The sequence below is a fragment of the Pelophylax lessonae genome (genome assembly GCF_965119305.1).
Source record: "Pelophylax lessonae genome assembly, chromosome: 1".
Lineage (NCBI taxonomy): Eukaryota > Metazoa > Chordata > Amphibia > Anura > Ranidae > Pelophylax > Pelophylax lessonae.
Window position 1 is genome coordinate 869,885,933 of NC_138768.1, and position 72,089 is coordinate 869,958,021.

Here is a 72,089-nt window from a genome sequence, read left to right on the forward strand (position 1 = left end):
TCAATATTTGTCGCCATTCCATGAGTGTGCACAATTTTAAAGCGTGACATGTTGGGTATCTATTTACTCGGTGTATCTCATTATCTTTCACATCAAGGAAAAAAATTGGGCTAAATGTTTTTTTCCACAAAAATTGCATTTGAAAAACTGCTGTGCAAATATCGTGTGACATAAAAAAAAACTGCAACGATCTCCATTTTATTCTTTAGGGTCTCTGATAAAAAAAACAAAAAAAAAAAACGTATAATGTTTGGGGGTTATATGTAAATTTTTTACAAGTGTAAATTTACAATGTATGGAAAGCCCGGATGTTTCCTTTTTTTGGCTGTGGAGCGATGAGGGAGGAGACCCCCTGTCAGGTGTTTATGGCTGTCCGTGTCCCTGAATCTTTCCTTTCAAAGTGTTCAGTTGTCACCAGAGCAGGAATAGGCGGGGAATCTTCCAATGGGGACACCTGCTAAGATAGCACTTCCTTTCATTTCAGAGAGATTTTTTCTGGTGTGTCCCAGGGACAGGGAGTGAAGGGAAACATCTATAATGGAACACATTCTGACACAGTTTTAATCTTCCACCACTTCTTTCAAAAATAAAACAATGAGATTTGTTCCCCATGTTACTTTCTGTAAAGATCAGAAAGATAGATTTTTTTCCCCCTAAAATGTGTCACCTGTGCAGGAAGTGAGGGGATTATCCTCCAGCAGGGGACACACATACTGATCAGACCTGTCAGGGGGTGTGTTCCTCAAAGGCCCCGCCCACATGCCAGCTACAACCACCAGTGCAGCGTAAAGAGCCGAGTATAGTGGGAGGAGCCAATGTTCGGCAGACCACCAGCCCCGCCTTGTGTCGTCACGTCCGGTCGGTGGAACGCAGGGTGGGGTCGCCGCGTGATGACGCGAAATCAGTGCATCAGACGGTGATGGCGGAGCTCCGGGAATTGCAGTGCCGGTTGGAGGAGGTGGAGAGGCGGCTGTACGGGGAGAGCCGAGTGCCGGCCAGGAAGGTGATGTGTGACACCTCCAATGTCACCGCCCCCTCCTCTTATCTCTGTCACCATGACAACCCCGCCCCAGGGTCCTCTCTGTTCTGTTCTATGATCCCCCCCATATGATCACACTTCACTACCCAGTGGTCCCCTCTTTTCTGTTAATCCCCCCCCCCCCCGAAAATGGTCCCCTCTGTTCTGTGAATTCTTACCCCCCCTTCCAAATTTTCCCACCTGTTCTACGACCCCCCCCCCCCCATCCTTCTTGTAATCATGCCAAGGCCCTCCCCCAATATGATCACACCTCACTCCCTAATGCCCCCCCTCTTCCTTCCAAATGGTCCCTTCTGTTCTATGACCCCCCCCCCCAAATATGATCACACCTCCCCCCATATGATCACACCTCACTCCCCAATGCTCCCCCCCCCCTTCTTCCAAATGGTCCCTTCTGTTCTAGGACCCCCCCAAATATGATCACACCTCCCCCCATACCCAGAATGGTCCCTCCTGCTCTATGATCCCCCTCCCCAATGGTCCCCTCTGTTCTGTGAATTCTTACCCCCCCCCCTTCCAAATTGTCCCACCTGTTCTACGCACCCCCCCCCCCCTTCCTGTGATCATACCAAGGCCCTCCACCCCGGAATGGTCCCTTCTGCTCTATAACCCCCCCCCCCCCAATATGATCACACCTCACTCCCTAATGCCCCCCCTCTTCCTTCCAAATGGTCCCTTCTGTTCTATGACCCCCCCCCCCAAATATGATCACACGTCACTCCCCAATGGTCCCCCCTCCTTCCAAATGGTCCATTCTGTTCTATGACCCCCCCCCCCATATGATCACACCTCACTCCCCCCCTACCAAATGGTCCCTTCTGTTCTATAACCCCCCACCCCCCCCTTACACGATCCCCTCTCCCCCTTCCAAATGGTCCCTCCTGTTCCATGATTCCCTCCTCCCCCCCTCTTACAAATGGTTCCACCTGTTCTATGATTCCCACCCCCTCCCCTTTCTTGTGATCATACCAAGCCCCCCCCCCCCAATAGCCCCCTCTGTGCTATGATTCCCCCCCCCCAAGTCCCCTCTTTCCTATGATTCTCCTCCCCCATTAGCCCCCCCCCTCTGTTCTATGATTCCCCCCCAATAGTCCCCTCTGTTTCTATGATTCCCCCCCAATGGCCCCCCAGTGCTCTAAGAGTTCCCTTCCCCCTCCTGTGATCACATCCCCCCCCCCCCCATGGTTCTTTTGTTTATAGGATGACCTCTCCCCCCCTCCTGTGATCACATTTCCCCCCGGGTCCCCTCCATACTATAATTGCCCCTCCTGTGATCCAATCACAACACTCCCCCCCCCCCCCCACCATTTTCATCATTTTGCTCCCTTCTAGACATGGCCCCCACTGTTCTATGATGTCCTTTCCCCCGGGTCCCCTCCATGCTATTATTGCCCCTCCTGTGATCACACCCCCCCCCCCATCATTTTCATCATCATGCTCCCCTCTAGTCGCCCCCCCCTCCCAGACATGGCCCCCATTGTTCTATGATGTCCTCTCCCCCCTCCTGTGATCACACTTTCCCAAATGGTTGTCCCTGCTCTAGGATGTCCCCCCCCCCCCGTGATGTGGTGTCCTCCTCTGATCTCTCTCCTCCTGCAGGTTGCGGACGGCTTGTTGAAGGTTCAGTTGTCTCTGGGGAACCTCGCTGGGAAGAGGGAGCGAGTGAAGACCCTGTACAAGAAGAGTGAGTGTCCCCACCAATCACTGCCACATCCCACCTCTGCTCCGCCCACAATCCCTACCACATCCCACCTCTGCTCCGCCCACCTCTGGGTGGTCTCACTCCTCATGTTGTGCTTGTGCCCATCTCCCGATGCTGCCCTGTGGCAGCCGGTCATACATGCAGTGTCTCTGTAGGTCCAAACATTTCCTTCCATTTATATCAGTGGAGGCAATTTCTTATATCCATTCAATAAGCGATCCTGCCAGAAATCCAGAGAGCCAATCACAGCACAGGGAGTTACATTGTTCCTTGATATCTCCTCAGATCAATGTTTATACTTTGTATCTCTCTATCTCCTGTCTGATCAATGTTTATAAACAATGTTACTTTGTATCTCTCTATCTCCCGTCTGATCAATGTTTATAAACAATGTTTCACATTCCTCCTGTTTTTTCATGGCTCTTATTTCCTAATATCTCTAGCTTAAGTTGGACCCCCTGGGATATATCTGTGTGGACCCCCCCTGGGATATATCTGTGTGGACCCCCCCTGGGATATATCTGTGTGGACCCCCCCTGGGATATATCTGTGTGGACCCCCCCCCCCTGGGATATATCTGTGTGGACCCCCCCCCCCTGGGATATATCTGTGTGGACCCCCCCCCCCCCTGGGATATATCTGTGTGGACCCCCCCTGGGATATATCTGTGTGGACCCCCCCTGGGATATATCTGTGTGGACCCCCCCTGGGATATATCTGTGTGGACCCCCCCTGGGATATATCTGTGTGGACCCCCCCTGGGATATATCTGTGTGGACCCCCCCTGGGATATATCTGTGTGGACCCCCCCCCCCTGGGATATATCTGTGTGGACCCCCCCCCCTGGGATATATCTGTGTGGACCCCCCCCCCCCCTGGGATATATCTGTGTGGACCCCCCCTGGGATATATCTGTGTGGACCCCCCCTGGGATATATCTGTGTGGACCCCCCCTGGGATATATCTGTGTGGACCCCCCCCCCACCCCGGGATAGATCTGTGTGTTGGGTATTCCTTTGCTCTCATTAATGATATTATTTCTCTCCTTTTGTGTGTTTTCAGTTGATGATCTGATTAAATATCTCGATCCTCATTACATTGATCGAGTGGCCGTTCCCGACGTCATGAAACTGGAATACATCCTGGCAGGTGAGACCCCCCCCCCCCCCACTTCAGGTACATCTGTGTGCCCCAGTGATAGGGTCACCATACACATTACAATCTGACCATACAATCTTTGTATAATCCGCTTTTACATTTGCCAGAAATACTGTATATAATACAAAGACCCCCCGGATCTGTCCAATCAATGTGCAGCCCTTACACTGCACAGCTGTTGGTAGATGTAAAGGGGAATGTACAATCAGACGAGGCGTCTTCCCTCAATGGACACCCGAATGTAACTCCACCCTGTGGGAGTATAGAAGGAAGTGCCGCGAAAAAAAAGTATGAAAGAATCCAGGGTATTTCTAACAGTTCATAAATTGGTTGACCAGCCACCGTATATAAACTGCGGCAAAGTGTCGCTATTGCAGGAAATGACACTCCTATACGTTGTTTTGTTCAACAGCCACTAGAAGAGCTGGCTGATTAATCAGATGATAATCACGATCTCGACTCAAATCCCCAATTTTCACGGTTCTCAGTGCAGTGGGTTAAGCATTATGTCTCTGGGTATGACACATAGCCAAATGTCCCAAGTCTCTGGCATGAGGGCTACAGCTGCCTGACACCCGGGTGATATCCCGTCTGTTAGAACGGAGCCGATGCTTCCTGTATAGTTCCAGCTCTGTTCTGTCACAGGCAGAGTGATATCAAATGCACTCCGCTTGTGAGAGGAGACCAGAGCTACAGAAAGCATTGGCTCTGCGCCGCTCCTCACATTCACTCTTCACCAGCAGTACCCGCAGTAGTACCCGCCAGCCAGCAGTACCCCCAGCAGTAGTTGAAAGCCAGCAGTACCCACCGGCCAGCAGTACTCGCAGCAGTACCCACCGGCCAGCAGTACTCGCAGCAGTACCCACCGGCCAGCAGTACCCACAGCATTACACGCCAGTCAGCAGTACCCACAGTTGTACCCACAGCAGTGCCAGCCTGCAGTACCCACCAGCAGTACCTGCAGCAGTACCCAGGAGTAATCCATGACAGGGGAGGAGGGGTAATCACAGTATTATTTCAAATGGTTAATAATAAAAAAAAAAAGTGTGTGTGTGTATATATGTATATATATATATAGTGTGTGTGTATAACCATTTGCCTACTGGGCACTTAAACCCCCCCTTCCTGCCCAGGCCAATTCTCAGCTTTCAGCACTGTCACACTTTGACAATTGCGCGGTCATGCAACACTGTACCCAAATTACATTTTTATCATTTTTTTTCAAACTAATAGAGCTTTCTTTTGGTGCTATTTAATCACTACTGGGTTTTTTTGTTTTCTTTTTTGCTGAACAAACAAAAAAAAACAGTTTTTAAAGTTTTGTTATAAAGATTTTGCAAACAGGTAATTTTTCTCCTTCATTGATGTGCACTGATGAGGTGGCACTGATGGGCTGCACTGATTGGCACTGTGAAAGTTATAGTGTCTACAAACTATATATATGAAAATTGATCACACCAGATGTACTGACGGCCTATCTCATTTCTTGAGGCCCTAAAATGCCAGGACAGTACAAATACCCCCAAAATTGACCCCTTTTTGGAAAGTAGACAGTCCAAGGTATTTAGTAAGGGGCATGGTGATATGTAATTTTTATTGTCACAATTTTTTTGAAAATGAAGAAATAAATAAAACTTTGTTTTGTTTTTGTTTTTTTCATACTGTCACCAGTGCAGTGCAGTGTCATCAAATATCTGGTGTGGCGGTGATCAGGGATATTGGCTGGTTACAGCATGTAAAAAATATATGAGGAGATCTCCAATGCGCAGAAATCTCCCTTACTCAACACCCCTCCCCCTTTTTTCTGTGGGTTTTTTCGCGGGTGCATTCATTATTACCCTCATTCAACCCTGCTAGTATTAATTAGGTTGCTCAACTTTTTGTCTAACACCCATCTAACCACCCACCCTCTGGATCCCGCTCCCTCACAAATGTTACACTCACCCTCCGACTGTATTCTACACTCTACATTTTCAACCTCTCCCTCTCTTCTGGCATCTTCCCCCCAACTCTCTAAAACGTGCGCTAGTCACCCCTATCCTTTAAAAAGCCCCTCACTGCACCCCACCAATCTTAACCTATTAACCTACCACCCCCCCCCCCCCCATCCCATCTCCTCACTCCCTTTCTCCTCCAAACTCCTTGAAAGACTGGCCTACAACCGATTGAGTGACCATTTGACTAGGAACAAACTTCTTCATCCCCTTCAGTCTGGATTTGGCCTTTAACACTCCATGGAAACTGCTCTCCTCATAGTAGTTGAGGTTGAATAAAGACAACACTCCATCCAGTTCAACCTGTGTAGGTGTGTGTGTCAGTGACATATTCATTTCCCATATCCCTGAATGTTGTGATCTTTGAGATGTACGTCCAAAAGTCTTTTAAAAAGTAGCCATACTGCCCGCAGTTACCATCAATTGTGGAAGAGAGTTCCACAATCTTACCGCCCTTAACAAAAAACCTACTAAGAGCTAGAACCAACAGATACTGTTCTGTACTACACCTCCTCCCTGGGTCAGCTGATTGCCCATGGCTTTCAATGTCATCTCTACATTGACGACACCCAAATCTATCTCTCCACCCCTCAGCTCACTTAATCAGTCTCCTTACGCATCACCAACTTACTAACAGACATATCAGCCTGGATGTCACATCACTTCCTCAAACTCAACCTATCCAAAACCGAGCTCTTCATATTTCGTCCTCAAACTCAACCTATCCAAAACCGAGCTCTTCATATTTCGTCCTCAAACTCACCCTATCCAAAACCGAGCTCTTCATATTTCGTCCTCAAACTCAACCTATCCAAAACCGAGCTCTTCATATTTCCTCCCCCACGTTCCTCTTCCCCTCATTTCTCTGTCAAAATCAATGGCTCAACTATCAACCCATCCACCCATGCCAAGGTCCTAGGTGTAATCCTAGACTCTGAACTCTCCTTTCAGCCACACATCCAGTCACTGTCCAAAGCTTGCCGACTCAACCTCCGCAACATCTCCAAGATACGTCCCTTCCTAACCAACAACACCACAAAGCTTCTAATCCACTCCCTGGTCATCTCTTGCCTTGACTACTGCCACTCCATTCTCATTGGCTTACCTTTTATGTAGGCTTTCCCCCCTTCAATCCATCATGAATGCTACTGCCAGATTTATCTACATTATAAGCCACTCAGGGTCTGCTACCCCTCTCTGCCAATCCCTTCATTGGCTGACACTCAACCAACGAATTAAATTCAAGATACTAACATCAACTTACAAAGTCATCCACAACTTCACCCCCAGCTACATCAGTAACCTGGTCTCAAAATACCAACCTAATCTCTCTCTTCGCTCTTCCCAAGACCTCCTGTTCTTTAGCTCCCTCGTCACCTCTTCCCATGCTCGCCGCCCAGGACTTCTCTCATGCTTCTCCCATCCTCTGGAATGCTCTACCCCAATCTGTCCGACTGTCTCCTACTTTGTCCACTTTTAGATGATCCCTGAAAACACATCTCTTCTATCCTGCCCACACCTAACAACTGTACACTTAGTATCTCCATCATCTCACCCCCCCCTCAGTTATTACCTCCTCTATCTCTTCACCCTTCCTCCTAGATTGTAATCTCCCTCTGATTCCTCCCGTATTAATGTGTATTGTATTTGTACGGTCTACCCTCATGTTATAAAGCACTGCGTAAACTGTTGGCGCTATATAAATCCTATATAATAATATTTTATTCACTTTTTTTAACTTTAATTTTTTTATTTTTTATTTCCTCTTTTTTTACATCCTGTCATCAAAGTAGTTCAGTGTCACTTATATATAATTTTTTATTACATATTGTCACCAGTGCAATACAACTCCGTCATATGGCTGGTGTGGCAGTGATCAGAAACACTGACTGGTGACATTATATAAAAATAATATTTTATTAAATTATTTAAACCTTCTTTTTTTTTTTTTTTACGTCCTGTCATGGGAGTAGTTCAGTGTCACTTTTTTTTTTTTTTTTACATATTATCACCAATGCAGTATAACCTTGCCATATGGTTGTATTGGCGGTGATCAGAAACGCTGACAGTATGTAAAAATAAATAATATTTGTTTTATTCAATTTTTCCTTTTTTTAAGATGTTTTTTTTTTTTTTTTTTTCATCCCATCATCGGAGTAGTTCAGTGTCATCATAGTGACACTGCACTACTCTGGGGGGGGGGGTTAATCTGGGAGTTTTTGTTCCTTTACTCTATTATTGCTTATAACAGCAATGATCACTGTTCTGAACAATAATTTTAGTTGTCATGAGTGGCTTTCATTGATGAAAGCTTGTGATCTCTGGGTACAGCTAAACATATGGTACAGGGTGTTGTCATGGGCCCTGGTACCATGTGATAACTGTGGGCCAATCACAGCATCACTATTGTAAACAAAATAGTCATGAATGGAAGCCATTTATGACTGTTTTGTTTACATTTTAACCATGTGATCACTATACCCAATCATAGCTATCACATGATAACCTGGCCGCTCACAGTAGCCAGGTGCTGAGCACCGTGATTCCAGGATTGTACCGCTGCGCACCCCAGGGGGGAGTGTCAGTGTGCATATGCTCAGCAACATAGCAGTACATCGCTGAGCCACCTGCTGCTGCCGCCCGCTCGCAGTAAATGCACTGGTGTGGTAGTTGGTGTGGTGGGTGTTGTGGTGTGGTAGTTGGTGTGGTGTGGTAGTTGGTGTGGTAGTTGGTGTGGTGGGTGGGGTGGTGTGGTAGTTGGTGTGGTAGTTGGTGTGGTAGTTGGTGTGGTGGGTGGTGTGGTGGCTGGTGTGGTAGTTAGTGTGGTAGTTAGTGTGGTGGGTGGTGTGGTGGGTGGTGTGGTGGGTGGTGTGGTGGGTGGTGTGGTGGGTGGTGTGGTAGTTGGTGTGGTGGGTGGTGTGGTAGTTGGTGTAGTAGGTGGTTTTGTGGGTGTTGTGGTGGTTGGGGTGGTGGGTGGTGTGGTAGTTGGTGTGGTAGTTGGTGTGGTGTGGTAGTTGGTGTGGTGTGGTAGTTTTGTGGTGTGGTGGGGCAGCAAGTGGTTATTCTGCACACTGACAGACGTGAGTGACTTCTGATCAGTGACCTGCTGCGTGTCAGGGAGGTCTTGTGTTGCCAGTAGTAGATGGACGGGGTGATGTATGAAGCCGTGCTGTTCAGGGTGTGACTCTCTCTGTGTTTTCTCCCTCCAGAGGAGTCGTATATTCTGTCCCAGGCCGCCCTGCTGGAGCAGCTCCATTCCCTGCAGCCATTCCTGGACAGTGAGTACATCAAAGGTAAGCTGCGGCCCCCGCGGACAGCCCCCAGCCATCCCACTATGACCTGACCGTTCAGACCAGAGTGAGAGTTTTCTATTGACGGCCCATTCACTCCCAACGGGTTAGCATCGCCCTACTCAGCCTTCACTCTCCATTGGAGCCTGTTACTATAACTGACTGGCAAATACAGGGGAGCGTGCGACCCCCAAATACAAGGAAATTGTGGCCTCCGCATACATTTGGAGGGCGTGACCTCTGAGCGCCATTGCCTGCAAACTTTCATCTCCGCAATATAACGCCTCAGCGGCTTCAATCATCATCAGTCCTCTCTCCTTCTGATCCCACTTAGCGATTTAACTTTCTCTGCCATCAATCATTTTTTGCTTTTCATCATGTGGGCATGATATTCGGGGCTTTAAAGCATTATATTAAAAAAAAACACATCCTTTTTAAACATGCATGATAAAGTGTTGCAAACAGTGCAATCTTCTGGTCACTTGCTTGATTATACTCTGAAACAGGGCTCTCCAAAACTTTGAAATAAAGGGCCAGTTTACTGCCCCTCGGACTGCAGGAGGAACAGTTCCCCATCATTGGTGTCAGTGGGAGGAATAGTGCCCCATCATTGGTGTCAGTGGAAGGAATAGTGCCCCATCATTGGTGTCAGTGGGAGGAATAGTGCCCCATCATTGGTGTCAGTGGAAGGAATAGTGCCCCATCATTGGTATCAGTGGGAGGAATAGTGCCCCATCATTGGTGACAGTGGGAGGAATAGTGCCCCATCATTGGTATCAGTGGGAGGAATAGTGCCCCATCATTGGTGTCAGTGGGAGGAATAGTGCCCCATCATTGGTATCAGTGAGAGGAATAGTGCCCCATCATTGGTGTCAGTGGGAGGAATAGTGCCCCATCATTGGTGTCAGTGGGAGGAATAGTGCCCCATCATTGGTGTCAGTGGGAGGAATAGTGCCCCATCATTGGTGTCAGTGGGAGGAATAGTGCCCCATCATTGGTGTCAGTGGGAGGAATAGTGTCCCATCATTGGTGTCAGTGGGAGGATTAGTGCCCCATCATTGGTGTCAGTGGGAGGATTAGTGCCCCATCATTGGTGTCAGTGGGAGGATTAGTGCCCCATCATTGGTGTCAGTGGGAGGATTAGTGCCCCATCATTGGTGTCAGTGGGAGGATTAGTGCCCCATCATTGGTGTCAGTGGGAGGAATAGTGCCCCATCATTGGTATCAGTGGGAGGAATAGTGCCCCATCATTGGTGTCAGTGGGAGGAATAGTGCCCCATCATTGGTATCAGTGAGAGGAATAGTGCCCCATCATTGGTGTCAGTGGGAGGAATAGTGCCTCATCATTGGTATCAGTGGGAGGAATAGTGCCTCATCATTGGTATCAGTGGGAGGAATAGTGCCCCATCATTGGTATCAGTGGGAGGAATAGTGCCCCATCATTGGTATCAGTGGGAGGAATAGTGCCTCATCATTGGTATCAGTGGGAGGAATAGTGCCCTGAGGGCCAGATAACGGCAAATAAAGGGCCACATCCGGCCCATGGGCTGCAGTTTGGAGACCACTGCTCTAATAGTATATAATCGAGCAACTGATCAGCTGATTGCACAGCTGAACTCTGCAGTACCCAGTGGTGAGCAGAGAGAAGCATGCACATCTAAAGGAACGCCAGGAATCTGTTCTTTAATATGACGCTAAAGGCAAGGCGCTGTGACATTTATAGGAGCCTGCCAGTCCCTCCCACCTCATTCTCAGTACCCAGAATAGAGCAGTGGAAATTCCCCTACTAATCACAGCACAGGGATGCAAAAGAGGCATCCCTGATTGGAAGGGAAGTGGGAGGGAGGGGTTACAAGGGAATGTATTCTATGCATACATTACAATGTAAGATGTAGAAATCCATCGTATATTTTTGTATTTCTTCCTCCAGGGGTTCCAGCTCAGGTCTCCAAGTTACAGTCCCTGTCCCAGCTCCACATCCAGCAACAGGTCTGTCATGTCTGTGATTGGGTAATATAGTATGGGGGGGGGGCGTGTTCACATGTGATTACATTACATACACATGCAGTATTCCCTGCAATCGAATACATTTCTTTATTTTCTGTAACCGGGAATTATCACTGAGACCCGAACAGACTCTCTACATCCAACTCCAGCTACAAACTGAGGAAGAATAAATAATTGTGTCCGTTTATTGCCATCCCGACCTGTAACCGAGATTGTGGGTGTCATTAACCACTTTACCACCGGAGGATTTTCCTGCTTTACGTCCAGGCCACTTTTTGCGATTTGAAACTGTGCGACTTTAACTGACAATTGCGCGGTTGTGGGACGCCGTACCCAAACGAAATTTACGTCCTTTTTTTCCCCACAAACAGAGCTTTCTTTTGGTGGTATTTGATCATCTGTGCAATTTTCATTTTTTGTGATTAATAATAAAAAAAGAGCGGAAATTTTGTGAAAAAAAATTGTCATTTTCTACTTTGACAGTTAAAAAATATCCAATATATTCAATTTTTGTCATATATTTAGGCCAAAATGTATTTAGCTACATGTCTTTGACAAAAAAAATTCTCAATGAGCGTATTTTTAACCGCTTTAAGACCGGAAGATTTTTACCCCATTCCTGACCAGGCCATATTTTGCAATTCGGCACTGCGTTACTTTAGCGGACAATTGCGGTCGTGCGACGCTGTACCCAAATTAAATTGATGTCCTTTTTTTCCCTTACAAATAGAGCTTTCTTTTGGTGGTATTTGATCACCTGTGCGATTTTTTAATTTTTGAATAAAAGAGCGACAATTTCGGAAAAAAAAAAACAGTATTTTTCACATTCTGATATATAACATTCCCCAAAAAAATTTAGAAATCAAATTTTTTTAACATTTTAGGCCAATTTGTTTTCTGCTACATATTTTTGGTAAAAAAAAAAATCACAATAAGCGTATTTTGATTGGTTTGCGCAAAGTTATTGCGTTTACTAACTACTGGAAAGATTTATGTCATTTTTATTGTTTGTTTTTTTTTTTACTAGTAATGGCGGCGATCTTCTTCTCTTTTTTTTTTTTTTTTTTGCGGGACTGCGACATTGCGGCGGACAGATCGGACCCCTAACTGACATTTTTGACACTTTTGGGGGTACCAGTGACATTACTACAGTAATCAGTGCTATAAATATGCACTGTTACTGTAATAATGACACTGGCAGGGAAGGGGTTAACACTGTTGGTGATCAAGGGGTTAATGTATGCCTCATGCTTACTGACGTGTGTGGGGGGAGGGGATTGAGTGACACAGACACAGATCGCAGGTTCAGCTATGCTGAATCCTGTGATCTGTCCCTGCCTGTCACAGAGAAGATCCGCCTGCTTTGTTTACACAAGTGGGCGGATCTCCTCACTCTTTCGCCGATGATCGGGGAAGAGTGGCGGTGATCACCGCATCTCCTCCCCTGGCCCGACTCCCGCTGTGTCTGAATACAGCGGGAGCGAGCCTCCGGCGGCGCGCGTGCGCTGCCAAGAGAGGGGGAGGAATCCAGCGACGTAGGTCTACGTCGCTGGACCCATCCGAGCCGCTCTGCTGCAGTAGCAGCAACGTGAGCGGTCGGCAAGTGGTTAACCACTTCTGGACTGGGCCTTTTTCTGACACTTGTTTACAAGTTAAAATCAGTTTGTTTTTTTGCTAGAAAATTCCTTAGAACCCCCAAGCTTGTAATTGGTGGCAAAGGTGCTTCACCAAAGTATTGGGAAAAGGGTGTAAATACTTATGTACACATGAAGAGTCCTGGTGGTTCCAAACTGGAGGCCACTGTGCTCATTGGGTCCCAAGGATGATTGGTGGAAACTGGGTGCACCTGAGCTCAATTTTGAATGTCATGGCAAAGGCTGTGAATACATGGGATTTTTTTTTTTTTTTTAAATCAAATTTCAAAGATTTCAAACAAACTTCTTTCACGTTTGCATTATGGGGGATTGTTTGTAGAATTTTGAAAAAAAAATAATGAATTTAATCCATTTTGAATAAGGCTGTAACATAACAAAATGTGGAAAAAGTGAAGCGCTGTGAATACTTTCCGAATGCAGTGTATAGGCCCAGTCTTCCTATTTATGAAGACCAGTAACAAGGTTAAGAATTTCTGAAACGCACTTCGAGTTTTTGGGTGGGGCTCCATATACACCCTACAATTTTGGGTGGGGCTCCATATACACCCTACAATTTTGGGTGGGTTCCATATACACCCTACAATTTTGGGTGGGTTCCATATACACCCTACAATTTTGGGTGGGTTCCATATACACCCTACAATTTTGGGTGGGGTTCCATATACACCCTACAATTTTGGGTGGGGCTCCATATACACCCTACAATTTTGGGTGGGTTCCATATACACCCTACAATTTTGGGTGGGGCTCCATATACACCCTACAATTTTGGGTGGGGCTCCATATACACCCTACAATTTTGGGTGGGGCTCCATATACACCCTACAATTTTGGGTGGGGCTCCATATACACCCTACAATTTTGGGTGGAGCTCCATATACACCCTACAATTTTGGGTGGGGCTCCATATACACCCTACAATTTTGGGTGGGGCTCCATATACACCCTACAATTTTGGGTGGGGCTCCATATACACCCTACAATTTTGGGTGGGGTTCCATATACACCCTACAATTTTTTAGTGGGGCTCCATATACACCCTACAATTTTGGGTGGGGCTCCATATACACCCTACAATTTTGGGTGGGGTTCCATATACACCCTACAATTTTGGGTGGGGTTCCATATACACCCTACAATTTTGGGTGGGGCTCCATATACACCCTACAATTTTGGGCGGGGCTTCCATATACACCCTACAATTGAGTGTAGCCACCCCGAAAATTGGAACTGGGTGCTGGTGACTTTTAGTTGTGCGATCTGCTGATCACTTGCTTGATTCCGTTGTAATATACGCAGTGATGGTGAACCTTGGCACCCCAGATGTTTTGGAACTACATTTCCCATGATGCTCAACTACACTGCAGTGTAGTTGAGCATCATGGGAAATGTAGTTTCTAAAACATCTGGGGTGCCAAGGATCACCACCACTGTGAGTATAATCAACTGATCAGCAGATTCCACAGCTAAAGTTTACAACATTTTAGCATACTTTATTTAACCACTTTCAGACCGGAGGATTTGGCTGCTCAATGACCAGGCCCTATTTTGCGATTCGGCACTCCGTGACTTTAACGGACAATTGCGCGGTCGTGCGACGCTGTACCCAAACGAAATTGACGTCCTTTTATTCCCACGAATAGACCTTTCTTTTGGTGGTATTTGATCACCTGTGCAATTTTTTTTCTTTTTTTGCGCTATAAACAAAAAAAGAGCGACAATTTTGAAAAAAAAAAAAACACAATATTTTTCACATTCTTTTATTTGAAATTCTCAAAAAAAAGTAAAAATCAAAATTTTTTAACATTTTTGGCCAATTTGTTTTCTGCTAAATATTTATGGTAAAAAAAATTGCAATAAGCGCATTTTGATTGGTTTGCACAAAAGTTATCGTGTTTACTATCTACAGGAAAGATTTGTCATTTTTTATTGTTTTATTTTTTTTTTTTTACGAGTAATGGCGACGATCTGCGATTGTTTTTTTTTTTTTTTTTTTTTTTTGCGGGACTGCGACATTGTGGCGGACAGATCGGACCCCTAACTGACATTTTTGACACTTTTGGGGGGGACCGGTGACATTACTACAGTAATCAGTGCTATACATATGCAGTTACTGTAATAATGACACTGGCAGGGAAGGGGTTAACCCTGTTGGTGATGAAGGGGTTAAATGTGTCCCTAGGGGCGTAATTCTAACTATGGGGGGGCATGGCTTGTGAAGTCATCACAGAGACATGTGATCCTATATAGCAGGATCACATGACAGCTGTGATCACTTCAGGGAGAAGTACGGACGGCTGTGTTTACATCAGCCGTCTGTCCTTCTCTGTCAGCGGTGGGAGATCGCGGTTGGCCGGCCGCACTGGCTCCCCGACTGACAAGCAGGGGCCGGAGCAATCGCCCCCTAGCTCCTCCCAGGCTAGCGCCTTACATGTACGGCACTTTGCCTGTACGATCCAGACTGCCGCAGTACATCTGCGGCGGCTAGTCGTAAAGTGGTTAAGAGGATTCCAAGCATATGGAGTGCTCTCAACCAGGGACAGGAGGCCATTGTGTTCCCAGATGCGCACATGCAAGACCTCTGCTTCACCCACCAGCTGACATAGTAGGACACACAAGCAAAGGTTCATGGGACGTGTAGTTCTGTTAAAAACTGAAACAAAAGAGTTCTGACTGGAGTTGGTCTTGAAGGAGCCAATATGTCTCAGGCTGGGCAGTGCTCATTGTCGGTGTCATGTCAGCGACTATAGGCCCGGTGGTTACGCAGCTCTGTAATTATTAGCAACCCTTGTAGATGTTGCACGCACCGGTGACCGGCTTTCATTTGCTTCATTCTGATTTTACCTGTTTCTTCCTCTCTAGGACCAGTGTGATGAGATCTCTGCTGAGACCAAGAAGCTGCTGGAGGATTATAACCAGCTGGTATCCTTTGTATGGAGACTGCAGGCGTGTGGGCTGTGTATAGCAGGGACAGGCATGGGTCTGCTTCTGGAGGTTGCTTGCACCCTGACACACACCATTTACAGTCACAATTCTACTGTCGCTTGAGAGCAGCCATGGTACAGGAGAGTGTTGGAGTCTGCTGCTGTATTACAAGAGATTGTAAATGACAATTTTTTTTTATTTTTTTTTTCAACCGCTTTCTTTTACAATCGACTAAGGCCCCTTTCACACAAACGATCCGATCAGATCCGCCTGTCAGTTTTTCAGGCGTACCTGATCGAATCCTCCATGCATCCCTAGGGGGCAGCGGATGTCAGCGAAGACCTCTCCGCTGACACCCACTGCCATCCAATCCTGTCTGTCAAATCCGGACGGATGGAAACCCTATTTTTCCATCCGTCTGGCTGATCGGATGAGAATGGACAGGCAGTTCATTCTCATCTGATTCGCCCATAGAGGACAGCGGGGATCTGACACCTCCCTCTCCGCACGCAGAGACTGAGCTGTCATCTGCCTGCTCATTGGGGATCGGCGGATCGATCCCCCGCTGAGCAGAATGGAGTCCGTCAGCGGAACTGACAGGTGTGCAAGGACCCTAAAGATTACATCCACAGCGCTAAGGTATGTCAGCGGCTAGCTACCTTTTTCACAAAACAGGTGCATCTCATAAAATTAGAATATCGTCAAAAAGTTAATTTATTTCAGTAATTCAATTCAAAAAGTGAAACTCATATATTTTATATAGATGCATTATTCTGACTCCAATTGTTGAAATAGTGACTTATCCCTTTCTGAGACCTATTCCTGGCCTGTATAAGCAGATACAATCACCGCAAACAATCCTTATCAGATAGCTAAACTCACCAGACATTGTTTCTTTCCATCTACGTAGGTTTTATTGCAAGCAGTAGTTATAACAGACAACAAAATGTGGCAGATGATTGAAGGATGCTATCTGCTGGTCAAAACATGATATTGTGTTCCTGGATGCAAGCAGATTGTATAAAGGCCTAGACCGGGGATCCTCAAACTACGGCCCTCCGGCTGTTGTGGAACTACGCATCCCATGAGGCATTGTAAAACTCTGAGATTCACAGACATGACTAGGCATAATGGGAATTCTAGTTCCTGAACAACAGGAGGGCCATAGTTTGAAGACCCCTGGCCTATACAGGTGTGGCAATCTCTAGCCCTACAAGCATAAAGAAGCAGGAACAGGAAATACATCGTACATGGGAAGAGATAAGAGGGAACACAGAAAGGAAAGTAAAGTGCAACAACCAAAATAACCTCAAGATGGCAGTATAATGACCAAATATATAGAAATTACCATAAGTAAGCATTATATTATATCTTACTTATTGGTGTAACAGCACATGCGTTACACACAGAGTGATATATTTCAAGCATTTCTTTTTTTTTAATTTTGATGATCATGGTTTACAGCTAGTGACACCCCAAATTCAGTATCTCAGAAAATTAGAATAAGACCAATAAAAAAATAAATAAGTAAATAAAAAAGATTTTTAATGCAGAAGTATTGGCTTAGTGAAAAGTCTGTCCATGTACGGTATAGGATGCACTCAATACTTGGTCGGGGCTCCTTTTGCAGGAAATACTGCATCAATGCAGCGTGGCATGGAGGCGATCAGCCTGTGGCACTGCTGAGGTGTTATGGAAGCCCAGGTTGCTTTGATAGCGGCCTTCAGCTCATCTGCATTGTTTGGTCTGGTGTCTCTCATCTTGTTCTTGACAGTACCCCACAGATTCTCTATGGGGTTTAGGTCAGGGGAGTTTTCCTGGCCAATCAAGCACAGTGATACCATGATCATGTGACCAGGTATTGGTAGTTATGGCAGTGTGGACGGTGCCAAGTCCTGCTGGAAAATGATTTCAGCATCTCCAAAAAGCTGGTCAGCAGAGGGAAGCAAGAAGTGCTCTAGAATTTCCTGCTAGAGAAAAAAAGTTGCACTGACTTTGGACTTGATAAAACACAGTGGACCAACACCAGCAGATGACATGGCTCCCCAAATCATCACTGACTGTGGAAACTTCACACTGGACCTCATGCAACTTGGATTCTGTGCCTCTCCACTCCTCCTCCAGACCTGTGAACCTCAGATCAGCCTCAAATCCTGTAGCTTCAGACCAGCCCTAATCCATGCACCTTAGACTCCACATCAGCCCCAGGGTATGTGTCTTTAGGCCTCATGTCAGCTCCAATGCAAGATCAGCCCTAAACAATGTACCTTTTGGAAGGCAGGGTACCGCTGCAGGCATGAGGGTGAGTTTCTTTGGCAGAACACTCCAAAGTCCTTAGCTGCCAGTATGCGATCAGTGATGTGGGTAGGCTTGGCTTTGCAACTTTTCCCAGTGAGCTGTAGTTACATCCAATGGCTGTGGGTACATGCACAAACCGCATTGTGTGCCAACCGGATGCACATGCTGAGGGTTGCAGATGCCTGAAGGTTAACTGATTTCAAGTAGAAGGAGACAGCTAGATCTGAAACCAAGTTACAGGAGACCGCTACAGACTGCTGCCAAGTTTCAGAAAATCTCTGCCTCTGAGTTACAGCACAGTGCCTGCAATTGATGGTGATTTAAGGGCTCATTTACAATTCAACACACATCAAAGCCCCTACTGCTTCAACTTCAACACACATTAAAGCGCCTACCGCTTCAACATGCTTTTTTGATGTGTTTTTTTATGCTTTACTGATGCTTTTTTGAAGCTTGGCTGTTATCCTGTGTTTGCATTCATACCTACAATTTCTTCAAAACAAAGTGAAGCAAAAGCTTCAGGTGCTGTAAGCGAGCGTTGTCATAGCCTTCTATGGAGGCTTTAAAGCACCACTAAAGCGACAAGGGATATCATTTTTAAAGCGAAGCCGAAGCAAATGCAAAGTGTACACGGGACTGTAAGGGCTCATTTACACTTGCTTTAACTTCAACACACATTAAATCACCTACCATTTCAACATGCTTTTTTGATGTGTTTCTTTTGCTTCTGTGATGCTTTTTTGAAGCTTGGCAGATGCCCTGTGTATGTTTATATCTCATACCTGCAATTTCTCAAAAGCGAAGCTAAAGCAGAATTAAAGCCTCTCAAAAGCTGCTGGTGTTTCAAGCGAGCTTTGCCATGGACTTTTATGGAGGCTTTGAAGACGCTTTCAAGCACCACTATAGTGACATAGGGTATGATTTTGGAAGCAAAGCAAATGCAAGGTGTAAACAGGACTGTAAGCTAACCATTTTATTTTGGGACAGGGGCTGTGACTGGTGTTCAGGGAGCTTTAATAACGCGTGTCCGAAGCCATGTTTTGAAGCAAGTGTAAACGAGCCCTTGTAGTACCATTTTTGTACACATGTCATGTGAATGCTGTGAGCATTGTGATTCACTTAATTGACCAAAAAAAGTGCTGGTAGGTTCTTCATTGTTGTTTTTTTTTGATACCTTAAGGCTCAATATAGGGCTCCCTATTCATACTCAAAGGGCAGCATGAAAGGAATTCTAAAGGCAGAAGGTTCATTCTACGCATTAAGATAAAAAAAAAAAAAGGAACCTTCTGTGTGCAGCAGCCCCCCTAATGCTTACCTGAGCCCACCTCTATCTAGTGATGTTGCAGGAGTGTCTCAGCTGTCCGGGACTCCCCTCATTGGTCTCCGCTCTAATTCATCCCAAAGGTGTTCTATCAGGTTGAGGTCAGGACTCTGTGCAGGCCAGTCAAGTTCCTTCACCCCAAACTCACTCATCCATGTCTTTATGGACCTTGCTTTTTGCACTGGTCCGAATCATTTGGTGAAAGGGGGATTATGGTGTGGGGTTGTTTTTCAGGGGTTGGGCTTGGCCCCTTAGTTCCCCTTTGGCATGAATTCGAGCGGAGACTGTAAGCCAGGCCTTCTCGAGTGGCCTCATCAAATGCGCTTCTGGAAGAATGGTCAAACATTCCCATAGACACACTCCTAAACCTTGTGGACAGCCTTCCTAGAAGAGTTGAAGCTGTTATAGATGCAAAGGGTGGGCCAACTCAATATTGAACCCTACGGACTAAGACTGGGATGCCATTAAAGTTCATGTGTGTGTAAAGGCAGGCGTCCCAATACGTTTGGTAATATAGTGTATTTCTCTGATTTGATCCCACCCCCAGTGGTAACTCATATCAACCGTTCAGCCGTCCTTCACCTACAACCGTGATCTCTGAATGATGCAGGTCCATGCTTGTATAGTATAATGATTGTGTGAATGAGGCTGATCGATGTGCTCCTTAACCAGTTGCTCCAGACTCTTCTCCTCTCCAAACAGTTTGTCATGTGGGATGAGACTTTGTCCAAGATGGAGGCAGCCAAACAAGTGAAACCTGCACCGGAGTGACTCCGCCCCCTTTGTAACCGCCGCCCCCGCATTATTTATACTAACTGTCCCCCATTTTCAGTGTATACAAATCGCTGCTTCTAGCATGATCCCAGTACTGGCTGTTTTTGGTAATATGATTTTGTCACATTGAAGTCCCCCTGCTGTCTTATGTGTGGAATCCGGACTGGCTCATGGCTGGGGAATGGTCCATTAAGAGGGGTGCGCGATACGCCTGCTGATCCAGGATGGCGTACAGTCTGTATTTAGCAGTTAATCACGCATCAAGCACATTAAAAATGTATTTATTGATTAAATTCTTTTTTGGGAGTAATGGTAAATATTGTGTATTATGTCCATCAGACTTCCAATAAAATACAACATTCTGTCACCCCTTGTGAGTTTGCTGGATATTCATCTACAGAAATACCACTGTATTGTATGGGGTACCCCCCCCCCCCCCACCATATACATCACCTAACATGAGGGGTGTCCTATAGAGTCATGACTGTACTGTATATACACCCCCCCCCTCTATACATCACCTAACATGAGGGGTGTCATAGAGAGAGCCATGACTGTACTGTATATACCCCCCCCCCCCTATACATCACCTGAGATGATGGGTGTCATATAGAGAGCCATGACTGTACTGTATATACCCCCCCCCCCCCCCTATACATCACCTAACATGAGGGGTATCATAGAGAGCCATGACTGTACTGTATATACCCCCCCCCCCCCCCTATACATCACCTAACATGAGGGGTATCATAGAGAGCCATGACTGTACCTGTACAGTATCTCACAAAAGTGAGTACACCCCTAAGTGACAATGTCCAAATTGGGCCCAAAGTGTCAATATTTTGTGTGGCCACCATTATTTTCCAGCACTGTCTTAACCCTCTTGGGCATGGAGTTCACCAGAGCTTCACAGGTTACCACTGGAGTCCTCTTCCACTCCTCCATGATGACATCACAGAGCTGGTGGATGTTAGAGACCTTGCGCTCCTCCACCTTCCATTTGAGGATGCCCCACAGATGCTCAATAGGGTTTAGGTCTGGAGACATGCTTGGCCAGTCCATCACCTTTACCCTCAGCAAGGCAGTGGTCATCTTGGAGGTGTTTGGGGTCATTATGTAGGAATACTGCCCTGCGACCCAGTCTCTGAAGGGAGGGGATCATGCTCTGCTTCAGTATGTCACAGTACATGTTGGCATTCATGGTTCCCTCAATGAACTGTAGCTCCCCAGTGCCGGCAGCACTCATGCAGCCCCAGACCATGACACTCCCACCACCATGCTTGACTGTAGGCAAGACACAATTGTCTTTGTACTCCTCACCTGGTTGCTGCCACACACGCCTGACACCATCTGAACCAAATAAGTTTATCTTGGTCTCATCAGACCACAGGACATGGTTCCAGTAATCCATGTCCTTAGTCTGCTTGTCTTCAGCAAACTGTTTGTGGGCTTTCTTGTGCATCATCTTTAGAATAGGCTTCCTTCTGGGATGACAGCCATGCAGACCAATTTGATGCAGTGTGCGGCGTATGGTCTGAGCACTGACAGGCTGACCCCCCACCCCTTCAACCTCTGCAGCAATGCTGGCAGCACTCATATGTCTATTTCCCAAAGACAACCTCTGGATATGACGCTGAGCACGTGCACTCAACTTCTTTGGTGGACCATGGCGAGGCCTGTTCTGAGTGGAACCTGTCCTGTTAAATCGCTGTATGGTCTTGGCCACTGTGCTGCAGCTCAGTTTCAGGGTCTTGGCAATCTTCTTATAGCCTAGGCCATCTTTATGTAGAGCAACAATTCTTTTTTTTCAGATCCTCAGAGAGTTCTTTGCTATGAGGTGCCATGTTGAACATCCAGTGACCAGTTTGATTGACAACACCAAATTCTCCTGTACTCATTGATCAGTATAATAAAGGAATCATTCCATTGTACAATGTTACATTGTATCTGTACACTATTCCTGGAGAATTCTGCAGCTGACAGAATAAATAAGTGGAATTGTGCTGTCTGAGTTTTATTATTGTTGTGTCCATGTGATCATCAGCCTGACATAGACTGGAGCGGAGTATACAGGAATACTGGGAATACTGGGACCAGGGCACAGACTACTGGACAGAGACTGGAGCGGAGTACACAGGTATACTGGGACCAGGGCACAGACAGCAGAGAAGGGGTTAATCTGTGTATAGTGGGAGTGTACAGCAGAGAAGGGGTTAATCTGTGTATAGTGGGGAGTGTACAGCAGAGAAGGGGTTAATCTGTGTATAGTGGGGAGTGTACAGCAGAGAAGGGGTTAATCTGTGTATAGTGGGGAGTATACAGCAGAGAAGGGGTTAATCTGTGTATAGTGGGGGGGGGGTTGTAGTGCAGAGAAGGGGTTAATCTGTGTATAGAGGGGAGTGTACAGGAGAGAAGGGGTTAATCTGTGTATAGGGGGGGGGGTAGAGCAGAGAAGGGGTTAATCTGTGTATAGTGGGAGGGGGTGTAGAGCAGAGAAGGGGTTAATCTGTGTATAGTGGGGGGGGTAGAGCAGAGAAGGGGTTAATCTGTGTATAGTAGGGGGGGTTGTAAAGCAGAGAAGGGGTTAATCTGTGTATAGTGGGGGAGGTGTAGAGCAGAGAAGGGGTTAATCTGTGTATAGTGGGGGGGGGGGGTGTAGAGCAGAGAAGGGGTTAATCTGTGTATAGTGGGGAGTGTACAGCAGAGAAGGGGTTAATCTGTGTATAGTTGGGGGGGGGGGTGTAGAGCAGAGAAGGGGTTAATCTGTGTATATTGGGGGGGGGGGTGTAGAGCAGAGAAGGGGTTAATCTTGTATAGTGGGGGGGGGGTGTAGAGCAGAGAAGGGGTTAATCTGTGTATAGTGGGGGGGGGGTAGAGCAGAGAAGGGGTTAATCTGTGTATAGTGGGGGGGGGTTGTAAGCAGAGAAGGGTTAATCTGTGTATAGTGGGGGGGTGTAGAGCAGAGAAGGGGTTAATCTGTGTATAGTGGGGGGGTGTAGAGCAGAGAAGGGGTTAATCTGTGTATAGTGGGGGGGGGGGTTGTAAAGCAGAGAAGGGGTTAATCTGTGTATAGTGGGGGGTTGTAGAGCAGAGAAGGGGTTAATCTGTGTATAGTGGGGGGGGGTGTAGAGCAGAGAAGGGGTTAATCTGTGTATAGTGGGGGGGGGGTGTAGAGCAGAGAAGGGGTTAATCTGTGTATAGTGGGGGGGGGGGTGTAGAGCAGAGAAGGGGTTAATCTGTGTATAGTGGGGGGGGGGTAGAGCAGAGAAGGGGTTAATCTGTGTATAGTGGGGGGGGTAGAGCAGAGAAGGGGTTAATCTGTGTATAGTGGGGGGGGGTAGAGCAGAGAAGGGGTTAATCTGTGTATAGTGGGGGGGGGGTGTAGAGCAGAGAAGGGGTTAATCTGTGTATAGTGGGGGGGGGTAGAGCAGAGAAGGGGTTAATCTGTGTATAGTGGGGGGGGGGGGGGTAGAGCAGAGAAGGGGTTAATCTGTGTATAGTGGGGGGGGGTGTAGAGCAGAGAAGGGGTTAAGCTGTGTATAGTGGGGGGGGTGTAGAGCAGAGAAGGGTTAATCTGTGTATAGTGGGGGGGGGGTAGAGCAAGAGAAGGGGTTAATCTGTGTATAGTGGGGGGGGGGTTGTAAAGCAGAGAAGGGGTTAATCTGTGTATAGTGGGGGGGGGGGGTGTAGAGCAGAGAAGGGGTTAATCTGTGTATAGTGGGGGGGGGGTGTAGAGCAGAGAAGGGGTTAATCTGTGTATAGTGGGGGGGGTGTAGAGCAGAGAAGGGGTTAATCTGTGTATAGTGGGGGGGGGGGGGTTGTAAAGCAGAGAAGGGGTAATCTGTGTATAGTGGGGGGGGGTGTAGAGCAGAGAAGGGTTAATCTGTGTATAGTGGGGGGGGGGGGGTGTAGAGCAGAGAAGGGGTTAATCTGTGTATAGTGTGGAGTGTACAGCAGAGGGGTTATGGAAGGTGTAGTCCTCGCGGTGACCGGCAGGTGGCAGTATTTTCCAGCACTGGGCGGACATGTGTGCGTTCCACAGTGAGACGCATCCCGGAAGAACTTTAAACATCTATTCTTGTGATTGATTGGTGGCATCGGAAGTCCCGCCCTGTTGGTGATGATGTCACGGTAAGATGGCGGCGCAGTAAGGGACCCGGATGGATCGGTGAGAGGTGAGTCAGTCATCGTGTCCCTTCTTAGGAGGCCTGTTGGGAGTAGTAGTGCCATGGCTGGGTACCCTGAACCACAAATGCCAGCATTCCCTGTATGGGTGGGGACACGTGCTTCCCTTTAGTGTGAGGGGTAGAATGGAGGCCCTGACCCTGCAGGAGGCGGTGAGTGGATGTCTGGAAATGCTGATTGCCTGGCTTCAACCTTCATTGCTGGAGGGAGGCTGAGAGCCAGGGAAGCGGCATTCCCAGAACCGCCTCACTTTACCCCCGGAACCATGAATGTGAGGCCTTCCCTGATTGGACGAGTCGGTGACGCTACAATGATGCCCCCTTGCTGCATGCTGACCACAGGGGGGCGCTCACTCCGCACCCACGCCGTATACTTTGATTTTTCTAAATTGGTGCGAGGCGTTCTCTGATTGGACGAGGTGGGGAGGCGGCGCGGTGACGCTGCAATCTCCACAAGGTTCATTCAGCAAACTGCTTGAGAAATTCCAGGCGTTCTGTGAATGGCGGTGCGGGACCCCCCCAGTGATTTTTGCAAAATTGACGCCCCTACCGCCTTCCCTGGCTCTGGCCGGGTCTCCCATCCTACGGGGAGACCCAAGCAACCAGCCGGCACGTCAGGCAATGACAGGTCCGGTAAGCGGGGAAACCGACTGGGAAGCTGCAGGGGGGGGGAGGGGCACCTCTCCCGCCGCCCATAAAAGTGATCCTGCGGCAAATCACCACTTTTATGAGAGAGAGGACCGCCCACCCTGTAAAAATAAATAAAAAATTACCGGGGTTATGGCTGCGATCTGCTGCCATAACCCTGGTAATTTAATTAACATCAAAAGTAGCAACGTAAAACTGCGGCGGGCAGTCCGGAAGTGGTAATTCATTTGTTTTATTCAAAGTAATCTCCCCCCCCCCCCCCCCAATCCATCCATCCATCCATGTCTCCATGCTTTATTTTGCTGAGAAATCGTTTTGAAAAACAGCCCTCTAGCATTTCTGGCCGTGGCCATCTTGAGTAAGGGCGGATGATTCCTGTATCATTTACTTCCTGGAATGAATCTGCCCTTAGCTCAGGCATAAGCTGAACTGAAATCCTTCCCTCTTCTCCTGAAGACTCCTGGGATGTATGACATCATTTGCCTTGGCATGGAAACCAGGAAGTAACTGAAGAAATGTAAAAAAAAAAAGGTTAAAACAAGTAAATATAATATAATTTCCTATCTATTTACTAATGCTACATGCATAGGGATTAACCTCTTCTGGACCACCCACCGCATATATATATATATATGTATATGTGTGTGTGTGTGTGTGTATGTGTGTGTGTATATATGTATGTGTATGTGTGTGTATATATATATATAATGTGTGAGGGATTAACCTCTTCTGGACCACCCACCGCATATGTATGTGTGTGTGTGTATATATATATATATATATATATATGTATGTATGTATGTATGTGTGTAGTGTGTGTATATATATAATGTGTGTGTGTATATATATATGTGTATGTGTGTGTATATATCACGTCTCTTGATATAAATAAAGAACAGGGGTTTAGTTGACACACATTTGCAAACGCAGTCATGGATGAGGGTGGGTTGGGGGAGGTTGGGCTGTCTCCCTCCCACCTGTTCCCCATCCATCCATTAGCAGCCATGTTCTTCCATTGTGGAGACACTCAAATTAGGAAGTGTTAGGACTGCAGATAAAACAGGGTGCCGTGTAGTGGCTCTGCGGCTTTCACATGCGTTTGCAAATGTGTGTACACTAAACCCCTGTTCTTTGTACCAAGAGACAGGTTATATTTGGTTGGTGACAGACTGGAGGGTGAGTACATCAGACTGGGGGTGGCTGACTTCCATGCACCTCTTATAATCCTTCAACCTCTTTTTTTACATTGATAAACATTTGCTGGCTATTTTTTTACACCCAATACTGTGTCCTCTGCCCCTTCCACATAACCCACCCCCACTGTAGTGTCCTTAGCCCCCTTCACATCACCCCCCCCCCCCCACTGTAGTGTCCTCTGCCCCCCACTGTAGTGTCCTCTGCCCCCCACTGTAGTGTCCTCTGCCCCCCATAGCAATGTCCTCTGCCCTCCTCCCCCTATTGTAGTGTTCTGTATTACCCAATTCAGTGTCCTTTGCCTTCTTCACATCACCCCCCCACCGTAGTGTGCTCTGCCCCCCACAGTGTTCTGTATCCCCCAACACAGTGTACCCCCCATTGTAGTGTCCTCTGCCACCTTCACATAACCCCCCCCCCAATCTAGTGTCCTCTGCCCCCCCCCAACCAATGCAGAGTCCTCTGCCCCCTTAACTTTACCACCTCTTTAGTGTCCTCAGCCCCCCCACAGTAGTGTTCTGTACCTCCCCAAAACAGTGTCCCCTGCCACCTTCACATCACCCCCCCCCCCTCCACACACACTGTAGTGTCCTCTGCCTCCCCCCCCCCACAATAGTGTCCTGTATCCCCTAATGCTGTGTCCTCTGCCCCCCCCCCTTCCCCTACAGTAGTGTTTTGGTTCCCCCCTAGCACACACACACACACACTAGTGTCCTCTCCCCCAGTAGTGTCCTGTACCCCCCCAAAACAGTTTGATTCCCCTTCACATCATGCCACGTAGGGTCTTCTTACCCCCCCCCCCCCAATACACACAGGTAGAACTTACCTGTCAGTGTGTGTTCACCAGAGCGGAGATCAGGAGGCCGCATAGTGCTGGGTGGAAGGCGGGAGCTGCCAGAGTTCATAATAGCAAGCTGTGAAGCTTGTGATTGGTTGCTAGGACTGCCTAGCAACCAATCACTGAGCAGCTCCCACCCTCGCCCTCCATCCAGCTCTCACTTTGTAGTTCACAGGAGAGAGGCGGAGGTTGGGGGAGGCAGAGCCATGGTCACAATCCACCTGTCAGCCCCCCCAGTCAGTCGGGATTGGTGGCTTGCCTTCTTCTGTTTTAGAGCATATCTCCTAGATCTGAGGTCTTCAGGTGGGGAATTAAACTCCTGAGCAGACTGGAATTGGGCTTTAAGCTCCGTTAGTGTTTGCCTATCCCTGAGCCCTTCCATACCAGCTTTGTGTAGGTGCCCAATACATCTATGATCTTACTGGAGGAGGTTTGGCCCTTATATAACACTTTTGTCCATTGCCCGTAGGAGAACGTCATGGAGAACTACCAGAAAGTTCGGGTGGAGGAGAAGCCCATGGAGCTTCCTTTTACCTCCCTTCCCCCAGACATCATCGAGATGAAGGTCAAAGATGGCAGCAAGATCCGTAATCTCATGGGCTTCGCCATCGGCAAGATGGAGAACGAGAGCATGCGTCAGATTCTGTTCAGCGGCACGGGCAAGGCCCTCGGCAAGACCCTCACCTGTGTGGAGATCATGAAGAGGAGGGTGAAGGATCTGCACCAGATCACCAAGATCTTCTACAGGCAGACAGAGGAGATCTGGGAACCCATTGTACCCGAGGCGGGCCTGGACCCGCTGACCGTAAAGAGGAACTGCCCCTCCATCTGCATCCTCCTCAGCAAGGACCCCCTGGATACTGCCGAACCCGGCTACCAGGCCCCTGGCAGCTACGAGTCCCAGTGGATCCAGGAACTGAAGGTGGAGAACCAGGGGCCAAAGAGGAAGAAGCCCGGCCTGGGCCGAGGTGGGGCGATGGGAAGGAAGCAGCCAAGGCCACCTGGTGGTCGAGGGGAGACTCCTAAGCAGTCGTAGAAAGGGATATTTATAGATATGGATTCTTGGAAAGACCCAACAGAGTAAATATGGCTAGATGTTGGCTGGGGCTTCATAGGGGTACTCCCAAGTTTTAGGGTCACTCTTTGCTCTTCCAACTAGAAGAACCGGTTTGGTCAGGTTAGATTGTATAGAGTTCCAAAGCCTGGAGAGCAATGATGGAACTATAACAAAAGGCTGGCACTTGTACAAGATCTGGACCGATCCCCGAACTCCGATGACCAACCTGAGCCTTTACAAATGGTGTTAATGTTTTCAGAGCCTTCAGCTGTCCTTGGAGATCCATGTTCTCTTCCTCCTTGGTTACACCAATAGGGGTTGAGCTAAGTAACAGTATTATCTACTATTCCCCTCCCCGAGTCTTCTGGCTGTAGGTGCCCTTCATTTCCAGGTCATAGAGGGTCCAAAGATGAAGGATCGTTGCCTGATCTGACCTTTAGCAGTCTAATTGGGTGTACATTCTGCTGTCTGTTCAGACCAAAGTCTCTTTAAAGCCCTCCCCTTAAATTTGGCTCCAGTGCTCCCTGTTCAGGGTGGAAGCCATTCCTCCTGCCATGGCTTCCACCCTGGTACTTCCAGGTATGGAGTATCATGTGACCTTCTCCCTTATTGGGTGTACGTTCTTCTGCCCGTTCAGACCAAAGACTCTTTAATGCCCTCCCCTTAAACTTGGCTCCAGTGCTCCCTGCCATGGCTTCCACCCTGGTACTTCCAGGTACGGAGTATCATGTGACCTTCTCCCTTATTGGGTGTACGTTCTTCTGCCCGTTCAGAGCAAAGTCTCTTTAAAGCCCACCCCTCAATCACCTTATACTTAACTCTCCAGTACTCCTTGCCAATTCCTCCTCCCATGGCTTCCACCACCAAATACCTGGTACTTCCAGGTATGGAGTGTCATGTAGGGATGCACCGAAATGAAATTCTTGGCCGAAGCCGAATAATAATAAAATGTTTGGCCGAAGGCCGAATACCGAACGCGGTGTTTTGCATTTTTTCCATTTATTTTGCCAATTTTTTGTCCTCTCTCTTGTCCTCTCGTGTCTCTCTCTCTCTCTCTCTCTCTCTCTCTCTCTCTCTCTCTCTCTCTCTCTCATGTCTCTCTCTCTCTCCCTAAATGTTACTGTAGGGAATGGGATTCAGTGCACACTGCAGCCTTGTACCATAGGGTTAATGTTAGTGACACTGTAGGGATTGGGAAGGATGCTGGGAATGGAAATCAGGAAGCATGCAGGCAGCCTTGTAAATTTTAATTGCAGATACAGGGCACTGGGCAGGTCAGGGTTAATGTGGTAACATCAATTACTCAGTGACAGTCAGTCAGTGTCAGTGTGGACTCGATCAGATTGTACAGTGACAGACAGTCTCTCATAGTGATGGTAGTAGGAGCCTGGAAAGGAGCACAGCCGCATACATACATTACTCACTCGTGCACTGCAGCCCGCCCCACACATTCAGTGAGTCTTACTCTCCTCCCTAGTTTTTTCAATGGCACATTCAGGAAGCCAATCACGCCGTGAGTAGCGGCACAGCGGAACCAATCAGGTGTGCAGACACGCGTGATTGGTTCGCTGTGCAGCTAATCACGGCGTGATTGGCTTCCTGAATGTGCCATTGAAAAAACTAGGGAGGAGAGTAAGACTCACTGAATGTGTGGGGCGGGCTGCAGTGCACGAGTGAGCAATGTATGCTCACCGCTGAAGTGTCCCGGCTTCCCCTGCCTAACACGGAAGTCTGTGAGTCCTCCTGTCCTCCTCTGAGTCCCTTCCCCCTGTAAATATCGTGACCTCGGCGATATGAATATCGCCTACGGCCACAGAACTATAGTCAATATCATATCGACTATCGTTCAGCCCTATTATTCGGCACAAAATTATTCGGCCTTTTGACTTATTCGGCCGAACACCGAAAGTGCTTTTTTTTCTATTTTCGGCCGAATAATGTTCGGCCGCCGATTATTCGGTGCATCCCTAGTGTCATGTGATCTTCTCCTTTATTCGGTGTACGTTCTTCTGTCCATTCAGACCAAAGTCTCTTTAAAGCCCTCCCCTTAAACTTGGCTCCAGTGCTCCCTGCCATGGCTTCCACCCTGGTACTTCCAGGTATGGAGTATCATGTGATCTTCTCCCTAAACTCTCCAGTACTCCTTGCCATTCCTCCTCCCATGGCTTCCACCACCAAATACCAGGTATGGGGGTATCATGTGACTTCCCCCCCCCCCCCCCCCCCATGATGTATGGATGGTGCAGGCAAACTCTAATCCTGAACTCTGTCACATGATATAGCTCCTATTTGATGACCATAAAAGATTGGGCCAAGTGTAGAGATGGTGGTTAGGGGGTGGGCTTTAACCACTTAAGCCCCGGAAGATTTTACCCCCTTCCTGACCAGGGCCTATTTTGCGATTCGGCACTGCGTGACTTTAACGGACAATTGCGCGGTCGTGCGACTCTGTACACAAACGAATTTGACGTCCTTTTTTTCCCACAAACAGAGCTTTCTTTTGGTGGTATTTGATCACCTGTGCAATTTTTTTTTGATCATGCGCTATAAACAAAAAAAGCGTCAATAACAATATTTTTCACATTTTTTTTTTATATGAAATTCCTCAAAAAAAAAAATGTAAAAAATCAAATTTTTTTTAACATTTTAGGCCAATTTGTTTTATGCTACATATGTTTGGTAACAAAAATTGCAAAAAGCGTATTTTGATTGGTTTGCGCAAAAGTTATTGCGTTTACTAACTAAGGGAAAGATTTTTGTCTTTTTTTTTTTTTTAACGAGTAATGGCGGCGATCTGCTTCTTTTCTTCTTTTTTTTTTTTTTTTTGTGGGACTGCGACATTGCGGCGGACAGATCGGACCCTTGACTGACATTTTTGACACTTTTGGGGGTACCAGTGACATTACTACAGTAATCAGTGCTATACATATGCACTGTTACTGTAAAATGACACTGGCAGGGAAGGGGTTAACTTTTTTTTGAGAGGGAGGGGCTATGTGTGTCCCTAGGGGCGTGCTTCTAACTGTGATTGGCTGTGGCTTGATGTGTAGGAACAATGATCAACGGTCCTACATAGTAGAACCGTATGATCACCATTCATACACAGGGGAGAATGACAGGCGGCTTGTTTACATCAGCCGCCTGACTTTCTCCCGCTCTAACGCATGATCGCGAGTGCCCGGTGGACATCGGGTCTGCCGGACACACGCGCGGGGGGGGGGGGGGGGGCCGTGACCAAGCGGGAGCGCGCCTCTGGCGCACGCTCGCTCCCTAGACCCTCACAGGCTAATGACGTACCCATACGTCACTTTGCCTGTGAGGGGCTGACCTCCGCAGTATATGTACTTGCGGCGGTCGGCAAGTGGTTAAGGGGAACCTTTCACTATGGCCTGGAAGGGCAAAATGATGGCATCTCTTCAGAGCTTTACCAAGGGCTAGATGAAGGATGGGGCGGGCGCCTTTGCTGACCCATAAGCATGTAAAGTCTGAAAGTCTGAGGTCCTAATCTGCCTACTCTACAGGGTTCATGAGTCACCACCTTGATGCCTCAAGATTAACATAACAGCCAGGCACCAAGCATTTTCAGAAAGATCTCGACAAGCAGCCTCCATGTTTCCCTTGTAGTGTACAGAATGTATTGAGCCGTGGCGTGCACACGTATGCTCCGTCCACCACTGGTGCCAGCTTGCTGGGCTTGGCCTACACCCACAGTGTAAATAAAGATGGTAGCCACTTACCCAAGCTTTATTGATCCAGATAAGACCACACAAGCTCCTCCCAGTTGGTGATATGCTTCAGCATGGTCTGTGTTTGGATCGTAAAGATAAGCGGGATGAGTTTGAGTGTGTGGCTGCCATCTTTTATATACGTAACCATCCCATATATGTGTATACGGAATTCTCTAACACCGGAGAAGCACCAAACCTGGGGAGAAGTGCCCACAGACCTGCAACCAGCAGATCAGGGGGGGGATCGAGAAACGGAGGCCAGTGCTGTCTTCTACTCCCCTTCCCTGACCCCTGATCCTCCATATTTAGAGGAAGTGGGAGGTCTTCCGGAAAATGTCTAGCAGGATCCTAGATTGTATCATCCACCCCCACTCATCCCAACTTGAACTGAATTACCAAAATGGAATCTTGCACCTGATTGGCTTGCTCTGAATTGAAGACTGTAAGCAAACTTTGCAATGGCTCCGCCCCAACACGTGCCGTCATTAGACAATCAGTGACTTTTTCAAAAGCCGGTGCCTTATGGCTGGACATGCCTAGAGGTTTTGTTGGCACGATTGAAGACCTCAAATAGAGTTCTGCGTGTTTCCACATTACTGGAACTCTGCCAAGGGCTCCTAACGCACAATAAAATTTATTTTGTGATGATAAAGGTTCAGTTTATATCTGAGCACCACGTGTGTTCCTGCTTGTTCTAACCTGTATCAGTTCTAACAATAAATGGTCCTAATATGGGATTAAAGTAGAACTGAAGGCACTTTTTTTTTTCATTTTGGATATTGTAAGGGAGTGATCTATCCCCGGTCTTTTTTTTTTTTTTTTGCCATCTGTGTCCCATTGGGGAGATTTCTCTTCATGTCCTGTCCCAAAGCCAAACAGGAAGTGGGAGGAAATCCCTACAAAGTGAGGAAATCTCTGGAAGTAGTGTTGGGGGGGGCTGAAGATTTCCCCCTCTATTCCTGTTCTGGTGACAACCCAAAATTTGGGATTTTCTTTCATTCTGGGTGATAACGGTAAACAGCACTTATAATTATTATTATTTATTATTATTATACAGGATTTATATAGCGCCAACAGTTTGCACAGCGCTTTACAATATGAGGGAAGACAATACAGTTACAGTACAATTCAAAAACAGGAGGAAGTAGAGGACACTGCTCCTTAGAGCTTACAATCTAGAAGATAGAGGATCTGAGATTCCCCAATGCGGGCACAGACAGCAGTAACAACCTGACGTGGGTTCTAATCCCTATCCACTCTCCGAAATGTAAAAAAAAAAAAAAGGTTTTGCCTTTAGTTCTACTTTTAGGACGGTTTCACCCTGCTTTGCGCAGAGCACAGCGGGGCAAAATGAAGCTGCCCATACCCCTGGTTCACACCTATGCGTTTTTTAGTTCCTTTTGCAGAAATGCACTGCAGTCCATTTAACATGATTTCCTTTGGATCTAGTTCTTCTTTATTTTTTTGATGCGTTTTGCGGGGTTTTTTGGCCAATCGAAAAGTATGTTCTTCTGTTTATGGAGTGCAACTTTGATGCAACTTTACATGCTCTGGAACCTGGTAGCATCAAGTTCGCATCAAAGTATTGCTTGAACCTTTGTGTCCAAAGTCGCATGTTAGAGTTAAGGGCTAGGGTTAAATGTAAGGATTAGGGTTAAATGTAAGGATTAGGGTTAAATGTAAGGACTAGGGTTAAATGTAAGGATTAGGGTTAAATGTAAGGACTAGGGTTAAATGTAAGGATTAGGGTTAGTGGTAAGGGTTAAGTGCTAGGGTTAAATGTTAGTGGTAAGGGTTAGGGTTAAGCGCTAGGGTTAAATGTTTGGGTTAAGGGCTGGGATTAAATGTTGGGGTAAATGTTAGGGTTAATTGTTAGGGTTAAATGTAAGGTTTAGGGTTAAGCGCTGGGGTTAAATGTTGGGGTTAAATGTAAGGATTAGGGTTAGTGGTAAGGGTTAAGTGCTAGGGTTAAATGTTAGTGGTAAGGGTTAGGGTTAAATGTTTGGAAGGTGTGCTCTCACTGTGTCCCTAAATATGAGTGCCACATCCCGATATGAGAAGCATATTTGAGGATTCCCCTTGGGGTGGGACTTTGGAGGTCACTCAAAAGATATACAAAAAATTGTATTTAAATATATATTGGTTTTATTACAAAAATAATAATAAAAAGTAAACATACACAAATAACATTGAAAGCTAATAAAATTATTTGGCAAAACTGATATTGATATGAAGGTGTGCAAATCACTCGACCAATTATTCCAAGCAAGATCTGACGTTTCAAGGTAAGAACCTCTTCTTCAGGGATTTTTTGGGGAATAATTTTATCTGTAAGTATTGAAGAAATATATCAAAGCAAACAAGCAGTTGTTGATGATATAAAATATAGCGACAAAGTATTCATATGAACATGTTTTTGAGTATAGACATACATTCATTATAGAACAACATTGTAAGTAAAAAAAAAAAAAAAAAACGTTGTATACACTTACATGGTTGAAGGATGCATGAACACCACAATTGTTTTGCCATAGATTAAAAACATGGAACATTAGCAACACCCACAGAGATCATCGTCAGCCTTGTCTATAGAAGGAAGGTTTGGTATTTGGAGTGGATCCAATAAAGAATATAGCATATGGTAGAAAGTGTGCAGACCAGAGGGGGCCCAAATTGCTCCAGCTGGAGTCCAAATTATGTTCTATAATGAATGTATGTCTATACTCAAAAACATGTTCATATGAATACTTTGTCGCTATATTTTATATCAACAACTGCTTGTTTGCTTTGATATATTTCTTCAATACTTACAGATAAAATTATTCCCCAAAAAATCCCTGAAGAAGAGGTTCTTACCTTGAAACGTCGGATCTTGCTTGGAATAATTGGTTGAGTGATTTGCACACCTTCATATCAATATCAGTTTTGCCAAATAATTTTATTAGCTTTCAATGTTATTTGTGTATGTTTACTTTTTATTATTATTTTTGTAATAAAACCAATATATTTAAATACAATTTTTTGTATATCTTTTGAGTGACCTCCAAAGTCCCACCCCAAGGGGAATCCTCAAATATGCTAGGGTTAAATGTTTGGGTTAAGGGCTGGGATTAAATGTTGGGGTAAATGTTAGGGTTAAATGTAAGGACTAGGGTTAAATGTAAGGACTAGGGTTAAATGTAAGGACTAGGGTTAAATGTAAGGATTAGGGTTAAATGTAAGGATTAGGGTTAGTGGTAAGGGTTAAGTGCTAGGGTTAAATGTTAGTGGTAAGGGTTAGGGTTAAATGTTTGGGTTAAGGGCTGGGATTAAATGTTGGGGTAAATGTTAGGGTTAATTGTTAGGGTTAAATGTAAGGTTTAGGGTTAAGCGCTGGGGTTAAATGTTGGGGTTAAATGTAAGGGCTAGGGTTAAGGACTAAGATTAAATGTTAGGAATAAGGGTTAGGGTTAAATGTAAGGGTTAGGGTTAAGAGTTGGGGTTAAATGTTAGGGTTAAGGACTAGGATTAAGGGCTAGGGTTAAATGTTTGGGTTAAGAGCTAGGGTTAAATGTAAGGGTCAGGGTTAAGGGCTAGAGTTAAATGTTAGGAATTAGGGTTAAATGTAAGGGTTAATTGTTAAAGGGCTGGGGTTAAATGTTAGGAATAAGGGCTAGGGTTAAGGACTGGGGTTAAATGTTAGGGTTAAGGGATAGGGTTAAATGTAGGGGCCAGGGTTAAGTGTTAGGGTTAAGGGCTGGGGTTAAATGTAAAGGCTAGGGTAAATGTTAGCATTAACGGTTAGGGTTAAATGTTAGGGTAAGGGCCTAGTGTTAGGGTTAGATAGCAGTATTGGTTAGGGTTAGAATGCTGACCCTAACAATTACTGCTAACCTTAGCCCTTAATCCTTACATTTAACCCTAACATTTATCTCTAGCCCTTAACCCTTAGCCTAATCTGTGACTTTGGACACATAAAGGTTCCTGCACTACTTTGATGCTACTGGGTACCAGGGAGTGTGAAGTTGCATCCATGAACAGAACTTTCATACTTTATTAAAAAATAAAATCGCAAAATGCATAAAAAAATCGTCAAATGCAACCTGCTGTATACAGTGAGGAGAAAAAAATAATTATTTGATCCCCCTGCAGGTTTTGTAAGTTTGCCCACTTATGAAGAAATCCTCATATAGCAAGCTGTTGTTTTTTTTGTTATGTGTTTAGGTGCATTTAGCTGCGTTTGGCCGTACTTTTAATTTATTCTGGCAGCTGAAATAAACGCGCTTAGACGCGTTCCGCCATGTTTGGTGTTTTTTTTTTTTTTTTCATGAAAATCTCCTCTTCTAGACACGATTGTTGTGCGTTCAGAAGGAGGAGCTTTGACCGCCTCATGCACATCGCTACTCCTAAACCTCTCCGCGTGCATTGACACCCCGGCTTTTATTGAGGGATTTAGACAAAAGAAAACCCCAAAATGTGCATGAGGCATTACTGGGGGAGATTTTGGGGGGGAAAAAAATGTGACTTTTCTGCCATTCCATATACACATTCAATGGTATATGTAACAGACCAAAAAGGAATAACTAATGGCGGACTGTTGGGGTGTATATAGACGATAATACTGTATAATCCCCGCTGAGGATACAACCCCCCCCCCCCTATACAGTGCAAAACGCTTGAGTGGACTGACTTATTCAATCATGAACTCTATGGGGGAGATTTAGTAAAACTGGAGAATGCAGAATTCAGTGTAGCTCTGCATAGAACCCAATCAGCTGCTAACCTCAGCTTGTTCCGGCAATAAATCCTGGAAGCTGATTGGTCTCTATGCAGATTCTATACTCTCTGTGTGTTTAGGATCTTCTTCCTCCAGTAAACGGTTTGCTTTCAACAGTTTGCACAGGGCTTGAGGTCAAGTTCCAGGCAGTTCTGCACATGGCATCCTCAGCATTGTCCTCATCTCCGCTGCATTACAGTTTTATCTTTAGTGAGTCACTTATGTGGCTGGAGGGATTCCGGGGATACTGCATGCTGTATTATCGCACTGAGACTTGCCATGTGCTGGAGGCATATTATATTACAACACTAGGAATTATCATTTGCTAGGATTATGCCACAGGTGCTACGTACCATATTACCACATTAAGACTTACTATTAACTGGAAGGATGCTGGGGGTGCTGCATGTCATATTATGCCTTACCATGTGCTAGAGGGATGCTACGTACCATATTACCACATTGAGACTTACCCTTAACTGGAGGGATGCAGGGGGTGCTGCATGTCATATTACCACATTGAGACCTACCATTAACTGGAGGGATGCTGGGGGTGCTGCATGTCATATTACCACATTGAGACCTACCATTAACTGGAGGGATGCAGGGGGTGCTGCATGTCATATTACCACATTGAGACCTACCATTATTTGGAGGGATGCTGGGGGTGCTGCATGCAATATTACCATATTGAGACTTACCATTAACTGGAGGGATGCAGGGGATGCAGCATGCAACATTACCACATTGAGACTTACTATTAACCGGAGGGATGCTGGGGGTGCTGCATGCAACATTACCACATTGAGACTTACTATTAACCGGAGGGATGCTGGGGGTGCTGCATGCAACATTACCACATTGAGACTTACCCTTAACTGGAGAGATGCTGGGGGTGCTGAATGCCATATTACCATATTGAGACTTACCAGGACCTGGAGGGATGCTGGGGGTGCCACATAGAATATGACCACATTGTTGCGACTTACCATGTGCTAGAGAGTTGCCGGGGGTGCTACATACCATATTACCACACATAGGCGTACTATTCACTACAGGGATGCTGGGGGGGGGGGGGCATGTATAATATTACATACTATGTTTTGGAGGGATGCTGGGGGTGCCAGGTACCATATTACCACGCTGAGGCTCACCATGCAATAGAGGGATGCTGGGGCTGCAGTAAATGAAAAGTTAGATATTGTTCTGTCTTTACAAATAGAAACCACCCCCCCCCCCCCCGCCCTTCGCTGGCCCCATCACCACCAGCTCATGCAGGGGCAGAGCAGGGAAAGCTGCCATCAGGGGTGGGCAGGAGGGACAGTTGCCCTGGGTGCAATGGTTTATTGCAGGAATGTGAAGGGGGCGCCTTGACCCTAACCCTAAGGGAAGGGGGGGGGGGGGCTCAATTTGGCACATTGCCCTGGGCACTGGATGACCTTGTCCCGGCAATGGCTGCCATTGTATCATCATAGGCAGTCATTGGTACTGATTGCAGGAGGTGCCTGGAGATCCCCTGATTCAGATTAGATATTTCTGCCTTCACCCAGATGAAGTCCTCCCTGGATATGGAGGGGTTCACAGAGCTGGCGGCGGGTTCTATCCTTTGATGTTGGATTGTGTGAATCTCAGATTTAATGATGGCGGTCAGTAATTGTCTCTCCGGTAGCGGCTGAGAACCCCTTCATTACTCCCAGTCAGATCTCATTAGCCGTCTAGACTCTTCTCCCAGATGCTGTTTGAGGACGATCTTCAGCCGGCGAACTTCCCCAATTCCAAACCAATTACCAGTTTAAACACCATGGCGTTAATAATTGAAGGGGCTTAACCTCTTCGCTGCCAGGGACCGCCGAGCTTCGCGCTAACATGGCGCTTCTACATTGATTCGGGGGGGGGGGGGGGGGGCTCTAGAAAAATGGTAATTAGGGGTAAAATAAGAGGAGACCCCCCACCGCCAGCACTACAAAATGGTTGTAGGCACCTCAAGGCCAAAAATCCTACCCTGTGCTTCCCTGTACCCAGCTCATGGGCTGTATTAGAGGTCCCTAAGAATTGAGGCCCATGGTGCCACGGGGGTTCAGGGTTCCAGGTCCTTCAGGGCTGTATGAGAGGTTCCTAAGGAGCAGGGTCCATTGTGCTCCAGGGGGTTCAGGGTTCCAGGTCCTTCAGGGTTGTATGAGAGGTCCCTAAGGAGCAGGGTCTATTGTGCTCCAGGGGATTCAGGGTTTGAGACCCTTCAGGGATGTGCTTTCCATGCAGTCTATAGAGATAGCTGGGAACAATGTAACTGATAAGAGTTCAGCACAGCAAGTTATCAATGCTCAAGAGAGAGCTGGGTCTATTGTGCCCTGGGGAGTTCAGGGTTCCAGGTCCTTCAGGGCAGTATGAGAGGTCCCTAAAGAGTGGGGTCCATTGTGCCCCAAGGGGTTCAGGGTTCGATGTCCTTCAGGGCTGTATGAGTGAATGAGAGGTCACTATGGAGCGGGGTCCATTGTGCCCTGGGGGGGGGTTCAGGGTTCAATGTCCCTACAGAACGAGGTCCATTATGACCCCAGGGGGATCATGGTTTGAGGCCCTTCAGGGCTGTATGAGAGGTCCCTAAGGAGCGGGGTCCATTGTGCCCCAAGGGGTTCAGGGTTCAATGTCCGTCAGGGCTGTATGAGTGTATGAGAGGTCACTATGGACCGGGGTCCATTGTGCCCTGGGGCGTTCAGGGTTCAAGGTCCCTACAGAGCAAGGTCCATTGTGACCCCGGGGTGGTCAAGGTTCGAGGCCTCTAATGAGAAGGGTCCTATGTGACCCCAGGGGGTTCAGGGTTTGAGACCCTTCAGGGATGTGCTTTCCACTGCAGTCTACAGAGATAGCTGGGAACAATGTAACTGATAAGAGTGCAGCACAGGATGGAGCTGAGTCCATTGTGCCCTGGGGGGTTCAGGGTTCGGGTCCTTCAGGGCTGTATGAGAAGTCCCTAAGGAGCGGGGTCCATTGTGCCCCAAGGAGTTCAGGGTTCAATGTCCTTCAGGGCTGTATAAGTGTGCGAGAGGTCACTATGGAGTGAGGTCCATTGTGGCCTTTGGGGTTCAGGGTTCAAGGTCCCTACAGAGCGAGGTCCATTATCACCCCGGGGGGATCATGGTTTGAGGCCCTTCAGGGCTGTATGAGAGGTCCCTAAGGAGCGGGATCCATTGTGACCCCGAGGGTGATCAGGGTTTGAGGTATTTCAAAGCTGTATGAGAGGTCTCTAAGGAGTGGGGTCCATTGTGCCCCAAGGGGTTCAGGGTTCGATGTCCATCAGGGCTGTATGAGAGGTCACTATGGAGCGAGGTCCATTATGACCCTGGGGGGATCATGTTTTGAGGGCCTTCAGGGCTGTATGAGAGGTCCCTAAGGAGCGGGATCCATTGTGACCCCGGGGTGATCAGGGTTTGAGGTCTTTCAAAGCTGTATGAGAAGTCTCTAAGGAGTGGGGTCCATTGTGCCCCAAGGGGTTCAGGGTTCGATGTCCGTCAGGGCTGTATGAGTGCACGAGAGGTCACTATGGAGCGGCATCCATTGTGCCCTGGGCGGTTCAGGGTTCAAGGTCCCTACAGAGCAAGGTCCATTGTGACCCTGGGGTGGTCAAGGTTTGAGGCCTTTCAAAGCTGTATGAGAGGTCTCTAATGAGCAGGGTCCATTGTGACCCCAGGGGGATCATGGTTTGAGGCCCCTCAGGGCTGTATGAGAGGTCCCTAAGGAGTGAGTCCATTGTGACCCCAGGATGATCAAGGTTCGAGGCCTTTCAAAGCTGTATGAGAGGTCTCTAATGAGAAGGGTCCTATGTGACCCCAGGGGGTTCAGGGTTTGAGACCCTTCAGGGATGTGCTTTCCATGCAGTCTACAGAGATAGCTGGGAACAATGTAACTGATAAGAGTGCAGCACAATAAGTCCATTGTGCCCTGGGGGGTTCAGGGTTCGGGTCCTTCAGGGATGTATCAGCGGTACCTTAAGAGCGGGTTCATTGTGCCCCAAGGGGTTCAGGGTTCAATGTCCTTCAGGGCTGTATGAGTGTACGAGAGGTCACTATGGAGCAGGGTCCATCGTGCCCTGGGGGGTTCAGGGCTCTGTGAGCAGCCCCTTTGGAGCGAGGTCCATTGTGAGCCCCGGGGGGGGGGGGATCAAGGTTCCAGGCCTTTTAGGGCTGTATGAGAGGTCTCTAATGAGCAGGGTCCATTGTTAACCCCCGGGGGGGGGGGGGGAATCATGGTTTGAGGCTCTTCAGGGCTGTATGAGAGGTTCCTAAGGAGCGGGGTCCATTGAGCCCTAGAGGGGAATCAAGGTTTCAAGGCCCTGCAGGGTTTTATGAGAGGTCCCTTAGTAGTGGGGTTTATTGTTCCCCAAGGGGTTTAGGGTTTGAGGTCCTTCAGGGCTGTATGAGAGGTCCCTAAGGAGCGGGGTCCAATGTGCCCCAGGGGGTTCAGGGTTTGAGACCCTTCAGGGATGTGCTTTTCATGCAGTCTACAGAGATAACTGGGAACAATGTAACTGATAAGAGTGCCGCACAGGAAGTTATCAATGTTCAAGATTTCTGGCAGGATCAACAGGTGTTTTTTGCATTTATCTGACAGTCGAATGGGGCATTATTAATGCTGCAACTGTAAGCCAAGTGTTTGGCTCGTGGCTGCGGCATTTGGCGCTGGTAGTGCCTGCCGAATGCAACACTGGGTGAAATTTTTGGTCACGCCCACAAAACATGTGGCTTGTGTAGAGCCCTGAGTGGCTGCATGTTCCCTTTTAGGGGGGCGGGCAGTGGGCAGTAAAACCGCAGCTCAACTACCTGTTTTTACTGCCCTCTCTGAATTGAGATCTGGACTATGCGGTGACAACGCTCCCGTCCCTTCTCCCAGTTGGGCTTCAGCATGGTCACCATGTCACATGCACCCCGAGTGGAGGGCTATAGGCCACTGCCCTGGCGCACTGTGCACAGGCATGGTCCGTTGTTATCACTATCAGGAAATCGGTCCAATGATGCGCAGCTGATGCTGGAGTGAATGCCTCTAGACATGAAGTAGCTGAAAGAGACTTCAGGAGATCAGCACCAACAGGATGTGGAAAAGGAAGAAAAGAGTTAAAAAAATGTCCTCTCCTGGACTAAAATGGCTTCCTCTGATTTTTCTGCACACTGCGAGCTTCTCACAATGTGCATTAGAAGCTGCAGCAGGTCATACGGAGCCCGTCTACATACACTATGTTATATAACATACCAGAGACAATGGCTTTTCCCAGGAGGTGGAATATTTTGTAATTCCCCCCCCCCTTGTAGCTCTCATTCTCCTGGAAGGTGTGCCGATGTGTCAGACGACTCTTCACTGTTTATATAAAATCAGTTTATTTTTCTCCTGCCAGCTCGGCTCCTCTTCCAGTAACACCTTATTTAGATGATATTTTATGGTCGCGGCTGCAGCGAGGGCGGCCATCCTTCACAGCGCTGTCATAACAAGAGACTCACCTAATGCCAAATATTGAGCCTGGCCGCCATGATATACAACCGATCGCTGTTCGTTCTGCAGCAGTCTGAGATCCGGGTTCCGATATACGGGAAGGAAAACAAATGCAACGTATATTGAGACAGTGATGTCATAGATGTATATAATAGGAATTCTGTGCAGGGCCCATTTTAGATCTGCTGTAGGGTGTTGGAAGCCCATTGCCTTAACACAAGGAACTTAATGCACCATGATTGGCTGGATTGGCCTGCATGAAATATCACCACCTTTAACACAAACTCCATATTTTTCTTCTTCTTCCACCATCCTCATCTGGTTTTCCCAAAAGGCCTGCAGAGATCAGGAACCAACCAAAGCCTGGCTACAGCAGCCCACCCATCGTGTCCTCTCTGGCTTCCTGTGTAATAGTCACCAACTGGGTCAGAATGGAAAGCGGTGCTGAGGGTCCAGAGGACGTTATTCCATTAACACTAACTTGGCAGCTGGAGGTCTTTGGTGAACTTGGCTTCCACCATCGGTTTCCATCTTGCTTTGTCTTTTACCAGGTTATTGTTCTGCTTCTAACTGATTTTCAAGGTCTTCTTCTATCACCACACTTCAAAACTTGGGATCCTGTAGACCTCAGGGACCGACCAACCAACCAAAGTCTGGCTGCAACAGCCCACCCATCGTATCCTCTCCGGTTTCCTGTGTAATAGTCACCAAATGGGTCAGAACAGAAAGCGGTGCTGAGGGTCCAGAGGACGTTATTCCGTTACCACTAACTTGGCAACCTGGCTTCCACCATCGGTTTCCATCTTGCTTTGTCTTTTGCCAGATTATTGTTCTGCTTCTAACTAATGTCACCCATCACCATGTTCTCCTTTCTGTATCTTTCTGTCTTCCACAATCTTGCATTGGTCCAACAGAATTCATGTCCTCTCTGGCTTCCTGTGTAATAGTCACCAACTGGGTCAGAACAGAAAGTGGTGCTGAGGGTCTAGAGGACGTTATCCCATTACCACTAACTTGGCAGCTGGAGGTCTTTGGTAAACTTGGCTTCCACCATCGGTTTCCATCCTGCTTTGTCTTTTGCCAGATTACTGTTCTGCTTCTAACTGGTTTTCAAGGTCCTGATCTATCACCACACTTGAAAACTTGGGATCTTGTAGACCTCAGGGACCGACCAACCAACCAAAGCCTGGCTGCAGCAGCCCACCCATCATGTCCTCTCTGGCTTCCTGTGTAATAGTCACCAACTGGGTCAGAACAGAAAGTGGTGCTGAGGGTCTAGAGGATGATATTCCATTACCACTAACTTGGCAGCTGGAGGTCTTTGGTAAACTTGGCTTCCACCATCGGTTTCCATCTTGCTTTGTCTTCTGCCAGATTACTGTTCTGCTTCTAACTGATTTTCAAGGTCCTGATCTATCACCACACTCCAAAACTTGGGATCCTGTAGACCTCAAGGACCGACCAACCAAACTTTGGCTACAGCGGCTCACCCATCACTGGACAGAATTCATGTCCTCTCTGGCTTCCTGTGTAATAGTCACCAACCTGGTCAGAACTAAAAATGATGCTGAGGGTTAGGAGGACGTTTTTCTGCCACCACTAACTTGGCAGCTGGAGGTCTTTGGTGAACTTGGCTTCCACCATTGGTTTCCATCTTGCTTTGTCTTTTGCCAGATTATTGTTCTGCTTCTAACTGATTTTCAAGGTCATCTCCTATCACCACACTTCAAAACTTGGGATCCTGTAGACCTCAGGGACCGACCAACCAAAGCCTGGCTTGAGCAGCCCACCCATCATGTCCTCTCTGGTTTCCTGTGTAATAGTCACCAACTGGGTCAGAACAGAAAGCGGTGCTGAGGGTCTAGAGGACGTTATTCCATTACCACTAACTTGGCAGCTGGAGGTCTTTGGTGAACTTGGCTTCCACCATCAGTTTCCATCTTGCTTTGTCTTTTACCAGATTATTGTTCTGCTTCTAACTGATTTTCAAGGTCCTCACCTATCACCACACTTCAAAACTTGTGAATTTGTAGGCAACAGGAACCGACCAACCAAACTTTGGCTACAGCGGCTCACCCATCACTGGACAGAATTCATGTCCTCTCTGGCTTCCTGTGTAATAATCACCAACCTGGTCAGAACCAAAAATGGAGGACGTTTTTCTGCCACCACTAACTTGGCAGCTGGAGGTCTTTGGTGAACTTGGCTTCCACCATCGGTTTCCATCTTGCTTCGTCTTTTACCAGGTTAATGTTCTGCTTCTAACTGATTTTCAAGGTCTTCTCCTATCACCACACTTCAAACCTTGGGATCCTGTAGACCTCAGGGACCGACCAACCAACCAAAGTCTGGCTGCAGCAGCCCACCCATCATGTCCTCTCTGGTTTCCTGTGTAATAGTCACCAACTGGGTCAGAACAGAAAGCGGTGCTGAGGGTCTAGAGGACATTATTCCATTACCTCTAACTTGGCAGCTGGAGGTCTTTGGTAAACTTGGCTTCCACCATCTCCACCATTGGTTTCCATCTTGCTTATTCTTTTACCAGAATATTCTTCTGCTTCTAACTGATTTTCAAGGTCCTAATCTATCACCACACTTCAAAACTTGGGATCCTGTAGCCCTCAGGGACCGACCAACCAACGTCTGGCTGCAGCAGCCCACCCATCACTGGACAGAATTCATGTCCTCTCTGGTTTCCTGTGTAATAGTCACCAACTGGGTCAGAACAGAAAGCAGTGCTGAGGGTCGAGAGGACGTTATTCCATTACCACTAACTTGGCAGCTGGAGGTCTTTGGTAAACTTGGCTTCCACAATCGGTTTCCATCTTGCTTTGTCTTTTGCCAGATTACTGTTCTGCTTCTAACTGATTTTCAAGGTCCTCTCCTATCATCACACTTCAAAACTTGGGATCTTGTAGACCTCAGGGACCGACCAACCAAACTTTGGCTACAGCGGCTCACCCATCACTGGACAGAATTCATGTCCTCTCTGGCTTCCTGTGTAATAGTCACCAACCTGGTCAGAACTAGAAATGATGCTGAAGGTTAGGAGGACGTTTTTCTGCCACCACTAACTTGGCAGCTGGAGGTCTTTGGTAAACTTGGCTTCCACCATCGGTTTCCATCTTGCTTTGTCTTTTACCAGATTATTGTTCTGCTTCTAACTGATTTTCAAGGTCCTCTCCTATCACCACACTTCAAAACTTGGGATCCTGTAGACCTCAGGGACCGAACAACCAACCAAAGTCTGGCTGCAGCAGCCCACCCATCATGTCCTCTCTGGCTTCCTGTGTAATTGTCACCAACTGGGTCAGAACAGAAAGCGGTGCTGAGGGTCGAGAGATCGTTATTCCATTACCACTAACTTGGCAGCTGGAGGTCTTTGGTAAACCTGGCTTCCACCATCGGTTTCCATCTTGCTTTGTCTTTTGCCAGATTATTATTGTTCTGCTTCTAACTGATGTCACCATCACCATGTTCTCCTTTTTCCTTTCTGTTTCTTTCTGTCTTCCACAATCTTGCATAGGTCCGCTCCAGCTAAGTTTCTTGTTAAATGGCCTCAAAAATCGCTATTTTCCCTTGAATATTCCTCCCAACACACGTGGTTCTGCTACACTGACTCTTTGCAGCACCTCTTCATTCATGACCTTGTCCATCCAGCTGGTTTTCAAGGTCCTCTCCTATCACCACACTTCAAAACTTGGGATCTTGTAGACCTCAGGGACCGACCAACCAAACTTTGGCTACAGCAGCTCACCCATCACTGGATAGAATTCATGTCCTCTCTGGCTTCCTGTGTAATAGTCACCAACTGGGTCAGAACAGAAAGCGGTGCTGAGGGTCTAGAGCACATTATTCCCTTACCACTAACTTGGCAGCTGGAGGTCTTTGGTTAACTTGGCTTCCACCATCGGTTTCCATCTTGCTTTGTCTTTTTCACTACATAGTTGAAGGTAAATCTAAAGGAAATCTATCAACAAAAGTTGTATAGTGTGTATCCAGCTTTACCCTTTAAAATAAAAAGTTGCATGCTGAAGTTCTCAAATTGTCCACTAGATGTCGCCCACATCTCATAGTTTCTTAAAACCATTTCTAAATCATTCATCTCCTAATTTTGAGAAATTAGATTTAAAATAGTCTTCTTGTCAGCAAGTAGAAGGTTTAATCTACAGCTGGGATTGCCAGAGGAGATTGTTCCAATAGGTTTGTTCTGGGCTATTTCCAGCCTCAGCGCTGAATTTCTTGAAGTGCAGATACTCAAAAATCTGTGCATTGGTAATTTAGTCCAGCTGATCCCCCCTGCAGACGCCTCTCATCCTGGAATAGTGAGAATAAAACCCGTACAGACTGATATCTACTAGACAGGACGCTTCACCAGGATCGTCGTTTCTATATAACAAACTTCTCTATAAATTGCTGCTTATCTTATTACATTTATTTGGGGAAAAATGGAATTGAAAACATGACAGATCAATTTATCTTATTAGAAACAAAGTTTCAGAGCTTTTACAGTGTACATAAAATGTAATATATTTTATTTTAGACATCTGCTATTCATTACAAATCTAAATTCATAGGACATTTTTATTTCTTTGGAGATTCAGACGTATCCAAATCTCACAATCACAAAAGAAACAAAATTCAACGAATCTGGAATAAATTCTCACAAAAACAACCAATGAATTCATTCGGATGACACAATGCCATAGTTTGGGCCTTTTGTTAATATTTGAAGCATCTGAAATAACATAACGACATAACGAATGATTTGGATTAATTCGGATCCATTTCAATTTTTTTTTGCATTATTATTTTTCATTATTATAAAAAAACACTACATATAAAATGGAAACATATTCCAATATATACAGTAAGGTATAGAAGTGAAATAAGATGACTTCTAGTTATGGTGTTTGGGTTGGATGAAGGTGGATCCATCAGCATCTCCAAATCATAACAAAACAAATGAATCTGAAATTTGTCTATTCCTTACCTTCAGATGAACGCTACTCTAATCTATATCGTCCAATCAGCTAATTCCATTTCTCTTTGTGGGTTGGACTAGCAGGGATAACTCAGAGTGCATAAGTATTCTTAAATATTGAATTAAAACGAATATATAGACAATCTTCCGAAATAACTTCCGAAAATACGAATGAAAAAAAAAAAACAATATACAAAATAAATTTAGAAAACAATTCATAACGAACGAATCCGAAGCTAAACACATTTTTCCATCGGGCAGATCTCTATTGTATTTCACCAATCCTTAGATGTGGTGGCTGCATTCAATTTTATTTCTTCAGTATACAGTAAAACCTTGGATTGCGAGTATAATTCGTTCCGGAAATATGCTTGTAATCCAAAGCACTCTTATATCAAAGCAAATTTCCCCATAAGAAATAATGGAAAATCTGATGATTCCTTCCACAACCATTTATTTATACATCCTTCAGTTTATAGTCCATATAAAAAGATTATAGCAATGTGATAGGTTGTGTAACCATAAAATGTCCATCCAATATATGCAGCCTTCCCAAGGGGATTAGAAGCAAAATCCAGCAGAAGCTACAGAGTATAGGAGAGAAGAGAGGCGCCTCTAAGTGTAGCAATATGGTTACATTTAATGAAGGTTCAACATATAGTAGCTTACATGGTTGATGATTAACACAGGCATATCTCAGTATGCAGGCATCCGGGGTAAAGCTGTCCACATAGACCGTCCTCCGCACCGCGGGCTCTCACCGCTGTCAGTCTGCAATTGTGATCAGGAAGACTCCCCTGCAGTGGAGCGATCTGAAAGCGAGGTTTGATGTGCTCGTGGAGCGCAGTGTGGAAGAGATGATGTTGATGGCGGTGCGGAGGACGGTCTATGTTGGACAGCTTTACCCCGGATGCCGGCATACTTAGATGTGCCTCTTTTAATCATCAACCATATGAGTTGCTAAGCCCCCGTTCACACTTAGGTGACCTGTGAGGGGACCTGGTCGCCTCACAGGTCGCCGCAGGTCGCCTTCCATAGGGAAGCTCCGGACCCGTTCTAATAGGAGCGACAGAAGTCGCTCCGACTTAGAAAAAGGGTCCGGAGCTTCTTTGGGGCGACCCGGAGGCGACCGCCATAGACTTCAATGTTATGAAGTCCGTGGCGGCCACTCCAAGGTCGCGGCGCGCTGCTCGCACTGCGACCTCGGAGGTTGCCACCCGAAGTCGGATCGCCCCTATGTGAACGGGGCCTAAATGTTGAACTTTCGTTAAATGTAACCATATTGCTACACTTAGAGGCGCTCTCTTCTCTTTTATACCCAGTTGTGACGTGACGCTACTTGTATATCAAGACATCGCTTGTCTATCAAGTCAATATTTATAAAAAAAAATGTTGCTTGTCTTGCAAAACGCTCTTAAACCAAGTTATTCTTCAATCCAAGGTTTTACTGTACTGTATATTTTTCTTTATTCTCATCTGGTAATCCTGCCAGTAACACACTTCCGGTTCTAGAGTGACAGCACCACCACCAACTCCAGCACCACCATCACCAACACCACCACCCCCTCCAGCACCACCATTACCACCACCATCACATCACCACCACCACCAACTCCACCACCCCCTCCAGCACCACCATCACCACCACCATCACATCACCACCACCACCAACAACTCCACCACCCCCTCCAGCACCACCATCACCATCACATCACCACCACCACCAACAACTCCACCACCCCCTCCAGCACCACCACCAACTCCAGCACCACCATCACCAACACCACCACCCCCTCCAGCACCACCATTACCACCACCATCACATCACCACCACCACCAACAACTCCACCACCCCCTCCAGCACCACCACCAACTCCAGCACCACCATCACCAACACCACCACCCCCTCCAGCACCACCATTACCACCACCATCACATCACCACCACCACCAACAACTCCACCACCCCCTCCAGCACCACCATCACATCACCATCACCACCAACAACAACTCCACCACCCCCTCCAGCACCACCATTACCACCACCATCACATCACCACCACCACCAACAACTCCACCACCCCCTCCAGCACCACCATCACCACCACCATCACATCACCACCACCACCAACAACTCCACCACCCCCTCCAGCACCACCATCACCATCACATCACCACCACCACCAACAACTCCACCACCCCCTCCAGCACCACCACCAACTCCAGCACCACCATCACCAACACCACCACCCCCTCCAGCACCACCATTACCACCACCATCACATCACCACCACCACCAACAACTCCACCACCCCCTCCAGCACCACCACCAACTCCAGCACCACCATCACCAACACCACCACCCCCTCCAGCACCACCATTACCACCACCATCACATCACCACCACCACCAACAACTCCACCACCCCCTCCAGCACCACCATCACATCACCATCACCACCAACAACAACTCCACCACCCCCTCCAGCACCACCATCACCAACTCCACCATCCCCTCCAGCACCACCATCACATCACCATCACATCACCACCACCAACACCACCACCCCCTCCAGCACCACCAACTCCACCACCCCCTCCAGCACCACCACCACCACCATCACATCACCACCTCCACCACCCCCTCCAGCACCACCACCATCACATCACCATCACCACCACCAACACCACCACCCCCTCCAGCACCACCAACTCCACCACCCCCTCCAGCACCACCACCACCATCACATCACCACCACCACCACCACCAACTCCACCACCCCCTCCAGCACCACCACCATCACATCACCATCACCACCACCGCCACCAACTCCACCACCCCCTCCAGCACCACCACCATCACATCACCATCACCACCACCAACACCACCACCCCCTCCAGCACCACCAACTCCACCACCCCCTCCAGCACCACCACCACGACCACCACCATCACATCACCACCACCACCACCAACTCCACCACCCCCTCCAGCACCACCACCATCACATCACCATCACCACCACCGCCACCAACTCCACCACCCCCTCCAGCACCACCACCACCAACACCACCACCTCCTCCAGCACCACCATCACATCACCATCACATCACCACCTCCACCACCCCCTCCAGCACCACCACCATCACACCACCATCACCACCACCAACTCCACCACCCCCTCCAGCACCACCACCACCACCATCACATCACCACCACCACCACCAACTCCACCACCCCCTCCAGCACCACCACCATCACATCACCACCACCAACTCCACCACCCCCTCCAGCACCACCACCACCAACTCCACCATCCCCTCCAGCACCACCATCACATCACCAACACCACCACCCCCTCCAGCACCACCATCACCACCATCACATCACCACCACCACCAACTCCACCACCAACTCCACCACCCCCTCCAGCACCACAACCATCACATCACCATCACCACCACCACCCCCTCCAGCACCACCAACACCACCTTTCTCTCTGTCATTCTTCCTTCTCTCCTCTTTGTTCTCTGTCTTTTCTCTCTCTATTTCTCTCACTTTTCTCGCTCTTTATCTCTCTTACCTCTCTTTTTTCTCTCCTCTCTTTCTTTCTCTCTCTCTCGTTCCCTCTCTCTCCCCCCCACCATCATCTTCCTTCCAATCTCTCTCTCCCCTCTAACATGGATAATTTCCACGCTAGGATATGTGTAACAAGGCCGCAGCCTACCTCACATATCCCAAATGGATATGAAAGTCAGGTAGGGGGCGCTGCCTGAGAAAAGCTACAAATGTATCAGTCAAAAAGTGCTCTTTCTTTAAGCCCATTGTGTGTAAAAAAAAGTGATGTGTATGCGATACACTAGTATAACCAACTAACTACAGAATTTAAGCACACTGGCGTAAGAAATCACTCCTTATTTAGTTCTGGGTCACACATATGCGATGCGGGAACTCTGCGAATCCACTGCGGGTTCCCGCATCGCATTCAACTCGCAGGCACTTCACACTGCCATATGCGAATCGCTGGGGGTGTCAATACAAAGTTAACGACATATCAGTTTGCATATCGCAGTTCGGACATAAATCGGATCGTGATGTGTGAACACTCATTCGATCCAATTCTGCTGCGGACCCAAAAAAGGGTCCTGTGCGAGTTGTGCCCGAATGCGATCCAAATTCTGTATACAATCTGTATACAATCTGTATGGCTGAATTCGCATGGCACAGACATCGCATGTGATTTGCCGAGCAGTGCGCTCCAAATCGCGTGCAATGTCTGTCATCGCATATGTGTGAACCGCCACTTAACCCTAAACTACCAGGAAACGATTGCATGGGAGCTTTTAAGAAGATGGTTAAGGAAGATTTGAAGAGATTGGAGGGGAAGGGCGTGAGAAATAAGAATATATGGAAGACTGTGAAAGGAACAGAAAAGAAAAAGGCGGTTGTTATCCGTCCCGCAGACAAGGGAGGTGGATTGGTCATATTGAATAAATGTGATTATGAAGAGGAGATGGAAAATCTTTTGAGGGTTGAAGGTAAATATATAGAAAGGTAAAAAATGAGCCCAAAAGGCAATATGAGAAGAAACTCAGGGCCTATATAAAAAAGGGCGAGGAGAGGGGTGTCCCAGGTAAAAAGGAGGCTAGATATCTTTTTCCTGAAGCTTCAAAAACACCAGAGATGAATCATTTACCGAAGAGACATAAGAGGCTACAGAAACCACCAGGAAGGCCAATTATCAGTGGAGTGGAATCCTCGTTCTCCAGATTGGTGAATACCCGGACCAGTATTTACAGGAAGGGAGATCCCTATGGGATATATTGATTATTGATTTTTTTGTCACTTTATTTTCACTTGAGAACTTTATTTTTGGATATATAGTCAGAGTACTGATATCGGTCATATAGTTACTGTAGTGTATATTTATCACCTTTATTTCCATCTACACATGGGTTTAGGGATATAGCACTTTTATTGTATGTGATCCTCTCTAGGCATCTCCAGTGCACTGGAATTTGGTTACAGTATACTAGTGTATCGCATATACATCACATATATATTTTTTTTTACAACACACAATGGGCTTAAAGAAAGAGCACTTTTTTGACGAATACACTTTTAGCTTTTCTCAGGTAGCGCCCCCTACCCCTCCTTTTCATATCCATCTCTCTCCCCTCTCCCCCCTCTCTTTCTCACTTTTTCTTTCTTTTTCTCCCTTCCTCTCTTTCTTTCTTTTTCGCTCTCTCTCCCCCTTTTTTATTCTCTCCCTCTTTCTCTTTACCTATCTTTTTCACTTTCTCTCCTTCTCTCTCTCTCTCTCTCACCCATTCTTTCTTTCTTTCTTTCTTTCTTTCTTTCTTTCTTTCTTTCTTTCTTTCTTTCTTTCTTTCTTTCTTTCTTTCTTTCTTTCTTTCTTTCTCTCTCTCTCACACTTTGTTTCCCTGTCTCTCTCTCCCTCCTCTTCCCCCCCTCTCCTCTCTCTCTCTCTTCCTCTCTAAATCTCTTCTTCTTTCCTTTTACCTATCTTTCCCACTTTCTATCCTTCTCTCTCTTACCCCCTCTCTTTCTTTCCTTCCTTTTTTCTCTTGCTCACTCTCTCCTTTTTCCTTTCTTTCTTTCTTTCTTTCTTTCTTTCTTTCTTTCTTTCTTTCTTTCTTTCTTTCTTTCTTTCTTTCTTTCTTTCTTTCTTTCTTTCTTTCTCTCTCTCTCTCTCTCTCACACTTTGTCTCCCTGTCTAACCCCCCCTTCCCCTCTCTCTCTCCCCTTCCCCTCTCTCTCTTTCTCTCTCTCTCTCTCTCTCTCTCTCTCTCTCTCTCTCTCTCTCTCCCTTCCCCCCCCCTCTCTCTCTCTCCCCCCTCTCTCTCTCCCCTCCTTCCCCTCGCTCTCTCTCTCCCCCTTCCCCTCTCTCTCTCTCTTCCCCCTTTACCCTCTCTCTCTCTCTTCCCCCTTCCCCTCTCTCCTCCCCACCTTCCCCTCTATCTCTCTCTCTCTCTCTCTCTTTCTTTCTTTCTTTCTTCTCATTCCCTCTCTCCTTCTTTCTCTCCCTCCTTATCACTCTCACCCTCTTTCTTTCTCTCTCTCTCCCTTTTCCCTCTCTCTCCCTATTCTCTCTCTCTCTCTCCCCCCCTTTCCTCCCTCCTGTAGCTGCCCTGTGAGCCCGGAGGAGACTGACTGACATCTTGGCAGATATAAAAGCTGTGGTTGGCTTCAATAATCTTGTGCTGTGTGCCTGTGGCTCTGGATCTCCTCACTGAGTATGGGCAGTGTGTGATCAGACCTCTGTGAACGGCTTTTCCTTATAACAATTTTTAGTGGCAGAAAAAGAGCCGGCAATGTGAGGATAAAATATAAGGAAGGGGTTTCTTCACTAAAGGTAGAGAGGGCAACATTAGTCACAATTCTGCAGAGAAACCAAACAGCTTCTAACCTCAGCTTGTTTAAAGAGGTTGTAAACTCGTTTTTTTTTTTTTTACACCCTGCAAGAGAAAGACATAATGAGCTAGTATGCATCGCATACTAGCTCATTATGCAATACTTACCTTAGAACGAGCCCCCGCCGTGCCGCTCACTCACCTCTATGACGGGCGACATGTGATTGTCCGGAGCCGCGGTGACGTCACTCCGGAGCCGACAGTCACGGCACAGGGCTCTGAAGGAACGGCACGATCGGCCGTTCCTTCAGAGCGCATGCGCCAGTGACGTCACTGGCGGCATGTAAGGTAAATATCTCCTAAACGATACATGTTTAGGAGATATTTACAGTACCTATAGGTAAGCCTTATCATAGGGTTACCTATAGGTACAAGTGTCCGAGGAGGGTTTACTTCCTCTTTAATAAATCTTTAGCAGTAAAACATGAAAGCCGATTGGTTTCCCTGCAGAATTGTGACTAATGTTGCCCTCTCCAACTTTAGTAAATAAACCCCAGAGTGTCTAGACCAGGGGTCTTCAAACTATGGCCCTCCAGTTGTTCAGGAACTACAATTCCCATCATGCCTAGTCATGTCTGTGAATGTCAGAGTTTTACAATCCCTCATGGGATGCGCAGTTCTGCAACAGCTGGAGAGCCGTAGTTTGAGGATCCCTGGTCTAGAGTAAAGTGAAACCATCATCTTCCATTCCAATCTCATCTCACAGTGAAGGACCTTACCTTGTACTAGGCACAAAAGTCCCCCCATTTTCCCTGAGATTTATATAATTAAGCTGGGACCAGAATTCAGAGAACACCTCACAGGGTTGCTGGGTGTGTATTTCCTGAAATCTGATCTGTGCTGATAGATGTGTAATGCACCATTCAGGGAATGTAAATGGAAATTTTGTTATATGTTTTTTATACAATGACAATCTTCATCTTCTACCGCTTTCTACCATCTTCCTCCATCCTCCTACTTCCTCCATCTTCTTCTTCCTTCCATCCATCTTCCATCTTTCTTCATCTACCTCCTCCCTCCTTCTTCCCCCTTTTTTTCTTCCTCTATCCTCTTTCTTCCTCCATCATCTGTCCTCCTTCCTCCTTTTTTACTTCTCCTTTCTTCCTTTGTCCTCCTTCCTTCCTTCTTCCTTCCATCCTTCTCCTCCTCCATCTTCCTTGCTTCTCCCTCCTTCTTCTATCTTCTGTTTATCTCTCCCTTTTCCTTCTTCCTCTGTCCTTCTTTCATCCTTTTCCTTCTTCCTCCATTCCTCCTTATGTCTTTTTCCTCTATCATCCCCCTTTTTTCTTCCTTCCTTCTTCCATCTTCTACCTTCTCCCTCCTCCTCCTTCTTCCTCTCACCCTTCTTCCTTCTTCTTCCTCCCCATCCCTCTTCCTTCTTCTACCTCTTTCCTCCTTCTTCTTCCTTCCATCCTCCCTCCTTCTTCCTCCTTTCTCCTTCTTTTCTTCCTTCCTTCTACCACCTTCTTCTTCTGTCCTCTTTTTCTCCCTCCTTTTGCCTTCTTCATCTATCCCCCTTCTTTATTTCTTTTCTTTCTTCCTCCTTCTTATTCCTTCTTCCTCTATCCTCCTTCTTCTTTCTTCCTTCATCCTTCCTTCTTCCTTTTTCATTCATCCATTCATTTCATTCAGGGAATGGAAATGGAAATTTTGTTACATGTTTTTTATACAATGACAAACTTCATCTTCTACTGCTATCTTCCTCCATCCTCCTACTTCCTCCATCTTTTTCCTTCCATCCATCTTCCTTCATCTACCTCCTGCCTCCTTCTTCCCCCTTTTTTTCTTCCTTCCTCCATCCTCCTTCTTCCTCTATCCCCTTCTTCCTCCTTCTTTCTTCATCTGTCCTCCTTTCTCCTTTTTTTCCTTCTCTCCTTCCTTCCTTCCTTCCTTCCTTCCTTCCTTTCTCCTCCTCCTTCTTCCTTCCTTCTTCCTCTTTCTTCTATCTTCTGTTTTTCTCTCCTTTTTCCTTCTTCCTATGTCCTTCTTCTTTCTTCTATTTTCTTCTTCCTCCATTCCTCCTTAAGTCTTCTTTCTCCTTCTTCCTCCATCCTCCCCCTTCTTTCTTCCTTCTTCCTCCTTTCTTCTTCCTTCCATCCCCCTTCCATCTTCTACCTCCTCCTTCTCCCTACTTTTTCCTCCTTTCATCCCTCTTCCCTTTTCTTCCTCCCCACCCCTCTTCCTTCCTCTACCTCTTTTCTCCTTCTTCTTCCTTCATCCTCCTTCCTTCTTCTTCCTCCTTCCTTCTTCTTCCTCCTTCTTCCTACCTCCTTCTTCCACTGTCCACTTTTTTTCTTTCCTTTTGCCTTCTTCTTTTACCCCCCTTCTTAATTTCTTTTTTCTTCCTCCTTCTCCCTCTATCCTCCTTCTTCTTTCTTCCTTCATCCTTCCTTCTTCTTAATTTTTCTTCCTTCCATCCTCCCTTCGCTCTTCTACCTCCTCCTTCCTTCTTCTTCTTTCTCCTTTCCTCTTCCTCCATCTTTTTTCTTCTGCTTCTCTCCTCTTTCCTCCTTCTTCCCACTTCCTCCCTCTTTTTCCTCCTTCTTTCTTCATCCTCCTATAGCAATATCTGGAAGACAAAAGCTCTGATTTAGTTGGCGGCGCTCCATGGACATCCTAATTCTTCCATTTTGACTGGAGTGTACCTTTAAATTTACAGCACGGTAATCTGAGATATCTGAGTCTGTTTAAACCAAAATTATCAAAATCTCATAGAACCTTAACCATGTTCATGTTATTTTCAAAAGTAATTTTTGAATATTTTTACAGCGCATCCGGAAAATATTCACAGCGCTTCACTTTTTCCACATTTTGTCATGTTACAGCCTTATTCCAAAATGGATTAAATTAATTAATTTCCTCAAAATTCTACAAACAATCCCCCATAATGACAACCTGAAAGAAGTTTGTTTGAAATCTTTTTAATATTTATTAAAAATAAAAACCAAAAAAAAATCCCATGTACATAAGTATTCACACCCTTTGCTCAATACTTTGGTGAAGCTCCTTTGGCACCAATTACAGCCTCAAGTCTTTTTGAGTATGATGCTACAAGCTTGGCACACCTATTTTTGGGCAGTTTATTCCATTCTTCTTTGCAGGACCTCTCAGGTTGGATGGGGAGTGTCGGTGCACAGCCATTTTCAGATCTCTCCAGAGATGTTCAATCGGGTTCAAGTCTGGGCTCTGGCTGGGCCACTCAAGGACATTCACAGAGTTGTCCTGTAGCCACTCCTTTGTTATCTTGGCTGTGTGCTTAGGGTCGTTGTCCTGTTGGAAGATGAACCTTCGCTCCAGTCTGAAGTTCCGAGCGCTCTGGAGCAGGTTTTCATCAAGGATGTCTCTGTACATTGCTGCATTCATCTTTCCCTCCATCCTGACTAGTCTCCCAATTCCTGCCGCTAAAAAACATCTTCAGAGCATGATGCTGCCACCACCATGCTTCACAATAGGGATGGTTTTTGCCAGGTGATGAGCGGTGCCTGGTTTCCTCCAGACATGACGCTTGCCATTCAGGCCAAAGAGTTCACTAGTCTCCTAGTTCCCAGGCCAAAGAGTTGACTACCACCAGACCACCACCATGATGCTGCCACCGCCATGCTTCACAATAGGCGTGGTATTGGTCAGGTGATGAGCAGTGCCTGGTTTCCTTAAGAACATAATGCTTGCCATTCCGGCCAAAGAGTTCACTAGTCTCCCAGTTCCCAGGCCAAAGAGTTGACTACCACCATGCTTCACTGTAGGGTTGGTATTGGCCAGGTGATGAGCGGTGCCTGGTTTCCTCCAGACATGACGCTTACCATTCAGGCCAAAGAGTTCAATCTTTGTTTCATCAGAGCAGAGAATTTTGTTTCTCATGGTCTGAGAGTTCTTCAGGTGCCTTTTGGCAAACTCCAGGCGGGCTGTCATGTGCCTTTTTCTTCCGTCTGGCCACTCTACTATACAGGTCTGATTGGTGGAGTGCTGCAGAGATGGTTGTTCTTCTGGAAGGTTCTCCTCTCTCCACAAAGAAACACTGGAGCTCTGTCAGAGTGACCATCGGGTTATTGGTCACCTCCCTGACTAAGGCCCTCCTCCCCCGATCACTCAGTTTGGCCAGACAGCCCGATCTATGAAGAGTCCTGGTGGTTCCAAACTTCTTCCATTTAGGGATGATTGAGGCCACTGTGCTCATTGGGACCTTCAATGCTGCAGAAATGTTTCTGTACCCTTCCCCAGATCTGTGCCTTGATACCATCCTGTCTCGGAGGTCTACAGACAATTCCTTTGACATCATGGCTTGGTTTGTGCTCTGACATGCACTGCTAACTGTGGGACCTTATATAGACAGATGTGTGCCTTTCCAAATCATGTCCAATCAACTTAATGTACCACAGATGGACTCCAATTAAGTTGTTGAAACATCTGAAGGATGATCAGTGGAAACAGGATGCACTTGAGCTCAATTTTGAGCGTCATAGCAAAGGCTGTGATACTTATGTACATGGGATTTTTTTTGCTTTTTATTTTTAATAAATAATAAAAAGATTTCAAACAAACTTTTTTCAGGTTGTGATTATGGGGGATTGTTTGTAGAATTTTGAGGAAAATAATGAATTTCATCTATTTTGGAATAAGGCTGTAACATAACAAAATGTGGAGAAAGTGAAGCGCTGTGAATACTTTCCGGATGCTCTGTATATCTGCAGCTTTCCTTAAAAATGATCCCTGATTCCTATTATGAAGGTCCCAGTTCAGGCACTTCCTTTTATGGGTGACAACCCTCTGTCCCCATACACCAGGTGTTGTCCTGCCTTGTCCCCCTGTCACACAGGCTTCTGATGGAGATGACAAGTGGCAGTTCTAATACTCATTACACAGACATGGACCATTGTTGTCACCATTTAGGAAAGCCGTCAGGACACCCATTCTGAGAAGTTCCATGCAGCCATTGCTAGAGTGTATGTAGTCAGGAAGTGAATGCAAAGTGACTGCAGGAGATCAGCAGAAACTGGGATGTAACAAAGGATGAAAAATAGTGAAAAATAAGAAATTTATTATGAAAGTGGCAATTTTTTATGGTACACAGAGCAGGCTAAATGCTATTTCAGTTACATTCACTGTAGGAGAAATGATAAAGAATATGTATATATACAAAATAACAATATACTCTGTTTGAATGCATCAATGTTGATATTTGAATAGAAGTCGTCCTGTGAAAAGCTCTGCTGTTATTCTTCATCCTGTGTCAGTGAGTTCAAGGCTCCAGCGAGGATCTCCTGCCAGATTCCGGGCCATTCATTAGGGAACAATGGCTGCCTTTCCTGGACCCGAGCACAGCGTCCATCCGAAGCTGAAAAAAGGTCCTCTGTGTCCTCGCTGCCTCTCCTATCTGCTGAGCCGCAGAGATGACGCTTCCTATTCTCCATTACAGAGATTACAGAGAGCCCTCAGCGCTGAATGTGAGCAGTGAGGCTTGACGAAACGCACCGAACGCCATTCACCGCGACAAACCTCCAATCACCCGATAAGAGACCAGAGTCAGACAATTAACTTTTCTCAGACTAGGGAGGAAGTGGAGCAGAAATCTACAATGTATCAAAATGGAAATATTATTATACATTTATATAGCGCTGACATATACTGCAGTGCTGTACAGAGATCCCTGAGCCAATCACATCAGTCTCTGTACCAGAGGAGCTTACACTCTAATGTCCCCCCACAGTCACACACTATTATTATACATTTATATAGGTCTGACATATACCGCAGTGCTGTACAGAGAACACTGAGCCAGTCATATCAGTCTCTGTACCAGAGGAGCTTACACTCTAATGTCCCCCCACAGTCACATTAGTCTCTGTACCAGAGGAGCTTACACTCTAATGTCCCCCCACAGTCACATTAGTCTCTGTACCAGAGGAGCTTACACTCTAATGTCCCCCTACAGTCACATCAGTCTCTGTACCAGAGGAGCTTACACTCTAATGTCCCCTCACAGTCACATCAGTCTCTGTACCAGAGGAGCTTACACTCCAATGTCCCCCCACAGTCACATCAGTCTCTGTACCAGAGGAGCTTACACTCTAATGTCCTCCCGCAGTCACATCAGTCTCTATATCAGAGGAGCTAACACTCTAATGTCCCCCCACAGTCACATCAGTCTCTGTACCAGAGGAGCTTACACTCTAATGTCCTCCCGCAGTCACATCAGTCTCTATATCAGAGGAGCTAACACTCTAATGTCCCCCCAAAGTCACGTCAGTCTCTGTACCAGAGGAGCTTACACTCTAATGTCCTTCCGCAGTCACATCAGTCTCTGTACCAGGGGAGCTTACACTCTAATGTCCCCCCACAGTCACACACTATTATTATACATTTGTAAAGCTCTGACATATACCGCAGTGCTGTTCAGAGATCACTGAGCCAGTCACATCAGTCGCTGTACCAGAGGAGCTTACACTCTAATATCCCCCCCACAGTCACATCAGTCGCTGTACCAGAGGAGCTTACACTCTAATGTCCCCCCCACAGTCACACACTATTATTATTATACATTTATATAGCTCTGACATATACCGCAGTGCTGTACAGAGATCACTAAGGTGGCAGTGTGATGCGTAGTTTTGCACATCACACCGTTTTTTTTGTTTTTGTATTTAACTTTATTTCAAGTCTACAAAGTGACACTTTCTTCCTGTCCCCGTGTTGTGCTGCGGTGCGGTGCCTACTGGTGCACTGCAATAAATGTCTGCATTTTATCGCAGCTCACTGCGCTGAAACCTCGCTGTTGTGTTGGCACATAGGAAACAATTGTGCCCTGGCAGTGACTGGCGTTCATCCAGTGAATGAGCCCTAAGGCCGCGTCACACTGTAACATGACTTTATTAATAAACAAAAGGCGTGTGATCACACATGATGTGCGGAATACTTCACAAAGCAACACAATAAATAACAATATGAATATACAGTATCTCACAGAAGTAAGTACACCCCTCACATTTTTGTAAATATTTTATTCAATCTTTTCATGTGACAACACTGAAGAAATGACACTTTGCTACAATGTAAAGTAGTGAGTGTACAGCTTGTATAACAGTGTAAATTTGCTGTCCCCTCAAAATAACTCAACACACAGCCATTAATGTCTAAACCGCTGGCAACAAAAGTGAGTACACCTCTAAGTGAAAATGTCCAAATTGGGTCCAAAGTGTCAATTATTTGTGTGGCCACCATTATTTTCCAGCACTGCTTTAACCCTCTTGGGCATGGAGTTCACCAGAGCTTCACAGGTTGTCACCGGAGTCCTCTTCCACTCCTCCATGATGACATCACGGTGCTGGTGGATGTTAGAGACCTTGCGCTCCTCCACCTTCCATTTGAGGATGCCCCACAGATGTTCAATAGGGTTTAGGTCTGGAGACATGCTTGGCCAGTCCATCACCTTTACCCTCAGCTTCTTTAGCAAGGCAGTGGTCGTCTTGGAGGTGTTTGGGGTCATTATCATGTTGGAATACTGTCCTGCGGCCCAGTCTCTGAAGGGAGGGGATCATGCTCTGCTTCAGTATGTCACAGTACATGTTGGCATTCATGGTTCCCTCAATGAACTGTAGCTCCCCAGTGCCAGCAGCACTCATGCAGCCCCAGACCATGACACTCCCACCACCATGCTTGACTGTAGGTAAGACACACTTGTCTTTGTACTCCTCACCTGGCTGCCGTCACACACGCTTGGCACCATCTGAAAGAAATACATTTATCTTGGTCTCATCAGACCACAGGAGATGGTTCCAGTAATCCATGTCCTTAGTCTGCTTGTCTTCAGCAAACTATTTGCTGGCTTTCTTGTGCATCATCTTTAGAAGAGGCTTCCTTCTGGGACGACAGCCATGCAGACCAATTTGATGCAGTGTGCGGCGTATGGTCTGAGCACTGACAGGCTGACCCCCCACCCCTTCAACCTCTGCAGCAATGCTGGCAGCACTCATACGTCTATTTCCCAAAGACAACCTCTGGATATGATGCTGAGCACGTGCACTCAACTTCTTTGGTCGACCATGGTGAGGCCTGTTCTGAGTGGAACCTGTCCTGGTAAACCGCTATATGGTCTTGGCCACCGTGCTGCAGCTCAGTTTCAGGGTCTTGGCAATCTTCTTATATCCTAGGCCATCTTTATGTAGAGCAACAATTCTTTTTTTCAGATCCTCAGAGAGTTCTTTGCCATGAGGTGCCATGGTGAACTTCCAGTGACCAGTATGAGAGAGTGAGAGCGATAACACCAAATGTAACACACCTGCACCCCATTCACACCTGAGACCTTGTAACACTAATGAGTCACATGACACCGGGGAGGGAAAATGGCTAATTGGGCCCAATTTGGACATTGTCACTTAGGGGTGTACTCACTTTTGTTGCCAGCGGTTTAGACATTAATGGCTGTGTGTTGAGTTATTTTGAGGGGACAGCAAATTTACACTGTTATACAAGCTGTACACTCACTACTTTACATTGTAGCAAAGTGTCATTTCTTCAGTGTTGTCACATGAAAAGATAGAATAAAATATTTACAAAAATGTGAGGGGTGTACTTACTTCTGTGAGATACTGTATACAGTGTATATATATATTTATTTATTAAGTTCTGTGTCCTTTGTAGTCTTTTTCTGTTATTTTTAAGTGTATTTTGTTGTCATTTGACTCTTTTCGAAAAATGAACCCCTTGCTGACCATCCTATTGCAGTATTACTGTGAACAGGATCGCATATATATATATATATATATATATATACATGATCTGACACCTCCACCTGCAGGGGGTGCACACTTACCGCCGGTGATTATTCACTTAAAAACCAATAAAAATTATTGAAAGTAAAAAAAAAAAAAATCAAATCAATGCAAACAATTTGAAATAGAAATAAAAGAAATAAATAAATAATAAAAAAAAAAATAAGCAGAAGTGATCAAATACCACCAGAAGAAATCTCTATTTTTGGGGGGAAAAAGACAGCATTGCATGACCGCGCAATTGTCAGTTAAATAACGCAATATCGCAAAAAGTGGCCTGGTCATGAAGCGGGGTAAACCTTAAAAAAACCTAAAAAAAGAAAAAAGAATTCAAAGGACAAAAAGCATTTATTGTTTTGTATGTAATGTTGTATTCATTATATGTACAAAAAAAAAGAAAAAATCAAATAAATGCACACAATTTGAAAAAAATTAAAGAAATAAACAAATAATAACAATAAAAAAATAGAAAATAAGAAAATAAAAATTTCCCTCCTCTCCCAGTGACAGCCGCTCCCCTCATTTCGTTTTTGGTTGTCACTGGGACATCCCCAGCCCGCCCCCCCCCCCCCCGTGCATGGTGACTGGTCTTGTCTCCGCCCCCCCTGTCGTTTTCAGAAGTGGGTGGAGTCTACTGGGCCCCTCCCACAGCTCTGCTTTCTGCACAGGCTGTGTGCAGCACAGAGATGATGTCACTATTACTTTTACAATATGATATCTGGGTTTGCAAAGGCATTGGGTGCACACAAAGTAGATTTATATCCTTTGTTGCTCAGAAGAATTGTAATAAAGATATAACTGGGTGAAAATTTGGATCTCCAACATTCCGCCTCCATTTTCTGGGATTTCTTCGGGATCCTACTGGAGATCATCTCGTTTTATCTTTGTCCCAGATTTGTGAAGCTTTATGTCTTCTCCGGTGGCGGGGGGGGCTGTCCGCCCGCGCAGTGACTTTATGTCACCCCATTTTGCTGGGAGGGGGAGGGGCAGCGGAGGTCGATGTGTGCCATGCAATGGCAGTGCCGTGCTTGTCACCAGATGCTCTTCGCTCCTAATTACTGTCCCCAGATGGACCCTTTTCCGCTCGGCCTTGAAATGCCGCCGTCCGCGCTGAGAGGAGGTGACAGCTCGCGCTGAGACATCCAACTGTCCATCTGCTGGAAGAGGCTAAAATTAGACCAAACATGGAAAACCTTTTATAGAAGCCGGAGCTGTCATGTCACATCCATGGCCTGCCGTGTCACGGGCCCCAATTCTTCTCATCTTCTGTAAGAAACATCCATGGCCTGACATGTCAGGGGCCCCAATTCTTCTCATCTTCTTTAAGAGGACAATGTATGACATCTATGGCCTGCCATGTTAGGGGCCCCAATTCTCATCTTCTGTAAGAGGCCAATGTATGACATCCATGGCCTGCCGTGTCAGGGGCCCCAATTCTTCTCATCTTCTGTAAGAAACATCCATGGCCTGCCATGTCAGGGGCCCCAATTCTTCTCATCATCGGTAGGAGGCCAATGTATGACATCCATGGCCTGCTGTGTCAGGGGCACCAATTCTTCTCATCTTCTGTAAGAGGCCAGTGTATGGCATCCATGACCTGCCATGTCAGGGGCCCTAATTCTACACATCCTCTGTAAGAGGGCAATGTATGACATCCATGGCCTGTCGTGTCACGGGCTCCAATTCTTCTCATCATCTTTAGGAGTCCAATGTATGAAATCAATGGCCTGCCGTGTCAGGGGCCCCAATTCTTCTAATCTTCTGTAAGAGGCCAATGTATGACATCCATGGCCTGCTGTGTTAGGGGCCCCAATTCTTCTCATCTTCTTCTGGACAGCAAAAGGGGGCCAATGTATGACATCCATGGCCCACTGTGTCAGGGGACCCAATTTATCTCATCTTCTCCTGGACAATGCAAGGGTGCCAATGTATAACATCAATGGCCTACTGTGTCAGGGACCCTAATTCTTCTTATCTTCTTCTGGACAATGGATGAGGGCTCCTCTTTGGCAGATCCTCTCCAAATCATTAGGGGTTTGAGGCTGATGTTTGGTAACTCGAACCTTCAGCTCCCTCCACATATTTTCTATGGGATTAATATCTAGAGACTGGCTAGGCCACTCCAGGGCCTTAATGTGCTTCTTCTTGAGCCACTCCTTTGTTGCCTTGGCCGTGTGTTTTGGGTCCTTGTCATGCTGGAATACCCATCCATGACCCATTTTCAATGCCCTGGCTGAGGGAAGGAGGTTCTCACCCAAGACAGTACATGGCCCCGTACATCGTCCCTTTAATGTGGTGAAGTTGTCAGCAGAAAAACACCCCCAAAGCATAATGTTTCCACCTCCATGTGTGATGGTGGGGATGGTGTTCTTGGGGTCATAGGCAGCATTCCTCCTCCTCCAAACACGGCGAGTTGAGTTGATGCCAAAGAGCTCAATATTAGTCTCATAATACTTTCACCCAGTTCTCCTCTGAATCATTCAGATGTTCACTACTGATCTTCAGACAGTCCTGTACATGTGCTTTCTTGAGCAGGAGGACCTTGCGGGCGCTGCAGGATTTCAGTCCTTCATGGTGTAGTGTGTTACCAATTGTTTTCTTGGTGACTATGGTCCCAGCTGCCTTGAGATCATTGATAAGATTCTCCCGTGTAGTTCTGGGCTGATTCCTCACCGTTCTCATGATCATTGAAACTCCACGAGGTGAGATCTTCCATGGAGTCCCAGACTGAGGGAGAGTGACAGTTATTTTGTGTTTCTTCTATTTCCGAATAATCGCAACAACTGTTGTCACCCTCTCACCAAGCTGCTTGGCGATGGTCTTGTAGCCCCATCCAGCCTTGTGTAGGTCTACAATCTTCTCCCTGACTTTATTGGACAGCTCTTTGGTCTTGGCCATGGTGGAGAGATTGGAATCTGATTGATTGCTTCTGTAGACAGGTGTCCTTTATACAGGTAACAAGCTGAGATTAGGAGCACTCCCTTTAAGAGAGAACTCCTAATCTCAGCTCATTACCTGTATAGAAGACACATGGGAGCCAGAAATCTTACTGATTGATAGGGGATCAAATACTTATTTCACTCATTAAAATGCAAATCAATTTATAACTTTTTTTGGATGCGTTTTTCTGGATATTTTTGTTGTTATTTTGTCTCTCACTTTTCAAATAAACCGACCATTAAAATTATAGACTGATCATTTCTGTGTCAGTAGGCAAACGTACAAAATCAGCAGGGGGTCAAATACTTTTTTCCCTCGCTGTATCTGACATCCATGGCCTGCCATGTCAGGGGTCCTAAATTTGCTCATCTTCTTCTCCTAGACAATGCAAGGGGGCCAATGTATGACATCCATGGCCTGCCATGTCAGGGGCCCCAATTCTTCTCATCTGCTGAACAATGGACTGGGGCCCAACAGATCACATCCATGGCCTGCCATGTCAGGGGCCCCAATTCTTCTCATCTGCTGAACAATGGACTGGGGCCCAACAGATCACATCCATGGCCTGCCATGTCAGGGGCCCCAATTCTTCTCATCTGCTGAACAATGGACTGGGGCCCAACAGATCACATCCATGGCCTGCCATGTCAGGGGCCCCAATTCTTCTCATCTGCTGAACAATGGACTGGGGCCCAACAGATCACATCCATGGCCTGCCATGTCAGGGGCCCCAATTCTTCTCATCTGCTGAACAATGGACTGGGGCCCAACAGATCACATCCATGGCCTGCCATTTCATGGGCCAAAATTCACCTCATCTCCTCCTGTAGAATGGAAGAAGGCCGATATTTCACATCTATAACTTGCTATGCCATGGGCCACAATTCTCAACTTGCTCTCCTGGAGGACAGGTAGGACATCCATGGCCTTCCATGTCAGGGGCCCTTAAGTAACCTCATCTCCTTCTCCTGGACAGTGGAAGAGTGCCTATATATCACATCTACAGTATGGCTTGATATGTCAGGGGCACCAATTCAGGGGCCACAATTCTCAACTTGCTCTCCTAGACAGTGGAAGATACCAAGGTAGGACGTCCATGGCCTGCCATGTCAGGGGCCCTAAGTAACCTCATCTCCTTCTCCTGGACAGTAGAAGAGTGCCTATATATCACATCTATGGCTTGCTATGTCAGGGGCCCCAATTCTTCTCATCTTCTTCTCCCAGAAAATGGAAGGAGGCCAATCACAAAAGTCAGAGGAAATAATGGAATGTATCCAAACCTCCAAGAACCACGCACCTGTCCCTGCACGGATGTCACAGCCATGTCCATGCAATCACTGCGTCCCAATGGTCATCAATGGGACTTCCCACACGGGAATGCATGGAAAACCTGCCGATCCCCATGCAGATAAACATGGCGGCCACATGGGGCAGAGATTCATTGTCCCTGTGTGACCGAGGTGTACAGAGGAGAACTATCATACTAATACAACAGATTGGTTTTGTAGACCTTCAACCACAGAGGATCGTACAATCAGTTTGTAATATTTGTGGCCAGTATAAGGAATAGCTAAAGCCACATCTTTTTATTTTGGATTGAAAAGGGAATGAAGAATAACCTGTATTTTATTTTATTTTTTTTATACCACCTCTGTCCTGTTTTCCAACACATAGGAATCTATTTATACAAAAATTGCATAGTGGATGTTAATTCAATATGTGTGCATGGGGCAAAAAAAAAAATGAATGTGATTAGACTATTTCCTGTGCTGGTCGAATGTTTTTCATTGATTTAAAAAGGAAAATTCCGCATTTGACAATTACAGTTTAAAAGTCTTTTGAACGTGCATCTCAAAGATCACAACATTCAGGGATATGGGAAATGAATACATCACTGACACACACACACCTACACAGGATGAACTGGATGGACTGTTGTCTTTATTCAACCTCAACTACTATGTAACTATATGTAACAATTTCCTGTAATGCATAGTGCCATCTAGTGATCAAATGCAGTAATTTCTGTTAAATAAAAATGTAATTGGATTTTCTTATCACTTCCAGTCCCAGTTCCAGACGGAGGGTCTAACCCTTCCCAGCTCCAGACGGAGCATCTAACCCTTCTCAGCTCCAGACGGAGGGTCTAACCCTTCCCAGCTCCAGACGGAGCATCTAACCCTTCCCAGCTCCAGACGGAGGGTCTAACCCTTCCCAGCTCCAGACGGAGGGTCTAACCCTTCCCAGCTCCAGACGGAGCATCTAACCCTTCTCAGCTTCAGATGGAGGGTCTAACCCTTCCCAGCTCCAGACTGAGCGTCTAACCCTTCCCAGCTCCAGACGGAGGGTCTAACCCTTCCCAGCTCCAGACTGAGCGTCTAACCCTTCTCAGCTCCAGACAGAGCGTCTAACCCTTCCCAGCTCCAGACGGAGGGTCTAACCCTTCCCAGCTCCAGACGGAGAGTCTAACCCTTCCCAGCTCCAGACGGAGAGTCTAACCCTTTCCAGCTCCAGACGGAGGGTCTAACCCTTCCCAGCTCCAGACTGAGCGTCTAACCCTTCTCAGCTCCAGACGGAGGGTCTAACCCTTCCCAGCTCCAGACGGAGGGTCTAACCCTTCCCAGTTCCAGACGGAGAGTCTAACCCTTCCCAGCTCCAGACGGAGAGTCTAACCCTTTCCAGCTCCAGACGGAGGGTCTAACCCTTCCCAGCTCCAGACTGAGCGTCTAACCCTTCTCAGCTCCAGACGGAGGGTCTAACCCTTCCCAGCTCCAGACGGAGGGTCTAACCCTTCTCAGCTCCAGACGGAAGGTCTAACCCTTCCCAGCTCCAGACGGAGGGTCTAACCCTTCTCAGCTCCAGACGGAGCGTCTAACCCTTCTCAGCTCCAGACGGAGGGTCTAACCCTTCCCAGCTCCAGACGGAGGGTCTAACCCTTCCTAGCTCCAGACGGAGGGTCTAACCCTTCTCAGCTCCAGACGGAGGGTCTAACCCTTCCCAGCTCCAGACGGAGGGTCTAACCCTTCTCAGCTCCAGACGGAAGGTCTAACCCTTCCCAGCTCCAGACGGAGGATATAACCCTTCCCAGCTCCAGACGGAGGGTCTAACCCTTCTCAGCTCCAGACGGAAGGTCTAACCCTTCCCAGCTCCAGACAGAGGGTCTAACCCTTCCCAGCTCCAGACGGAGGGTCTAACCCTTCCCAGCTCCAGACGGAGGATATAACCCTTCCCAGCTCCAGACGGAGGATCTAACCCTTCCCAGCTCCAGACTGAGCGTCTAACCCTTCCCAACTCCAGACGGAGGGTCTAACCCTTCCCAGCTCCATCCAAATTGAAGGTAAAAATGATCTTTAGGTACCTGTAATTTTTAGAGTAGAATGAAGAAATACATTATTTACATTAGGATATTATTATTATCATATGTAATAAAGGTAGGCGGAAAATAATAGTAACAATAATAGAAATAATAATATTAAAAAATAATAATATTATTTATCAGTAATAGTATAAGGATAGTAAAAAATATTAGCAATGTAGTAGTAGAAAGATGATGATAATACATTTAGTAATAGTAGTAGTAGTAATAATAATATTAATAATAATAATAATAACAATAATAATAATAATTTAGCAGAAATAGTAAAAGGATAATAATAATTTTAGAGATGTAGTAGTACAAAGATATTAATAATAATAATAATAATGATAATAATAATAATAATAATAATTATTATCATTGTTATTATCTTTGTACTACTACACCTCTAAAATTATTATTATCCTTTTACTATTTCTGCTAAATTATTATTATTGTTATTATTATTAATAGTAGTAGTAGAAGTAACAGTATTTACCTCCTATTACTGCTATATAATAATAATAATTATTATTATTATTATTTATTTATTTATTTATTTTTTATCTTTCTACAGCTACAGCTCTAATATTATTATTATCTTTATACTATTACTGCTAAATTATTTATTTTGTTATTAATATTATTATTATTAGTAGTAGTAGTTGTAGTAACAGTATTTACCTACTATTAGTGCTAAATAATAATAATAATAATTATTATTATTATTATTATTACTACTACTACTACTACTACTAATTGTATTATTATTATTGTTATTATTATTATTTTGATTACTACTACTACTACTAATTGTATTATTATCAATGCAGTATTAGTAAATGACTAATATAAATAAGAATAATAATTATAAATAATAATAAGATTACAGTAATAGTAGGATATTAATAATTATAAATAATGATAATTTAGTCATTTTAGTAGACAGGAAATAATAATAAAAATATAGCCAGATAATATTAATAATAAAGATAATAATATAGGGTAGCAGCAATAGTAGACTGATGACAATAGTAATAATAATAATAATAGAATAGTAGTAATATAGTAATAAAAAAAAAAAAATACAAAGAAGAAAATACAGAATTAATTGATGGATAATAACAATAATAATAATACTACAGTATTTGATAATATATTTATATAGCCATTGCAGTGGATGGAGAATAGTGATGATGATGATGATAACAAAAACAACAACAATAATATAGCAGTAATTGTGGATGGTGGATAATAATAGTAATAATAACAATTATTATTATTACTATTATTATTATTTTATCTTTTTACTGCTACACCTCTAAAATTATTATTACTGCTAAATAATATTAATAATATTATTAATAATAATAATAATAACAACAACAATAGTAATTATTACTACTACTCTTAAATGTATTATTATCATTATTTTTTTTTTTTATTATTATTATTATTTAGCAGTAATAGTAGGTAAAACATTTTACTACTATTAATAATAATAAGCAAAAGCAGAAGGAAAAAAATGAGGAATAATGCAGTAATAGTAGATGAATAATATAAATAATGATAATAATTATAAAAATGTATAAGATTACAGTATTAGTAGGATATTAATGATTATAAATAATAATATAATCGTTGTAGAAGACAGGAAATAATAATATAAATATAGCCAGATGATATTGATAATGGAGATAATAAATAATATAGCAGCAATAGTAGACTGATGATAATAATATTAATAATATAGTAGTAATATAGTAATAAAATAATACGTAAAGAAAATACAGTATTAATAGATGTATAATAACAATAATAATAATACAGTAATTGATAATAATAATTATTACATAGCCATTGTAGTAGATGGTTGATGATGATAACAAAAACAACAACAATAATACAGCTGTAATTGTGGATGGTGGATAATAATAATAATAATAATAATAAGTGTTAGTAATATTATATATTATTATAATATAGTAGTAATAGTAGGTAAATAGTGCTACCTAATAATAATAATACCAAGAAGAAGAAGAAAATGCAGTATTAATAGATGGATAATAATAATATTACAGTAAAATTAGATGAATAAATTGAATAATTATAAATAATAAAAATACAGCCGTTGTTGTAGACAGAGAATAGTGATAATAATAATAATAATAATAATAATATCACAGTAATAGTAGATGAATAAATAAATAGAATATAAATATTAATAATAATGGCAAGAAGAAGAGGAAAAATGCAGTATTAATAGATTGATAAAAATAATATTACAGTAAAATTAGATGAATAAATAGAATAACTATAAACAATAATACAGCTGTTGTTGTAGACGGAGAATAGTGATGATAATAATAATAATAATAATAATAATAATAATAATAATAATAATAATAATGACATAAGCGGAGGCTGCATTCTGCGGAGTGTCCGGCGGGGGGCAGCAGCGCTCCCTCTGACAGTCAGCCGTCTGGAGGATCGCGGTTGCTCGGAGGCCAATGAAGGTGATCCGGGAGGGGAGGAGGGGATCGGGCGGCGCTCCGCTCGGAGTTGGGAAGTTGGTGTCGGTGATCTCCGGGGCTCTCTGTGTGCTGTGTTCGTGCAGCCTGTAGGGGGAGTTGGAGGGAAAGGGTGGCAGGTGCGGAGCGGAGTGTGCAGTGAGCGGAGGAAGAATGGAGTGACCCCAGGGGGGAGGGGGCACACACTGGTATACAGGAGGTGCCGGACACTCATACTGGGCACCATACTGGGCACCATGCAATAACCCCCAACTCTTCCCATACAGGAGAACCTGAACTGGGCACCAATCTGAGGATACCAGTACAGCCTGGGCATTATACTGGGCACCAATCTGAGGATACCAGTACAGCCTGGACTTCATACTGGGCACCAATATGAAAACACAGAGGATACCAGTACAGCCTGGGCATCATCCTGGGCACCAGTCTGAGGATACCAGTACAGCCTGGGCATCATCCTGGGCACCAGTCTGAGGATACCAGTACAGCCTGGGCACCAGTCTGAGGATACCAGTACAGCCTGGGCACCAGTCTGAGGATACCAGTACAGCCTGGGCACCAATTTGAGGATACAAGTACAGCCTGGACATCATACTTGGCAACAATCTGACAACAGGGGATATCAGTACAGCATGGGCATATAATGGGCACCATTCTGAGAACACAGAGGATACCAGTACAGTCTGGGCGTTATACTGGGCACCAATCTGAGAACACAGAGGATACAAGTACAGCCTGGGCATCATACAGGGGACCCTATACCCACGACTGAGCCATGCTCTGTCATACTGGAGAACATGAGGAGAGTGCCAGGAGACAGCCTGAGCCTCTTATGGGGCACCTATCTAAGGACACAGAGGATACCAGTATAGCCTGGGCATCATACTGGGCACCCGTCTAAGGACTCAGAGGATACAAGTACTGCGTGGGCATCGTATGGGGTACCTATCTGAGGACACATAGGGTATCAGTACAATCTGGGCATTATACTGGGCACCATGCATTAAACCTAAGCTCTTCTCATACAGGAGAACCT

The 72,089-nt window shown here is 45.9% G+C and overlaps 2 protein-coding genes across 2 annotated transcripts; both read left to right on the top strand.

Annotated features, from left to right (window-relative positions):
• Positions 1–850: 850 nt before the first annotated feature.
• DCTN3 (dynactin subunit 3) lies at positions 851–20,361 on the top strand. Its single transcript, XM_082243032.1, has 7 exons — positions 851–1,003; positions 2,639–2,723; positions 3,804–3,890; positions 9,103–9,186; positions 11,114–11,172; positions 15,708–15,767; positions 20,071–20,361. Exons 1-7 carry the CDS (start codon positions 920–922, stop codon positions 20,158–20,160), a joined length of 549 nt encoding a protein of 182 aa, XP_082099158.1. The 5' UTR covers positions 851–919; the 3' UTR covers positions 20,161–20,361.
• Positions 20,362–24,249: 3,888 nt separating this feature from the next.
• RPP25L (ribonuclease P/MRP subunit p25 like) lies at positions 24,250–28,152 on the top strand. The gene is made up of 2 exons (XM_082243212.1): positions 24,250–24,338; positions 27,497–28,152. The coding sequence occupies exon 2, from the start codon at positions 27,506–27,508 to the stop codon at positions 28,061–28,063; it is 558 nt and encodes a 185-aa protein (XP_082099338.1). The 5' UTR covers positions 24,250–24,338; positions 27,497–27,505; the 3' UTR covers positions 28,064–28,152.
• The last annotated feature ends 43,937 nt before the right edge of the window (positions 28,153–72,089 follow it).

What these genes read in the sequence shown, in the direction of transcription:
- DCTN3 (XM_082243032.1), top strand. Translation starts at nt 920, where the DNA reads ATGGCGGAGCTCCGGGAATTGCAGTGCCGGTTGGAGGAGGTGGAGAGG. An exon ending in GAAGACCCTGTACAAGAAGA is followed by an intron (nt 2,724 to 3,803) that starts GTGAGTGTCCCC and finishes GTGTGTTTTCAG; the next exon opens with TTGATGATCTGATTAAATAT. An exon ending in GGACAGTGAGTACATCAAAG is followed by an intron (nt 9,187 to 11,113) that starts GTAAGCTGCGGC and finishes TTCTTCCTCCAG; the next exon opens with GGGTTCCAGCTCAGGTCTCC.
- RPP25L (XM_082243212.1), top strand. Translation starts at nt 27,506, where the DNA reads ATGGAGAACTACCAGAAAGTTCGGGTGGAGGAGAAGCCCATGGAGCTT.